The following is a 72,089-nucleotide window of genomic DNA, read 5'->3' on the forward strand; positions in this document are numbered from 1 at the left end:
CTTTAATAAATCACCTACACGGAATAAGGCCTATATGATTCAAATGCCTCTAGACCTTAAAATTGAGGTTGTATTAAACAAAATGCGGTCTTATAACATTAAACACGTCGATTTGTTTGCGTTATCAAAATTTTACATACCAAGTAAACAGAAATATACTGTATATCTCTCGATAAACTTAAATTCCACTTATTAAGAATTATACATAAATTATAGATAAAATTAAATATTCATAGTAACAAAGTAATGATTCCTTACATATAATATTAAAAAAAATATCAAAAACTAACAATTTTATTTTTTTGTATAGGGCTTATTAAAACACCGTGTTCGAATAAGGCCTACACATAAAACCTTTCAAATAAATCAGTTTAGGAATATCATTTAGTCTTGAATTTTTGTAAACAAAATGAGATCTCAATTTTTGTTAGAACCAGGGCATAAAAAGGCTTCTGAATCATCTTTACGAACTCCTACACAATCTTTGTGATACCACCTAAAGCAGTTCTTTATGGTCGCATATCTGCTACTTTGTCTTCGAGACAGGCATGATAATACCAGCTTTTATTCTTCTTTCCTTTAGAATTATACACACGACTTTTTTTCTTATGTTTTATTGGTTTTCTATTTTTTTTTCTTTTTTTGATTGATTTTTGACACTGTTTTCTTTTTCTTTTCTGTGCTGTTAGTAACATTATTATTAAACAAACATTTTGTTACTCTTTAACTCATTTAGTTTATTGAATTTGTCCGTAATCAGGTGTTAACATAAGTATCTAATATGGCCTACCATGCTGAAATAAGGCCTAGGCCTTATTAGATATCTCGCTCTTGTTGTCTTTAAAAACTTACAAATAATGCATCTATAGCCAGTAGTACAAATTAAGGTAATTATTAGCTAGTAAGAAATATTTAGAAACGATTACTAAGAAAAGATTAATCTAAAACAGCGTCATTTTACCGAAAATTTAAGATGAAATCGCCGGATTTTTATAAGGGAGCACGAAATCACCCACCACCTTAGAAGAACGCGTGCCAATTGGTGCCAGGATCGTGGATCGGGATGCTCTTGCACTCTATTAGGTTATAGGGCATATGAGTACGTGTCCTTGAAGTATTTTCCCGGTTGGATTTATTTATCTGTGTTTTCTGATGTATAGGCCTTATTAGAACGTAGGCCTTATTTGTATCAAGTACCTTATTAGTAGGACTAGTAGGATTACCAAATCAAATGTTACATTGTTTACATGTCAGTAAAGTCCAATTTGACACTAGTAAATTGCAACTTTCTTCAAATCCTTATGGCATTAAAAATCTCCTGCAAATCTGTTTATTATTAATTTCAGTCTCAACCAAATAATCATACCTACCTACATCCTTTTTTGGGTATTTAATGACTTGACTAAATTTTACAAGTACCTACTAACAGTTGAAAAGGCCGTAACCAGATCGTAAAAAGGCCACCTTTACGACTTGCTAACGTTGTATTAACTATGCAATGCTCTTTGTTGGGCTTCATATTTGTATGAGGCGAGAGTGGGGCGTAAGTTTTTTGTAAGAACCGGCAATGCCCCACACATGGGACTTAATCATAATACAAACGGGTTAATGAGTAACTTGAAAAAAAAAAATAAAACCGACTCCAAAAAACATACCTACACTAAAAAGTAGAAAAATAATTATTAATTAATCATCTTATTTATTAGGACGAATTAATATTTATGTATACCATGATTGATACTTTTGGAGTCGGTGCAGGCAAACTTCACACGTTTCATAATCTTGGCACCGACTCCAAAAGTATCAATCATGGTATACATAAATATTAATTCGTCCTAATAAATAAGATGATTAATTAATAATTATTTTTCTACTTTTTAGTGTAGGTATGTTTTTTGGAGTCGGTTTTATTTTTTTTTATAAAAATTACCTTATTTCTTGCTTTTTAGTTTAGAAGGTAGGCAGTACATTGAGACTATATTCATCATGTCAAGTGTAAAATAATAATCCCTACAAAATACAGGTTACAATATCGGCAACCTAAAAAGACCTTAAACCGTCAGCCCACCTTAAAAACATGAAAGAATACAACTGTTGGTCTATTTGTACCTATAATATTTAAAGAATTATCCTCCAACTCCTAAGCGTTAAGGAATTGTACGTACCATGACCAGTTCATCATGATGAGATGATGACTATCTGATGCAAACACTTGAATAACTTTAGAAACTATACTTATCTATAAAATTAAAAGAATTATCATCCAACTCCTAAGCATTAAGGAGTTTTACCTTCTATCATCAGCTCATCAATATGAGATGATGATTTCCAGGAGCAAATACTTGAATCACTTAAGAAAAAGTTTGAAAAACGATATACGTGCCTATAAAATTTGAGGGTTGCCCTCGATTTCCCTAGGATCCCATCATCAGATCCTGACTTGGTGACAATGGGACCACCTCAGAAGTGTACCCTATCTAACAAAAAAAGAATTTTGAAAATCGGTCCACAATTGACGGAGTAATCGGTGAACATACATAGAAAAAAAAAAAAAACATACATACAGTCGAACATATAACCTCCTCCTTTTTTGAGTCGGTTAAAAAAATCAATATAAGTAATTGTTATTTGTAAAAAGTAACGAATTTATGCTTATGAATTTATTCTGAAGCAGCAGTTTTCAAATTGAATTTTATTTTCTCACTTTCATTACATTAATTATTAATAGTAATTGAAATATCATCGAGAATGATGATAAAATTGTTATTTACAATTCCAATAGTCATATCATTTAAATTCCTTTTTCATGTATTATGAATGGAGTACTCAAACCATTGAATTGGAGTTCATCAAACGTTTTTTATCGATGTAATCATCGACAAATAGGTTGCTATCTGGCAGTTAATTACTATTAGTCAATTAATGCTTAGATTAGAGATATCGGCTCCAACATAGAGGGCCATTTAACAGGCACCGATAATAGTATTTTTCATATTATTTTGACCTTTAAACCTGAGATGAAAATGATGGGAGTTAAAAACATTGTCATTAATTATCAAATTAAGTATCATTCTAACTGAAAGTTTAACATTTTCTTCATTATTGGAATAAAAATTAAATTAAGGTAATAAATGGCAAGACCCCTTTTTCTCCTTTATTACACTTCTTATGTTTTTTCATATTTACTATTAACTATGTAAAGTTTTAAAGTTTCTGGTACAGAACTTACGAATTTTCGTGAAAAAGTTTTATTTATTATTTAAAAAAAAGTTATGATAGATAGCAGGCGAGTGGCTACCACAGGCCGGAAGGTGTTGTGCGGGCAGGCCCCCCAATAGGTGGACCGACGATCTGGTGAAGATCACGGGAAGTACCTGGGTGCGGGCAGCGTACGACTGGTAGTTATGGAAATCCTTGGGGGAGGCCTTTGTCCAGCAGTGGACGTCATTTGGCTGAAACGAAGAAGACAGCAGGTCTTTGGTAGAAGCTTTAGGGTTACCGAAGGTAGTTGACTTTAATGTAACCGATTGGAGAAGATAGGCTGAAAGCCAGCTCACTGAGCTCAGCTCACTCTATTGGGAAAGGTTTTACCAAGGCACTGACTTGGGCTGATCGTGATAACAGTTATCAGAATCGGGCCCAAAGTTGTATCGAAAGCTCGTCTCGTCACGGTATAATTCGTTTAGTTTCTCCAACTTATTAAGGGCGATTATGCCGTAAAACATGAACTATGAGTTCCTTAGTCATATAATCCTAGTGAGGTTTGCACTGAGCGATCGTTAAGAAGTTTTTTTAAAGGTGTATTTAAGCTTTAACTATAATATTTTTGACGAAAATTCGCTCTTGAATTCAGATTGATAACTTAAATTTTTGATAAGTACAGTTGTATGTACTTTTACTTATTCATAGCCGTCAAATACTATGTTCATATTAAGTAAGTATGTACACTAGCATTCCGCCCGCGGCTTCGCCCGCGTGTTATTTTGTCTGTCACAGAAAAACTTTATCGCGCGCGTCCCTGTTTCAAAAACCGGGATAAAAACTATCATATGTCCTTTCCCGGACTCAAACTAGCTCTATGCCAAATTTCATCAAAATCGGTTCAGTGGTTTAGGCGTGAAAGTAAAACAGACAGACAGAGTTACTTTAGTATTAAGTAAGTATAGATAAATATCCAATTATTGTGTTTTTACCATTGTTGCATGTGGGCGAATAGTGCTCTTCCACAATCGCACGGCTAAGGGCTCGCTTGATATATCCCTTTTACAAGAACGGGTAAAAAAACTACAAGCTCTTCAAAATCGTGACTTATAAACCTCAATTGACCAGTGCACTAAAATATAAGCCGGCCCTAAAGACGGGTACAGACTAGAGAACCGTAATAGTAACTACTAGATACGAGTACCTTACTATGTAAGATTTTAGTACGAAATAGTCTCTACTCTTGACAAAAACAAGGTACAAAAATTGGCCAAGTGCGTGTCGAGCCACGCGCAGCGTAGGGTTCCGTAGTTGTCCTTCGGTACCACAATATATTTTAGAAGCAAGCAATGACTTCATCTAAAGTCACTTTCAATATTTTCTACTAAGGAATTTTTATTAGGTAAGAAATTTTATAATACATGAGTTAAACGACTATTACTCTGAAACTAACTAATTTATCTTAACCATTATAGTTTTCCTTGAAAGTTCATAGTAATAGTGCTTGGGGGGGTTCGGAGTTCGCGAATAGCTGATCCATCTATTTTAAAATCGAATGGAACTTTTAGTCTAAAAAAATAAGGTAAAAACTCAAATCAAACTACAAGACGAGCTAGCTTAAGCATTAAATTTGTAGGTAAGCCCCACGAGGCTTCTTAAGTGCCAAAAAATAAATATTTTTTAATTGATTTCATTTGATCAGCTTTCGTAAGAAGGGCGCGTTTATTTCTAGGCAAGCTCGCGAAAGTAAGCCCTGATGTTATTTTTTTAATAAAAGTTAAAGTTACACTTTGGAATTTTCACCTCAATAGTGAGTAGCCAGCTTAGTGAAGCACGGCATCGTTCCCAGTCACATGTATGAAGGTTCGGTTACGATGTAATCGGCGCTCTACCCCGGGCGATCGCGCTTTGAACTGGCTTTGAGTTCGCCGCGGTATTGGCCGCACTTACACCGAGGTGTAAGGTGGTGACCTCTGTGACCGTTATCTCAGGCTGAGTTGCACCACCAAACGTTGACCGTAACCGTAACATATGGAGTTTGACAGATTTTTGACGTTTGTGAAAGTTAAAGTTAGGATAAAGGTAAGATAGGATTTTTTTCAAATAAGTACCTATTCTTTAAATAGGTACTTGAAACATTTCGTGCGATTCTTTTTAAAGTTTGCTTTTTACACAAGTGTGTATCCAGGTAAGTAGATATCACTTTTAACAAGAGGCCCAACGGATAAGAAGTTTACTCGTACCACCATAACTTAATGACACCCACAATAGATTTACCTGTGCGTACCTACGTGACTTAAGTCATATGTTGGTAAGTTTACCTATCATTAAGACTCCAATCAATTAAGCAATTAAGTCCGCGAGGAATGGCGGTGTATTAAGAAGATCATCATTCATCACTCATTGTGATTTACAATGATGAGCACGACCACTCTGGTAAGAGTGTATCGCCTAGGAAGAAGAAGAAGACTCCAATATTTATATTTATAATTATTTTCACTAATGTAATGATTACTATCTAACGGCATCTAAAACTTCTCAAAAACTCGCGTCGGTGTGACAGACGGCCACGTCTTGCGAGCATCTATTTTTACCCCGTCAGCAGAAGGTCTCGTAATAACTGACAAGCACACTTCTACTAATTAAGATTTCCCCCACTTTAGTCATGGTAGTTTTTGCCCGCTATATCACGACTGTCAGGTATTGTTTAATTCGATCGAACGTTTTTTGTACCGGTAATTTTAGTAATGAAGCTATATTACGATTGTGGGCCTCTTGTTTGAGATGAATTTATTTTGTGTATTTTTTGCAGTTGAGAATGCAAAAATAAAACTCATAGCAGTCGTTGACAGGTAAATAGTCGAATTTTAGAAGATAGCTGCTGACCCGGCAAATAATGTAGGTTTTTTCTATTATTGGTCTTTCTAGTAGTTTCGGAGACAAACGTCAACAAATAAAATCTGAATATCTGGGAAGAGGGATCTTTAAAATTAGTGTACTAGATAGTATGGCATCTGGTGAAAAAGAAAGACGGCCAGTAACTAGTTGTTGTTGTAACTGACTCGAACTCATACATAACACTTAGGTATTTGACCCCGGTTATATTCGAACTAGCACTATGGATGATGTAACCTGTCACGTTAACCACTACACTGGGCGGCTGTCACTGTGCCTGACAGGTAGAGAAGAGTTGCACTTAGCTCTGAGCTAATAAGATTCCAAAGATTTACTTCATTTAAATCGCATCTTTTTGGTCAAGTTATAAAGTCTGTCTTAAAAGTCATTTATTTTATTTTTTGCCAGTATGTACTTAGGCTTTCAAAAAGCGCGTTTACACGTCCCAGTGTTACTTTAACCCTATCACTGCTTAGGGACAATAAATGGGCCAGTGTTATCCCGAAGAAGAGAGAGCGTTTTTGAGAAGAAGCAGCGTAAGTAACTCAGTCTAAGATAATGTAGTAATTTAATTTATTTTTTTTACTATTTAGGAATATCGTGATTTTTCAAACGAATACTAAGACTACTCCCCTTTTACAATTAACTATGAATGCACCTCATAATTTAGGTAGTTTATTTATTTAATAGCCACCTTCTTTCTAACTAAACGAAGTCACGCCTATCGTTTAGAAACGAGAGATATCCGATATATTATTTCCGTAATTAAATCTGATTAATAAATTTGGGAAGCTGACAATTAATTATAATAATCACACGGGCGTTCCTTTTCAACTATTATTAGATACCTCGTCTAAGGAGATATTATTATGATGGAGAGACGACCGAAATAAGCACACATCAAGGGCTAAAAAAGATGGTTAAAGATGTAAAAAATAACGAAGCTGAAATAATATTATGAGTTCAGATTATGCGGTGGTTTACTACGTATAGTCCGCGCCAGTAGAAACTTTGAGAATTTAGTACTTACTTAGATGTAAACAAAACTTGATTGAAAGAGAGATCGAGACACGCAGTAGTATGTCAAGCCAAGTTCAAGTAACAGAACTGGCGAGCAGCACCTTGTGTAATATTACACGAACCATTTGGTGCCACTTTTGACCCCCACATAACCTAAAATATCCGTAAATACTTACTAGATACCTACATAAACAGTTCGAGTTCGAAATTGCAATGTTATTCGGCCACGTCCTTATGATTGTTAGGATAGAAGAAAAAGAGAAGATAGAAGAAAGAATACCAGTAACTAATGCATGTAATCCAAATCCATAATCCAAATAAATTTTCTCGATTATAAATTTTTTGAAGTTGAAAAGATACCAATTATAGATTTTACATTTTTTATGGAGTTGTCGAAATTCTGTAAGAATAGTCTTTGAAAGTTGAAATACTACTTAAAGAAAGGGTACAATGTAACTCCTTATTTCAAACTACAACAATTTCAGGAAGCCACAATTCCACTAGACCGCCAATAAAACCCAAAGGTGGACGCCATGGAAGGTTTCTTGGGACGAAACAAAATGAATCAGAAACAGCAGTTGGGAGTTTAATGATGATTAATGAGTAGGTAGGATGAAACAGAGGTCACTCAATCATCTGCCCACACTTGGACTAAGTGATTTTATCTAATGGAATTGATAATCATGGCTTTGTCTACCATTAAAGAGTTTTAATTTCATTCATATTTTCGTGTTAAAATTATTTTCTTTAGTATTTTCTAGAATTAAGATTTCAGTCTGTTTGACATAAGAACACAGTCGTAACGTCAAGCTTCTCAAGCAACTCATGTAGGTAGTTCATAAAATAATACGCGTATAGAGTCTAAACGCGTAAAAATCGAGAATGCTTAATGCATGTTCGCCTTATTTACAAATTTATTTTGACATTAAAGTTTAAATTAAATAAATAAATAAACATTTAAAAAAAAACATAAACTGTTACTGAAATCAAACTGACTGAAAATCGTCTTTGACACTTAATAATACTTTTTGACCGATTTTGACCAATTTGACCGTAAATGACAGTCAGACAAATTCAGTCACTATAGTAATTTTCGACATCTAGTTTAGACTTTCTTGATTTTATTCTTAAATTCTTAATTTTATTTTAATAAAAAATAGACAAGTTAGTAAAAATTGAAGTAAAATTCTAAACGAATGTTAATTTGATACCAACTTCACTGCCCATTAGAGAATTATAAAGAAAACTAACTAAAAACCGAACGAAACTAATAAAGACGTAGCCGAAGAAGACAAAAACATTCAAAATAACCGTAACAAATCGATCACCGAAGAACAAAAGGATGTGTAAGGATAACGGTTCTAACAAAGAGAAATATTATTAATAACTAGCGTACTCTGTACAAGTTTAATTTTTCCAACCGCTCACAGAAACACGCTAAACGATACCTTATTCGGCTGTGTTAGAGATGCTAATTGGAGGCGAAAGCAAACGGTTCAAAGACGCCGTTGCAATGGTTAATAATGAAAAGAATCTAAGGACCATTACTTGTGTTCAGGGTTGTCAAAGTCTATTTAATTATTGGAGGTTAGAAAGATATTTACAAAAATTAAGTGAATCTATCTTCCTTTCATACATAGTTGTTAGCATAACATAGGTACTAAATTAGTAAGATTTGCATTTTATGTAAATCTAAAAAAAAAATTAAAACTTTCCCATCACATAAATAATAAAATAAATTTAGGCCAGTCGTCAACTTAGATTAGTAATTTAGTACTAGCAAAAAAACAAGAGCAAAACATTTTTGAAACGCCCCCGAGCTAGGCTATATCTGTTTCACGACCAGACAAGGAAGATTAGCCAGATAGGTCAGATCTTAGCTTAATTACTTTAATAGAGGAAATTTATAAATACAAGGTATTAGATATAAAGCAAGTTGTTTAAACACAAAGGCTTTCTAAAAATTACAAGTATAAATAGGCCGAATTGAAAGTAGAGGATCAGAGCTATAGGATTTCTGAAAAGTCTTCGACTGCTAAAAGCCTCCACGTTTATTGAAAGAAGAACCGTTTCATTCAAGGAATCTATGTAGTTCTGCGAAAAACACAATACCCTCTTTGTGTCAAACAGAAGTTATTAAATAAAAGGCAAAGTAGGAATTGAGTTTACTCGTGTTTATTTAAGAGATAAATAAAGAATAGGTAATTCTTCTCTAGCCTTCTAAACAGTCCTTAAAAACAATATAAAATTAAATATCGACTTAAATTTAACAGTTTAACACGTAAAATTCCATACCACAAGTAGTTAGTAAGAAAGAAGAAACATACTATAGTCCAGTTGGACACTCAGCATGTGTCATGCTCTGAGGTGGTAGAATCCAGAACATGACGCTGTTATTCTGCGGAAGCCATTGTTGGAGAAAGCTGTAGAAATAGATAATAGTTGGAGAGAGAATGATGTTGGAACGAGTACGAGACGTGAAAATAGTCGTTATGAAAATAGTTTAAGCGTCAAAATCAATGCAAATGTAACTGCGAAAGCTAGCCTATAATAGGTATACAAACGACAACAGGTTAAGCTTTACACTGCAGTAACTAATTCAATAGTAAATTTTAATAGGTGCATTTGCCACGAAAATGCTGTAGTCTGTAGGCATCAGATGACTCTTTTAAATCTGCTCTTTAATATAACTGGACTGGCCGACTCGAGATCCGAAGAACGCGGGTTAGAATCCCACCGCCGCTCGACTATTGTGGTGAGCCCACTCGTAACACAAGCATATTTAGCATATCACGAGGATCTAACGGGAGTAATTTGTATTGCACAAATTACTAATAATATTCTTTAAAAAAAACTTTTAACATTAGTAACGTTGTTACGGTGCTTAAGGAGTAATCAGCGATTATTGTATCAGCCCTACAAGTGTTTAGACGTCCAACCCACACGTCCGTTCGATTCAGAATAAATGAATGCACCTATTTCTGTTCTAGCCGATCCTTCATTTTGATTAATAGTAGTTACTGGTACACTATTGTTGGCCGCTTTTTATCTAACAGATTTAGTTGTAATGTCTCTGTAAAGAGGGAATAATGTGCTGCATTCCGAATGCATTATACAGCTTGTAGTTTTATAGTTATGGTCTTTGTTACCTTAGGTTGTATCAGAGATTATCTTTACGTCTTGTTTTTCGTCGATGAATTCTGTAAGCTTTGGGACTTCGGTTTAATTCTCAGTCCTCATAACATAGGTTTAAAATCAAAATTGCGTGGCATATTTATTATAGTAAAAAGACAAAATAAAAGCAATGCAAAATACCCAGTCCATTTTAACGAAATTCGAGCATTTGCAAACTTTAACTTGTCGCATTTTCATTAAAACAGCAACTAAATTCCATTGCACGTATTCCGAAGCCTAATATTTTGCGCAAACAACACCCTATTCGCAGAACCACACAAATTAAAACCATTTAGCACACATCATATACCACTTTTCACATAGACGCCGCAGTCTGCCCATCCATTTCTAACTGAGAATCTCACAAGGTAAAAAAAGAACCGCATAACGTTAAACGCTATATTAAGATACTTACTTATATTTTTTTATAGATTTACCACTATTTAAAAAAAAATCAACCTGAAATCTCACTTTCCATCAATCTCTGTCAGATTGAGCAGGCCAAGAGCTTTTTCGTTGTTTACGTGCTTATGATTGCATTGTATTGATATTTGATTCAGTGCGAATCTTTATCGGTCATTTGGTCTGGTGATCTTCGTGTAAAACTAATGGCCACTCGTAAGAATCTTTAGTTAAGAGATTACTTATTGTAATATTTGTATTTTAAGTAAATTAATAATTAATTCAAATAGTTTATCTGGTACAGGAACAGAGGTGGAATTGTGTAAAGCAATCGTAATCATTTGACAGTTCATAACGTACGACTATTCTGTCAAACGCTTTGTTTAACTGACTTTATCGTACGTTATGAACTGTCAAATGATGACGATTGCTTTACACAATTCCACCTCAGGTTTAGGTGTTTTTTTGGAAACTTACGGGTACTTTGCACAGCATCTCATACGGTTTCTATATGCCTCATTGGTCTACATACCAACACAGTTGGCCCAGTTCTGGACGTGAAAGAAACAAAATAGATTTTTTTGAATCAGCAATTCTTGGGGCTCTAATGAGTTCTCAATGCAATTAGTTGGAAGAGAACTAACTAGATACGCTCGTGGGGAAAACTGTTGTTTTAAAAGTCTTTTAAGTCTTTCGTCATCGTGGTGCGCACTCGCTAAAATAATGTTTTGCATAATATCTGAAAGTGTTGTGAATGCTTATACTAAAACGTTTGTTTTTATTTGTATAGAGAACAATAGTGTCTAGACAAACCTAAAGAGGATTTAGGACGCTATTTGGATCAAATATGTAATTGCTCAATAATGAATAATAAATAATAAAAAAAAAAGTAACAATTGAGTTTACTTAGGTAAGAGTGTTGTGCGGTGATTTATATAAGATTTTCAAAATCTATACTAGGTACCTCTAATATTATCACACTGAAGAGTTTGTTTGTTTGCTTACGCGGTAATCTCAGGAACTAAGTACTGGTCCGATTTGAAAAAATATTTTTGTATAGACCATTTATCGAGAAAGGCTTTAAGGCTTTAATATGTTAGTACAGCATAATGTGAGGGTTTGACTTTAGTTTAAATGGCTATACAATAAATTATAAATACCTACATTGTTCATCAAACAAAAATACTATGTATTTTAATTTCTTTGGTGGTATGTTTCATTTAATGGCACCAATTTGCCCTTAAAAAAAGTCTGCCTCAGACAGGACTAGAACCAAGACCTTTCGCTTAGATCCATTTATATGAAAAAACACAACTAACATTTATTAAGTAACTTGTTTTAGAAAACAAACACTTAATTAGGTATTTACACATTCAGATAACCATCACAAAAACAAAACAGTTGCCAAACAAAATTAAGAGTTGACAAACAAAATAACAAACGATCTACAACCATACACGAGCATTTCTAACGATTTACGCAACTAAATCGGCCATTATGAGCAGACAATGGACCGGCTCATTGTTGCAAGCATCTGATAAGTGTGGTTTAGAACGCCTGTCAATTTGGACTTAGAAAACAGGTTGGTTTTTCTTTATCGAGTTATAACGATGTTAGATTTGGATTGAAAGGTTACACGGTGTTTTAGATAATAAAATAATATTTTTATGTTTTCTTAGATCATACAAAAAGTAAGTAAATGATATTTTTGTAGTTAACGCTCATGAAAAGCACTTTATACACTACAAATTTAAAGAAAGAAACATTTATTACGATGAAAATCACTTAGTTAAGGACAGAGAACGTATACAGAAAAAAGACAGAAATAGCACATACATATTACAAGGAAATAAAAAGTGAACTGAGCAGTGCTATCCTGTCGCAACAGCGATGCCCATCGCAATGGGACTCCACTCAGCATATGCCGTACCAGCAATTTAACCCTAAAACTGTTTTAGGACAATAAACTAGATGGGAATGAGAAGAATCAGTCCAAAAAAGTCCGCCTCTAAGGATACTAACCATACCTAATTCCTATTTAGCTATAATAATCATAATTACTTTAAAAACTAAGAATACAACCAAATGACGTTCACTGCTGGACAAAGGGTTCTCCCAAGGATTTCCACAAAGACTGCTCCTGCGCTGCCCGTATCCAGGTGCTTTCTGTGACCTTCACTAACTCCTAGCGATATCATCCACAAATAAGGGTTCCGTTTTTGCCATTTTGGCTACGGAACCCTAAAAATGCATAATATGTAAAGCCTGGTCCGTAAGCTCGCACACTCACTGCGGGCGCCCGTCGCACAGTCGCGGCAGCAATATAATTACGCGCGAGGGATAAGGATGGGTAGCTTGAGGTCATTGGACAAAATTCTACGTTCTCACGGACCAGGCTTTAGTTACTTAGGTAATTTCTAGATACATTAAGGCTGCACCATCTTACTTTAACTTTGACAAACGTCAATAATCTGTCAAACTCCATACAAAAAACACCGGTTATCGTCAAAGTTACGGTCAAAGTTAGGTGGTGCAACTCAGCCTAAGACTCTTCTATTAATGTACAAGACTCTGTCATTACTTATCTATGTACTTGTTATTCCAAAAAATGCGGCGCAATTACAAAATATTTAAGTAGGAAACATACAATACAGCAATAAACACAACAATTAGCTAAGTAGTCGCGGCCCAGTTGAAACATGTTAAGATAAAGCGCCCACTATACATTACCAACAGTTAACAGAGCAAGTATCAACTGAGAACAATCCACTACTGTTTACGATACGGAGGGCTTTACACTTAACGATTGAACATTTAATTGAATTTTTGTAAGTTCAATTGCTGGATGCAGGCCGCTACCGGGCGATGTGAAAGTCATTGGGGGAGGCCTATGTTCAGCAGTGGACGTCCTGTGGCTGAAACGATGATGATGATTGCTTTAATACTGAGGTATTAATTTGTCATGGACAACAGACGTCACTATTTAATCACGGTCCATATTCGGGATTTGAACTCAGGGTTTGTCCAAAAACCACCACACTCAAAGTAGAGTATCGGCCGTATTCACAAACATTACTATGAGGTCTCACAGTGCGTTCGATTTGCTGCTTCACTTAAGTAAGCATAGTTTGTGAATACGGGTGTAAGTTGTAGTAATGATGGTAGGAAAAAATGTAATTGCATTTTTGATAACAGCTTAGAAAGAATCCACATTTCTGCAATGTTTTACACGTGGACAACTTTTAAATCGAGCTTAGGACCTCATGGCAGGTTAATTAGGAACCTGTGGTGCTTACAGGTAATTTGATTTATCAAAAAATCAAAATTTATTTATTCAATTTAGACCACAAGACGTGACACTTATTAAAAGGTCTTCATTTAATAAATGTATGGTTTGTTTGTAAATATATATACCTGCTGCCAAATTAGAAAACATTGACCGCATCCATGATCTTCGGGATCAATCGAGTCGTGTAAAACGTTTATCAAACAAGTAACATTCGGCCAAAAGTCGCCTATTTTACATTGAATGGGCAATGAACAAAAGAATTGCAGAAGGACGCACGAGCTATACACAAATCACTACATTTGTTAGTTTCGATATACAAGTAGCCATTGTTAAGTAACAAGTACCCAAGCTGCTTGTAGCACTTGTTTACACAGTTGTAAAGAGATTAAATGGTAGAGGTTTATTAAAAACATCGGATTTCAGAGATTAAATGATGTTAATTGGAAGTACATAGGTACATATTTTTTTATTAGAAATATAGGGTGTTTACGAGTGTTTTTTTTAAAATAAGATAATTTAAAAAATAGTAATATATTATTATGATTTTAAAGTGAAATATGAGGGACAATCTTCTTTGGCAACGAATCTATACAATAATGATGACTATCGTTATAAGTTTTACACTACAATATAAAAAAAAATGTGTAGGTTTTGCATAAAAATAGGTATGTAAGCGCTATTAAAGACTTTTAAAAAGAACTTAAAGATCAAAGAAAACCACCAATACCCACCTTATCGTTCCCAAAACCACTTGGTACAATACTCGAGCCGTAAAAAGCTCTAAAACAAAAGCTATAAAAACAAAACTTTGGTTAATTATAATTCTCCTATCCAAGTTCAAGTTATTGTAACCACAGTGTAGATGGAGACAGTAACTCAACCACATACAGATGATAAGATGTCTAGCCTCATATTGAGTGACTATTTAGTTTTTTTTGTCAATTTTGAAAGGATTGCCCTTAAGGAGACTCAACATGACCCGGTCTCTTTGCTCTGACAGCGTTTCGAGCAAGCCAATTGCTAATAAAAACTCCGTAAAAAAGACAGTTTTTTTATGTAAGACAAGGAAGGTATTTGACCGCAATCTCACCCGATGTTATCGATGTTAAGTGTAATGCGTGCAGTCTAGGATGGTACATATTTGACCTGTAAGTGCTCATTCAACCTCGCATTGAAAATGCCCGCATTATAGTGTTCGGGAAAGACAGCAGCAGGCAGCGAACTCCATTCCATAGCTGAAGATCTAATAGTCATCATCATCATTTCAGTCATAGGATGCTAAACATAGGCCTCCCCCAATGTTTTTCATGTTGATCGATTGGTAGCGGCTTGCGTCCCCAGCGCTTCCCTGCTACCTTAGATCTAGTAAAGCCCGGTCTGTGAGCACGTAGAATTTTTTCCAATGACCCCTAGCTACCCATCCTTATCGCTCGCGCGTAATTATATTGCTGTCGCGACTGTGCGACACGGCACCCGCAGTGAGTGTGCGAGCACGATAGCAACATAATTACGCGCGAGCGATAAGGATGGTTAGCTTGGGGTCATTGAACAAAAGTCTACGTGCTCACAGACCAGACTATAGTAGATTTTCTGAACCCTTCTGCACTGTGGTAAGTCAGAAACGCGTTAATTAGACGGCATGTTCTTGGCCGAGAGTGGGCGTGCTGGGCCTAAGGGACCAGCGGTTAAGGGGAATAAGATAATATCTACAGGGAATTCCGTGTGTCGTTGTATGTTCAGTATCCTATGTGGATAGATGCTGATGGGTTTAAACTGATGCTGGTTCAGGAATTGATAGATTTTTTTGTTGATATTTGGGCCTTGTTTTGGTGGTGTGATTTTCAGCGGATCAGATTTACTATTTTTTCCAATAAATTTTTTTGGAGTAGGGTTATAAAATAAATTATTGAGTTTTTTCATTTTCTGTGAGGGCAATGCTGACTGTTATTTGATTATTTTACAGATTTATATAATTATTTTAGATAATTCATAGCCACGATAGCCGAACGGTGCCTTCACCGGTCGGAGTGACCGACTCGAGATCCGAGGAACGCGGGTTCGAATCCCACCGCCGCTCGACTATTGTGGTGAGCCCACTCGTAACACAAGCTCATTTAGCTTACCACGAGGGGCTAACGGGGCTATTAGTAATTTGGGCAACACAAATTGCTAATAATCTTTCTAAAAAAAAAAATAGAAGTAAATAAACAGAAAAAATGGTACTGTGGTATTGGACAATCTCCATTTCTCAAGCTTTCATAAATACAAACCAGTAACTTGTCTTACTTGCCCTTAACCCACTTACTCCTACCAGGTGTTATAACACCGCTAAAAAGTAGTTCGGAATATCCTCAGATAAATTATAAAAATATCGAGATTTTGTTTACTGTTCCTTGTATTTTCTCTTCATTACGAATCAAGCTGTAATTGAGTATGTTCGATATCGCATATTTGCTTTATTTTGTTAGTTTTTTATTATTTTGAATTCTGTTATTTAGTTTTGTGCAAAAACGTCTAATAAATGGTAAGATATTTCATAAACTTGCTATTAATACCTCAGATTATACTAGTTATTATTTTATGATCTACTGTTTGCTACAAAACAATAAAAATATGTTTTTGAAAAGCTTTACATTTTTGAGACTTTTTATGACAAAATTACGATCGGTGTTTTAACACCTGGTTGCATAATCCACGTCTAACCTGTATATTCATTAAAAGTTTAGGCCACGATATAAAAGACCGCTGAGACTTCACGAAATTGTGGACGTATTAGAAAACATTGACGACGATGCTCAGATACCGAATCACATAGCAATTTTACCACCAGAAAATGCTAATGCAGAAGCAACGGATGAATATTCTGGTGAAGAAGACCACGTTACCTTACAAAATCTTCCAGGTTAGCCTGGTTCCGTTTATCTAACTATAACCTGGAAGATTTTGTCAGGTAATGTGGTCTTCTTCACCAGAATATTCATCCGTTGCTTCTGCATTGCTACTTATAGCGTGTAAGGTCCAGGTTCGCAACTTAGAGCCTAGGCAGAAGTACTGTACGACAATTTATTAGTCTTCTTCAGATAAAGATGATAACATCCCGCACTCTGATTTTTTTAAAAGTAAGACGATATGAATCTAATGATGCCTCCAATGCAGTTAGTTCTTCTGCCTTGAAAGTACCTACCGCAATCACAATTACAACAATACAATATAGTTCAAGTACCTTCTGTGAAAGTTCTGTGCCAAAATGTCTAAAATATACATGGCAAAGCAGTCATACTCCTAAACAATATTTATGAAGAATGGCACCACAACCAGGGTCCACGGAGCTTACATCCCTCCCTGTGTACAACTTTACTTACGAGTACTACACGCAACTGACATGTAAAATTTGCAAGAAAAAATCAATTTGGTGTAAAAAATGCGCCACGTACTAAAGCATCCTAGGCTATGATTTATGTCTTACCATATACAATAGCTCTGAATAAGATTTTGGTATTTTTTTAGTAAATGAGTATAACTTACAACTCCTTTTTAACTCTTAAACCTAACAAAATCATAGTATGTTTTTTTCTCATAGTAGTAGTTGTGGTAGTAGTCCATTCTCCGACCAGGTGTTTAAACACCACCCATTTTCCGGCTTTTCCAGTTGACCAAGAATTTTTCTAATATTTTTCTGTGGATACTTGACCTCTATTTAGAAACATACTAAAAATTTATAAAAATTGACAAGTATAAAAAGTTTCAGGAGTATCTGTGTTAATTGTGTCATTGGCAATCAAACTCCATAACCAATGTACAATATTTTTACTTCTTTACATTATTTTTAATTAAATGGTAATCTTCTGATTACGCAATTTTAGTTATTAGGTATTTACAAAACCATGTTACTATCAAATTACTTACTAGAATTAGATTTTTAGTTTATCCAAATCTGTTCAAAACCTAGTGTTACCTTATCACCTCAACTACTGGGATATTTCCTACATAAAATATAGATAATAATATAGTACTGAAGAAATCAGTCACAAGTGGTTTTGACTGATGCCCTTGGTAAATATCACTGTTGACTGATTTTTCCAGCGGCCTCGCCCGCGTGATATTTTGTCTGTCACAGAAAAGCCGTATAGCGCGCGTCCCTGTTTCAAAAACCGGGATAAAAACTATTAAAACTAAAACTCATTAAAACTCATTTATTTCTGTAAATAGGCTTAAAAAAAGCACTTTTACACGTCCAGTATTAACCCTACCACTGCTTCAGGACAATAAATGGGCCAGTGCTGAGAAGAAGCAGCGCAAGAAACTCAGTCACTATTGTCAGCCTCTTTTTCAAAGGTTTACATGCTTTAAAATGTACAAAGTTATAAATATTTATGCGAGCTAGGCAGTAACGTATCCCAAACATTTTTATCTTTTAAATAATCATCGACTTTATAGTAGCCCTTTTTCATTAAGGTACTTTTAATATGTGCTTTGAATTTATGAATGGGTAGTTCTACAACAGTTTGTGGTAATTTATTAAATAATTTAATACATTTTCCCATAAATGAATTACCAATCTTATGCAATCTGAAATTTGGAACGGCAAGTTTATTTTTGTTTCTTGTATTAAAGTTATGCAAATCGCTCTTTTTCGTGAATTGCTCTATATTTTTGCGGACATATAAAAGGTTTTCATAAATGAACTGTGAAGCTACTGTCAGTATGTTTATTTCCTTAAAAAAATCTTTCAAGGAAAATCGGGGTCCAAGGTTATAAATGGCCCGCACTGCTCTCTTCTGCAGAACAAACACAGTTTCAATGTCCGCNGTGAATTGCTCTATATTTTTGCGGACATATAAAAGGTTTTCATAAATGAACTGTGAAGCTACTGTCAGTATGTTTATTTCCTTAAAAAAATCTTATCTTATAAAAACTATCCTATGTCCTCCCTGTTTATCACCAGGACCTCACGAGTAGTAGGACCTAACCTAACTGGATCGCGCTGCGCGAGTTCGCGCACTCCTGGCACACAATCAGGCGAAATTATGAGAAGTGATGACATTTGTCAACGATAGCAGCCCGACGTGAAGTACCGTATTTGTGGTGTCAAGCCCCAGAAGGGGGAGAATTGACTATGAGAAGGGACATGGATCAGAGAAATTTGTAGGGAGTCAAGCAAAGCGCCCGGGGAAAAGAGCCCAGAGCAAGTAGGTAGTGAGGCAGGAAGAACCATGGGTGGTGGTGGATATCTTATGTCCTTTCCCAGGACTGAAACTATATCTATGCCACATTTCATCAAAATCGGTTAAGTGGTTTAGGCGTGAAAGCACAGACAGGCAGACAGAGTTACTTTCGCATTAATATATTAGTAGGAACTAGTAGGGACAGATCCGTTGTAGACACGTGTGGGATAACGAAAACACACAAAATTGATTGTTTTCTCTCGCATCATAGATTCTGTTGATAAAAAGAATTGCTTGCTATCAAAGGCATATCTCAAGTTACCGAATGCCTACACAATACGACAACCGTTATGTTCGATACTTGGGTACCGATTTTAAGAATCTCCTTAAATACTAATACCCTTCTAAGATTACAGCCATTAAGTTATGGGTCCTCTTTAAAATTCCCGTTGCAAGTTTCAAAGTGTATGGCAGGGAAGGATGGGCTTCAGGGTTCTGTATAGTTATTATTCGATAGAGTTCTTTTGTTTCAATGTAATTAGTTTTCTTATCATCAAAGATAGTACAAAGACAATCAGTCATAATTTTAATTTGGATTTTCCCAGCTTTATTTTCTAGTTTTTTGAATACACAAAATAGTAAGGATATCGCCAGGTTACTTGAGCGGATGATGTTAAATCGACAGCTGGATTTTAAATTATTATTTTTAACTTCAATCTAATTTGCATGAAAACTTTAGAATTTAAAAATATGTCATTATTCAGTGTCATTGTCGTTTTAAATGGCAAAGTAAAAATACGATTCTGTTTTATTTATATTAACATCAGTATTTGCGCAAGTGGACCTGTAGTGTAGAGGCCCATTTAAGCGTATTATTTAAATTACATAATGAAAAATACAATATTATTTAATACATAATATTAAGTACCTGTTTGTACAGAGATTTAAATTAGACAAACACAAACCGTTATCCAGCGGAACCCTAAAAGCATAACGAAGCGCTGTCAAAGGGGTTATCTCCGGCGATACGATCGCGAGCGGTCGCGATGCGCGCGATAGCGACTAAACAATTAGATGCTATTAGACGGATCGATTGAGTACCTACCGTTCGGATGGGCATGTGCTGCGGCCGGCTGTTACATGGGAGTGTAACTTTTAGATGTTCATCATCATTTCAGCCATAGGACACCCACTGCTGAACATAGGCCTGCCCCAATGCTTTCCACGTTGATCGATTGGTAAGTGGTTGATTTGGATGTTCGTTCCAACCTAAAGTGATCCAATGCAGGACTATTGAAAAATGCGTTGCATGCAGTTGCTTCCCATGATTTTCACCAGATTTTATTTTCAGACTAGCTTTCCGCCCGCGGCTTCGCCCGCTTGGAATTTTGTCTGTCACAGAAAAACAATATCGCGCACGTATTTGCTCACCGTTTAGACCTACCCTGGACTACGACAAACATTTTAAAAACAAAATCAGCTCAATCGGCCCAGCCGTTCTCGAGTTTTAATCAGACTAACGAACATCAATTTTATTCATTTTTATTTATATAGATTTTATTTCCCCTTGGTGTAATTTTATAAGAGTTAAAAATAAAAATATCCAGAATTCGTTGTTAATTTTAGTAAAAAAGAAAAACTATAGTTAGCTCATAAAAACATGAAGCTAGGCGAATCAAAGAAAGGCGTGTACTATTTTGCCCACTTAAACAATACTCTTACTCAATGAAATCGCCAATAAGTGGTTATTTTAACCGCCTCTGTGGTCTAGTGGTAAGACCACCTGCTTCAGACGCAGAGGTCCCGGGTTCGATTCCCAGTGGGGGCAGATTTTTCTGTTCGGTTTGGTTGGTGGTAGGGCTTATACTAAGTCCGCCTGGCTAGCTACCACCATCTTACCTAAGTCTGTCGCCATAACAACAATGTTAACAGCATTATTGTGTTCCGGCAGTTAGAGGTAAGATAGCCAGTTCCTCCGTAGTTGAGGATTCCGGGTGAAGCTCGCTTCCACCTTCGGCCTGATCGTCACTTACCATCAGGTGAGATACAGGCCAAGAGCTTCCTCGTTGTGGATAAAAAAAAAAAAATTAGGTAGGTACGCTTCGGTGTAAACGCGGCCTCCGACCGGAGAGGTTACACGGTTCATGTGTGATGGTATCTATGTATTCCGGTATTTTTAGTACTGGCCACAGCCTCGGTACAGGCGACAGCACATCCAGCTTATCTAACCATCTTATGTAGTTGGAATTGGAGCTATTTTGGAACGGCAGTATACAATCTGATACTGTACGTTCAGACGGCTCTTTAATTTGGTCAGATAAGGTCAACGAGCCAGTCGAGATGGGAATCGGCCGAAATTCTCGATGACTGATAATGGCCCACGTATTAAAGACTGATCCAGTTTATTGGATACTAGGTGTGGCCCGCGGATGTAGAATTAAGGCTGGTTTTAGTGTCACGCGGACTGTCAGTGCGGATCGCTCCGCACAGCCGATCTGTATAAACTGCTAGAGAGCGGAGCGGTTCCTATGGACCGCATTACTCTAAAACGCTCCCTAGAAGTTCATACAGATTGGCCGTGCGGAGTGGGTCCGCACCGGACGGTCCGCGTGACACTAAAACCAGCCTTAGTGCGGGGTACGATGCATGCATATGGCAGTTTGACAGAGCCCACCTGGCAAACTTCCCATGGAAGAACTTTTTTTGTTTGAAACCTCAAGCCACAATAATAGTCGCATTAGTATATGTTGTAATAATAGTGTTGGTATACAATTATTTTCTAGTTTAATGTCACTCAGCTCATCTGGTTTAAAGAAATGTAAAACAAATTATCTAGTGTTTAAAATTGGGATCGTCTGTTACTTTGGAAGGCTAGTTTTATATAGAACTTTGAGCTTTTCATCACTACATAGTATAAAACAAAGTCGCTTTCGCTGTCTGTCCCTATGTATGCTTGGATCTTTAAAAGTACGCAACGGATTTTGATGCAGTTTTTTTTTAATAGATAGAGTGATTTAAGCGGAAGGTTTTAGTATACTTAGTACCCGTGTGAAGTTCGGGCGGGTCGCTAGTCGATAATAATGGACATTACAAAAGCGAAGAAAAGGATTTGTTTTTTTTTTTCGTAGATAATATTTATGCAACAATTACTTTTACTTTCTTTTGGGAAAACCAAACATTCCGACATTATATTATCGTGAAAAGAATCCGAAATAGATTATTTGCGTCAATCCTGAGATTACTTTAGTATAACAAGAGCTTTCCTCATTTTCTGAAAGATTGTCAGCGAAGAATATTGCGTTGAATCTATACTAATATTATAAAGCTGAAGAGTTTGTTTGTTTGTTTGTTTGTTTGGTTGAACGCGCTAATCTCAGGAACTACTGGACCGATTTGAAAAATTCTTTTTGTGTTGGATAGCCCGTTAGTTCCTGAAGGCTTTAGGCTATTTATCATTACGCTAAGACCAATAGGAGCGGAGCACCAATCAAGAATATTTCAAATCAGTGATTTTTTTCCTTTTGAGAGCTGACGCTGCGTAAACGGTTAAAGTTTCGCAAAAATCATGTATGACAGGATTGTTCCCCTTTAAAAGTTCTTTAAAAAAGTCCGCGGTAGCATATGTCTATCTTTTAACGTTGGCTCATAGTAACCATTTTTATGCAAAAAAAATCTGTTTTAAAATAATGCATTATTTGCGAAGGTGTTTTTATAAACATTATATTAATCCTTATCCAAATAAATAAATTATTTACCACAAGTATTTAATTTTAATTATTCTTGCCCTTTACACCATTCGATTTCAATAAATATCTTAGGAGATATCGCAGTTTTAAAATCACATCGCAGCAAAATAATGATCAAGTACTTACTACGCGCGCTACTGATGGATCAATGCACAGCCTAAACCGCTGATCGTAAAGACCTGAAACTTGGACGGTGTGTTCTTTGTATGACGTAAGCATCTGATAAGAAAGGATTTTCCAAAATTCTACCCCTAAGGAGGTAAAAAGGAGGGGCAAAGTTTGTATGAAATAACGAGATTCCTTCGTCCAATCTACTTAAAATTTTGCATAAGCATTCTATAACAGAATTAATGGAAGACGTTTTTCATATTTTAGTGAAATGCACCCCCTAACTATGTTAAAAAGGGGTAGAAAGTTATTTTAGTGGTGATTTGCTTCAAAGTTGATATTAATTACTCATTAGTGCATTTTTTTACAATCATGACGTCATGTTAACGACTACCATACTCTAGGGGCCTCCACTTAACCTCGGAGTGGGTGCCCGCTGCGTGCGCTCGCCCAACAATGCATAGTAATGCATGAAAGTCATGCCGCGGGCACCTGCTTGCGCTGTATACATAAACTCATTTTCGCGCGAGAGTTTTGGCGGAGGCCCTTGAGGTAGTGGGAGTAGTCTTGAGGAAAAGCTCCTTCTCCCACGGCCAGTGGCATGCTGGAAGCTTGGTGATTCTAGCACCCGTAGGAAAATATAAAAAACGTTTACCAACAATACTGCGGTAGGTGTAGTTTTCGATTTCGTTGTAAAAAAATAATACCACCGAGTAACTTTCACCGGATCAAAGGCCGAGCTGCATATTCATAAAATATAAGAAAAAAATATTTTCATGTTTATTTAACCTGATTTTTATATTTTAAAAGTATTCAAACATTTAGATAATAACGTTAAAACATTTAAAAATAATCGTATGAGAACGTTTTCGACTTCTCCACGGACGAAGTCGCGGGGAAAAGCTATTTGTAAAATAATTAGACTAAATTATTAAAAGTGCCTACCCAAAGTCATTATTCCACGCGGACGAAGTCGCGGGCACAGCTAGTGTATTAATAATGAGAAAACGTCCTTTGTTACGTTTATGAGGTATGATTTTTCGGAAATTCTTGAAACATTCAATATTATTGGTACAGGCACGACGAGTCAGTTTATGGTGAATAACATTAAAGACTTCAATGAAATTCGAAATAAGTTTGTCTTCTTGAGAATAGAAATTTACTTTTTAGTTAAATAATATACGTTTTTGTAAGCTACTTAAAAGCCCTTTATTTTGATATTTGGTTTTGAAAAAAAAACTTTTTTTTGGAAGATATTATGGCGCCTAAAATCCGCCATTTTGAGTTTTTTAAATTTTAATATAGCCAGTGTCACTCTTACGATTGAGACAAATCTAACGACATCTCTCCCGTCAAAATCGGTCAAGCCGTTTAGGCTGTAGGCCGTACCAAAGAAATATACATACCTACATACATGCACTCGAAAAACATAACCCTCCTTCTGGCGCAGTCGGGTGAAAAAAAACTAGTACAGGCGTTAACGTTCAATTCGTATCTCATCATTATGTCGCCAATACCTGTACCTTAACACTAGAGTACACGCGCGGACTACTATAGTAGACCAGGGTAACATTTTACGCTATAACTTTTTGAAAACTTGCGCCAGAGAGCTGGCATTCCAGGAAAGCCTCGTTTACTAAATTTGTCAGTAAGCCAGTAAAGCTTGGGTCGCTAGAGTCTGCGCACTTTTCTAAAATTGGCCGTCAAAACTGCGGGTCTAGTCAAAAGCCCGAAATCACTCGACAAAAAAATTATGAAAGACTTGTAACAAATGGATTTACACCGTGTACCAGGCAGTAGAAAGTCATGAATACTATGACAGATAAAAAACTAATCATATTCATTCAGTTAATTTTTTTTTGTTAACATTGGTCTCAAAGTGCAATTTTGGTCCAAAAAATTTACAACTTTTAAATCTGTTTATAATGTTTGATCCCAAATAGTTATATAAAAAAACTTTGATTATAAAATAACTATAATAAACACTTTTATCATTTACATAGTAATTCTATTCATAAATTGCTTATAAACTGATTTACGGTGATTTTAAATTGGCTTACCAGAGTAGGCCGCGCGTGTATTCGTGTAAAAAAAGGGGCGCGTGTACTGCAGTGTTAAGTTATGATAGGTAGCAATTATAACAATTTGATCAAAAATCTTATTCTTTGCTGAATTCAATCCAAATCATCACAGGTGGAAAGCCAATATAAACAAACACCTAACAATACACTCCTAGTCAACCGTCCCCCACCATTCATCAGCATCGCAATGACACCGTAAAAACTCGACAAACAAAAAACTCGCGTCCGTCCATCGGAGAATTTATTATTCGATTCGAAGCGAAATCAATTTCGCGTGTGCTGATATAATTTTTATGATTCGGTCTCCATTACCTGCTATGTTAACTCGATAAAGTGTCCGGCTGTCTGTTGTAACGCATCGTGTGACGTGCAATGCTTTATGGGAGTGTAATGGGACATTGCATCGATGGGACGTTTTTTACGGCGATTTATGGGACATTGGGAGTTCTTTCAGGAATATAAGTTTGATCGTTGTAAGAGTTGTAAAATACGTTTGACCTCTTTTTTGTCGATAAAAATAGGTCTAATTTCATCTGTACACTTTAACGTGACTCACACTGTATAAATAAGTAATCTAATCATCCTTACACATTATACATAGGTAGATAGCGCCATCTACGCGTAGTAAGCAAACTTTGAACATACTGCAACTTTGTAACTATGTATTAAAATGGATGATAAGTTATAACAAACATTAAGGCTGAGTTGCATCACCTGACTTTGACGGTAACTTTAACAATAACCGGTGTTTTTGTATGGAGTATGACAGATTTTTGACGTCTGTTAAAGATAAAATAAGGTGGTGCAACCCAGCCTAAGTAGAAAACCTATATCAATACAAACATTGTATGCAGATGGCCAGATTTTGTTTACAGCTGAGTTAGCTGATATTGCTTTAAACAAAAACTGCGGAATTTAACCAGCTGTCCAACCTCATTTTTAAAGCTGTTTATTGTTTGTCGATTTTACGGAATTCAAAAAATATTCCGCGTATTAAAGTTACCGTAAATTATTTTCAATACCCAATTTTATCAGTCTCCTGACGATTGCACTACACCGCCAATTGAAATTGAACTTATTATCAATGATACTAAAGTTAAATGTGGATCAACATGATGATCCCAGAGGACGATCATTTCTATTAGTATTGTATACGGATGCCCAATGGTCTTAATTACGCTTTTATACTTTTATACGGTGTATAGTATAGAGAATAAGTTGGCTAATATTTAAATAAAATATCGTTTGCTAATTTCTAGACTTTAACATGAGAACGCACGGTATGACCAATATTTGAGATTCGTGTTTATAAAATTTTTACTGGAAACTTTTACACATAAGGTAAAAAATTGATACCTGAAACCTTTTAGCTTTTATTTGTATGTACGCGTTTGCTTCACAAATAATCACTGACCTGACTGTGTAATATGCCACTAAAAATGTGCATAACAAAACCATTTTTACATAGACCACAATAGCCTCATATTCACGAATATATTTTTAACAAAACGACTCGCTCATCAACATAACCACTTAAACAAAAAGGCGTAAAACGGCCAATTCAACATTTAAATGGACAAACGGCAGTAGGGCGATAATCAAATCAAATTAGGCGAAACTGTCCGTGAGTACAGACGTGTAAATTGTGCTGTAATTGTGCGCATTAAGCGGATTTACACGGGGCGACTTTACGATTGAACTTTCCGCACGTAGACAACACGTGAGCCAATTTGTGTTTGGAAATGTTGTGGACGGTTTATAGGGCCTTTTGTTTTCAATTTTAAATCGATTGTGCGCTTTTTTTAATTTTTTATAGTTTTTTTTATCCATAACGAGGAAGCTCTTGGCCTGTATCTCATCTGATGGTAAGTGACGATCAGGCCGAAGGTGGAAGCGAGCTTCACCCGGAATCCATAGTATTTAGCATTCAGTAATTTTTCATTTTCCACATACAAGTATCCTGAATTTACTACTACTGTCTCTTGCTTCATCCTCATCATCAAGAGCCTTATACAGTCCACTGCTGGAATATGATACACTGTAGTGGAACCTCTTGTATGTCGCTAATAAAAAGATGTTCCCGGGAGAATGTTATACTGTCATTGGACTCGCAATGAAATTACGAGTAATCAGAAGAAAAAACGAGTTCGAAGTAAATAAGACGATACCCTAGCAATTCAGTTCCAAGTAAAGCTAAAAATAGTGTATACCTAATTTATGATAGAAATATCATTTAATCTATAGTAATAGAATTCATTCGTAAACGGATTTTAACCAAAATATATGACTGGAGCTGGAAAAAGGCCTCCTCACATTCAAACATTTTACCCAGAATTTTCGAACATTATTTCGATATTGCAAAAGAGAGGACTTATACTGCCAAAAGTCGACTTGACAAACTTGACCTTCACTGGTTGGGTTTTTATTGACGGTCAAACTGTAGATCCTGGCTACACAGGAGTTGCAGCGGTGGGAACGAGAGGTGGGAATAGTCCTGTGCCAAAAGTCGAGCCGTGTAAACCGCACTATGATCACACGTCACAACGCAGCGGTAACCCTGTAATTATCACGTCACTGCGTTTGTAATGGCGTCAGATGTTTACAAATAAAAAAAGAACACAGTGAACCACAGTAAAGGGAATAGTAGAATACCTCCATACTAGCCTCTCAATTTAGCACAGAGTACCAACATTCTTGGAATAGTAAGAACCTACTACCAAATCCTGTAGGAATTATTATAATTTTGCTATCCACAAAACAAGTTTCCTCCATGAGTCATTAATGTCACACATCTTTCCTAAGCCACGGTGTCTAAAATTGAACAAACAAGTAGAAGTATATATATAGAGCTGGCAACAAACAAAGCAATTTTACACTATATCCTCACTGGGAGTCGGACCCAGAACCTCAGAAGACAAACCAACTGCATAATCACTGGATCATGATGCATTCCACGCGATTCTATCTGTCAAAATTGAGATCATTTTTTACTATGACTGCACGGTGAACTCTGACACTGTTAAGTTTATTTTTAATGGCTCCGTAATTGGAGAAATGACGCGGTCGAATCGTGAGGTGTTAAACAACGTAATTACGAAGATTTAAAATGTTGTGCAACATTTTGTTTTAAGTGAAACAAGAAAAAAGCAATACATACAATAGAGTACATAATGATACATACATAATAATCTAATTAAATGTATATGTCACCGTAAAATTGTGAATTCCGTCAGATTATAATAAATTACAATCTAACCTAACCTAACCCACTGTTAGTTTACAATCTAACGCGTTATATTATAAACTGACAGAGTTTACAATTTCACGTTGACATATAACTCAAACGTGACTGACTGACATAATGATCTATCAATGCACAGCTCAAACCACAGGACGGATCGGGCTGAAATTTGGCATGCAGGTAGATGTTATAACGTAGGCATCCGCTAAGAAAGGATTTTACGAAACTCCACCCCTGACGGAGTAAAACGGGATCCACGCGTGCGAAGTCGCGGGCGGCCGATAGTAAGTTGTAAAATTGTAAACTGCGTTTCCGATACAATGTTGCACACAACTTTTACGTAGAATAGACCGATTAAAAAAACACTATTCTAACGATATCATTTTTCACACTGACTTTTTCAGGCACCATTATACTCGTAGAAAATAATGATTCTAGAAATGTTTCAATGAAATGGTTTCTTAGTATTTTTGATTTTTTTTACATTGTATTGTTGCAGATCATTTCTTCTTCTTCTTTAAACTCTATATTGTATCTTATAGACTTGTTCGTAATGAAATAAAGAAGAATATCATAAAAATTCTTTAAAGCTTAGCATATTATAATTATGGAGCTTTAGCTGCAAGCATTCATATTCACATACACATACGAGTAATTGCATTTTTATTATATTAGAATATACTTATTTCTTATCAAACATAAACCCCACCTCAACACAATAGAAACAGATGCCGTTCTTAGGTCCCTTTCATTAAATAACATTTAATTAAATGGAAAGCTGTTTTTAATCCGAACTTTCTATGTGTATGCTTGAAAGAAAATAAGTTTTCTGTGAACAAATTTTGAAGGATTAACATATCTATTGAGTGTGCTTTTATTTTGTAGATGAAACAACCTTTTTATTTAACATTTTAAATACGAATATGTGGTAAAAGTAACTTGTTTTTTTCTGTGTGAGGAAAACTAATGGTTTTATGGCATCTGGCAAATTATTAAATCTTTTGTATGATCTCAAATTTTCAATAGAAAAGATTAATAGGATTACATCATCTTTTAATCTTTTCCAGGTTTTTATTTCAGTATTAGCACTAGGGAAGGTCGCGGGAAAAACCTGGATGCGGGCAGCGCAGGACCGTTCATTATGGAAAGCAGTGGACGTCATAATAATATGACTCATTATGGCTAAAAAGAACCAACGAACTAGGGAACTACAGAACTATAGGCTTTATTAGACAATATCATTTTAAATTTCCATTTATAGTAGTTATAATTCACACAATTTGAAACATTCCGTTGTTCAAAATAGATACGGACTACATTTGATCAACCTGTACCAAATATGCGCTAATTGATAACTTCATTGAATAAACAACACAATCCAAACGAATCATTTGGACGAACGATTCGGATATCTCTTTAACATGATTGGACGGTATAATTTGTGGGACAAAAACTAATCACCAAACATTATTTTGACTGTTTGTGAATCGCTTAAACATTGGTCCAGTTCTGACAACACAATTGAGGATATCGCGTGTGATAACAGCCACTCCATCGCAATCAAACTGTCTGAAATGTAAAAAAAAACTACTTTAAACTGGATGACGCTTTAACGATGATTGATTGAGTCGATCCGTTTCTAAACTTGTAGTAAAAGCCTTTTTGGCTCCTAAAATTGTTCGAAGTATATCATTAACTTATCTTTTTACTTGTAAAATTAGAGCCAAATATTCTAGAAACTTTCTATTCAAAAACAAAATAATTTTTTCTTTGAGTTACATTTTCTATCTACAGTATTAAGAGTACTTTTCCTCCAGGAGGCATTACATGTACATTTGTACAATTTTTTAAACGTATAATCCCAACTAACGTCTACTCAGAAAGAACACACATTTCGCTAGTTTAGATAGTCTCTTCTATTTATGCTAGAACAGAAATGAAGCCAAATAAGTTAAAAACCAATGCTGGAGAGGAATTTGAACACAATAGCGCAGGACATAAGGACTACGATTGTATTGTGATTGTGGCGCTGCATTGTCAATAATGGAATTAAAGCGATGTTTTAATATTTACATTGCAGTTGCATTGTGATAATGAGATGCAATATACTGCAATTGCCAAATGGTAACACCGCTCGTTAAGTTTTGATTGCTCGATGTAGAAATGCATCTAAATACAAGCAATACCGTAGGAAATTGATTTTTGGTCAGTCGTCCTGTTAACCAAGACCTCTTGCTTTAATGATTTTGCTTCAAGTGACACGCTTGTACTAATTTTTCTACAGTTACTTTCTGGAATTTGATTTTGAATGTAACGGGATATTCTATTCCCACCTCTCGTGCCCACCGCTGCAACTCCTGTGTAGCCAGGATCTACAGCTTGACTGCCAATGAAAACCCAACCAGTAAAGTTCAAAGGATGATGGGCATATTGGGCGTTAAACCAACAGAAACTAAAAGTATACTAAATTAAAGCTTAATACTAGTACTTCATTTCATAGTATGACAACAATCCTGAAATACGCGGGGATACGGAGATAGAGGTCGTTGAATATGCAAAGTTTCCATAGTATTTCACATCACATTAGGGTAATAAAAATAGTATTAGGTCAATTAGATTGCTTTTATCGATCATATTGAGCTAGAGTATTGTATCATATCTTACTATCGATTCTATCGATTTAGTAAGTATGTATACCGAATAAATCATAATCGATTATTCGATTGCAATAATCGATTACATTACTGAAAATAAGGAATTGAATTAACAATCAAATGATAGTAATAATGGTAATCAATAAAATCGAATTGTTAATCGATAAATCGTTATTTGGCAATATCGATTAATAATCGATCCGTGATCGATTATGCGACAACACAACAACTTAACTGGTAGAAATCCCATTGAAACATGACTGTGTTCATGTAATTTCTCTAAATGGTACCTAGGTATGGTCCTACACTTATAATGTAGAACATGGTTTAAATATACCATTTGTTGGCCCCACTCCTGAACTGTTGAATTCAAGGCACTAATTAAAAATTATACATAGGAAACTGATTCCTAAATTACAAGAACAACGGAAATTGTGTCTTTTTGTTTTTTTATGATAAAAATGTTATAATACATATTTTCAGCTCAGAGCATTTCTTAAACCTAATTAGCATACGTAAATAATCAATATTAAATATTAAATTCCACCTAAAAAAATGTTGAATGAAAATTTTATCACTTTGTATATTGGGGTGTGTCATACCCCACCTGGTACGGGACGTAACTTTTAGTCACCTCGTACACGGAGGGTTAAAAGGTTTTTGTAATAAATATACTTACAGTAGCAATCTATTGGAAGAAGAACAGCCAAAGTACTTGCTGGGAAAGGGCTATATCCCCAGTAGTAAAAAAGTTGCCAGAAGCTTTGCTTCACTTGAAGACAGCCAGACGAGTAAAGCCACAATGTCATAATCATACTGCGATGACAAATACTCATTTTAATTAAATTGTCCTAACTGGGTCCAAACCGAACAGGGTTCGAACGGGAAGTGTGAATTTGCGAAAGGAAATATCCAGACCCAATATCATTGGTGTAAATCCGGATCATACGCACATAAGTTGTGAAGAGCTCAGTCACACGCTTGCCATTTTGGCATGGAGCGCCGCATCATTTAATTCACTCCTAATTATTGGACGCCGGCGGCTGTTGGGCCACGCAGCATCAAGGGCTTCTGTGAATTTTGTGGATGCGGTAAAATTTATTTGAGTTTAACAAATATTTTGTCATAGGTATTTAGGCTTGATCATCAGGCTCCTCCAGGCTCACCTGAAGGAGCATTTCATACAGGTAAGAACTTCTCCGTTATTGGTAAAAAGTAAATCTTAATGAAAGTGTATCCAAAGAAGCAACTTATTAAAAATTAAACTTAATAGCTGTGCAAGTCAAGAAACTCAACTGATGTACTTTTTAACAGAGAAGGTCACACACAAATGAATACAAAATAACTAAGGTCTTAATAATAAACCTTGCACGACACCCCTCTTTGAATTCACTCCTAATGCTGTTTTTTTTTCTAATAATAACAAAAAAAAACTTCCCTACAAAGGCATAAGTTTAACAGTTGCTGCCACTACAAAAAACACAAGATGTCACAAATTTTGAAGCAATACCTGCTCATTTACATAATCGAAAGCATTGCCTCGTCCACTCCGCGTCACTCTGCGCCGACCAACACAACATTAGCGTGCGGTGCGACGCACTATCAGCTTAACTGAGTTAATTACAGCGGGATTGAAACGTCCTTTAGCTGCTGCTTCTGTCGCTGCTATGCAGATGTTTATGGCGATTGACAGTTCGACATGAGCTTGGCCACGAGCCTACGATCCACCCTTAGGAGCGGCAATCTTACTGGTAATAATAATGAGCTTGACCACATCTCAATTTCTTTATATTTCACGCTCCGTCAGGTGAATTGCAAGCAAATTTTTAAATAAAAAACTTGAAATGTGTTCGATTCCCGCCTTAGGAAGTTCGATTTTTTTAAGTTGTGTAATTAAAATTTAGTTTGAGAGGCGACTCTAATTGCTAAGGAGTTTTAATAACGGTTTCAGGCAAAACTTCTCCGATAGGGTTAAAAAAATTGCCTTTATGAATAACGTAATGAAGGTGAATCAAAAGAAGCTTATTACAAATTACTTGCCTTTCATGATAACTGGCGAGTCAATAAATTCAATTGATATAACTACGTTAAACAGAGAAAGGCAGGTCAGTTCAGGTCACAAATTAATACAAAATAACTAAGGTCTTAATAATAAACCTTGCGCGACACCCTTCTTCGAATTCACTCCTAATGCTGCTTTTTTCGAATAGTAACAAAAAAAAACTTCTCTATCAAGACATAACTTTAACAGTTGCTGCCACTACAAAAAACACAAGATGTCACAAATTTTGAAGCAATACCTGCTCATTTACATAATCGAAAGCATTGCCTCGTCCACTCCGCGTCACTCTGCGCCGACCAACACAACATTAGCGTGCGGTGCGACGCACTATCAGCTTAACTGAGTTAATTACAGCGGGATTGAAACGTCCTTTAGCTGCTGCTGCTTCTGTCGCTGCTATGCAGATGTTTATGGCGATTGACAGTTTGACATGAGCTTGGCCACGAGCCTACGATCCACCCTTAGGAGCGGCAATCTTACTGGTAATAATGAGTTTGACCACATCTCAAATTAACACTGGCATTTTTACAGGCAGTTTATTAATCCTTTGTCATCCGCTTTGCAATGGAGGGAAGTCGAACCTTAATTTCGAACGCCTCCTATGTTCTTCTTATTAATTTCGTTGCAGGTCCAATGACAGTTTAACTTTCGCCCGGAACAAACTTGACCGTCATTGGTTGAGTTTTTATGGCGGTCAAGCTGTAGATCCTGGCTACACAGGAGTTGCAGTGGTGGGAACGAGAGGTGGGAATAGTCCCGTTTTGGCATTTTTACAGCTAGAAGAACTAGACTTCCAACTCAAATACTATTCTTAACATTTCATGTGTTTTTATTTTTTATTTCGGCATTTTGAGGTTCAAGAGCGCGGCGCTATCCGTTTATGCGTTGCTCTCGCCTACGTGATTTGGTATTTTATTTGTTGAAAGAGTTTAGGCTATGTAATTAATATGGGTTTGTTATGTTTGAGAATTATCCCTAATCAGACCATAAGTAGGTACCTACATAGTTTCCTCATAATTATTTAATTTAGTTTACTACAGCTCTCACAAAATGCCTAGAACGAAAAGAAAACAATAATGTGATTTGTATTACTAAAATATGTGACCTAATACTTACCTTACCTACTTGTAATAATAGCTTTATTGTTCAATTATTACTTTAATATTTCAATAGTGATTCAAGCACTACTTCATTAACTAACCATCATTCAAATAAACCCTAGTATTGGAACAATTGAAACAAACAAACAACAGGTGGAGTTTACATTACAACTTTGAAATTAATGTGTTGGAGGTTTGAGTTACTATTTTAGGCTTAACTAAACTAAAATATGGTAATTTATATTCGACTGACAAAATGTATTACAACTTGATAATAGCCCGCTTAATTTACGTTTAACTTTTCATGTTAGATAAATAAATATTTTTGTCCTTGACTTTGTGATTTGTTCAAGGTCATCTTTTCAAGGAAAGGTCAGATAAATAGTGGTTAAATTCTTATGAAAGAAAACGTTGTGTTAGGTTAGTAGTAGCATCCGTATGCGGGTATTTACATTTGCGGTTGCGTTTATGCCAAGCCCTTTTTATTTATATCGTTATTTGCACTCAAAAGATCTGGGTATCGGGCATTTCGCCAATGAGAAGCTTTAACGGAACTTTTATGCGACTTCCATTGCTATTACTATGGTAAATGCGATAGGATTATGACCTTTTATGAGTACAATAATAAGAAGAATTTTTTAAAAATAAATGTTACTTAATTAAGTAATTTAACAAAACTGAATTAAATATTGTTATTTACAAGACTCCCCAATAACTCAGCAGAGGAAGTTAATCCTATTTTGTTATTTTTTTTTATATTCTTACAGTTCTTGGAAATTATGTAACATGATGTGTTTTAGTCAATGTTACCCACTCAAAATAAGGAATAGTAAGTACATAATAATTTAGAAGATGACGACATAACAGAAAAATACAGACAAAGTTGATTTCCTTTATCATAATTTTTCTACTTACAATAACATGCGAAAATAGGCAAAGATAACAAAATCACAAACATGTATTAGACGGCAAATAACAAGACACTCATCTCAGCCAAATAGGACATAACGCCGGCAAAAACCCGAATAAAGTCCCGCAAACAAATCACACAGAAAGAGCAAAGTCGAGAGCCACAGACACTAGACGCAATCACAACAAGAAAACCGCATTACACTTTCATAAAAATGACGCTATCACGAAGACCGTCCCTCCGACAAGGTGTTGGGGGCACAAATAATTTATTACCCACCGCGGCCACAGACAACATAAGCCGCGAGAAAAATAAGCAAACTATCCACTTAAAAAGACGTAACAGTCCACCACCAGAGAAACTGGCGAAAACAAACCTTCTCACTGCGTTCGAAACTCAAAAATCAACCATACAACCCGGCAATGCGGTCTCTTAGACACTAGCGAATAGTTTCTACAAAGGGGTATAAATTTCAAGCGGGGGGAGTGTCGCGCCGACCTTATTTAATTTCATAATAAATTGCAATAATTGCATTAGCTCCGGCGACGCTGAAATAAATCAGGCGATACTGCGTTATACGAAGTTCGCTGTCAAGTTAAAAATGGCGGGCTATTGCTTCGTGAGTAATAACCCTCGTGCGTTGCCCTCGCAAGACGTACAATTCTAAATAAGCGCCAAGCTTGTAACTTGATTCTATCAACTGCGCTCTTTGATTGTCATCCGTTAAACAATCTAATTACAGACTTAACGTTTCTATTAAATTGCGACTTTCGCAATGAACTCGCGAACTGTGAAAATTCAGTTAACTTAAACTAATGAACAACATTGTGCCCAATCAGCATTAAATTACGAAGGCGGCTGCTAACACTATAATTACGCCAATATATCTCTGGCAGACACCCTAGCATTGTCTGAGTCTGTTATCGGTCAGATATACCCCGGACTTATGAAGATTCGATTAAGCTGGCGGGAGATTAAAACGACCCTGCTTACGAACGTACATGGAAAAACAATTAAGGAAAATACTAAACAATGACATACTATAAAGTTTGTCTTTGTTTTCTGTATCTTAACGACGGCTTGCGGTGGGAGGGTTTGAGACCGTGAGGGTTGACTAGCTTCGAAAATAGCCGCGATATTTTGAGGGTTGAAAGTTGCGAGCGAAATTTATTGTTTTTAGATAAGCCATGGATTAGTGCAAGGGTTGCTGTGTTAATGGCGCGCTGTCATTCGCTTTGTGATGGATGCATTGGTGAATAGGTGTTGAACATTATGGAACATTAGTTTTTGGGTATTTTCGAAGTAGTAAGTTATCTCTAAGTGCTTTTGCGACGTTGGCATGACTAACGATAACGGCTGTCAGTCCGTCTCGTTAAACTGTAATGACGAAGCGTTATTTTAAAGCACTTGGCCATTTTCAATCTTAATTAAAACTTAAGTGTTGCCGAGTTCTAAATTCTAGGTATACAAATTTCTTTGCCTGTTTAATTGGGAGATTTTTTATTCCTTCTAGCTTAGGTAGCTGTTTATCATTTAGGTGTTAACTTATATTTTTTTTTTATCCACAACGAGGAAGCTCTTAGCCTGAATCTCACCTGATGGTAAGTGATGATCAGGCCGAAGGTCGAAGCGAGCTTCACCCGGAATCCTCAACCACGGAGGAACTGGCTATCTTACCTCTAACTGCCGGAACACAACAATGCTGTTAACTTTGTTGTTTACTAATGATCAACCTTCTCTCATCTATACTAGTCTCTATTACAGTTTGTACAATATTAAACATCAGTTTGTTCAACCAAAAATGATAATGTAAAATATCGCTAGATATAGTCGAAAAGGTCAAAGTCCTGTAGCAAGTTCGAAGTATGTTATCAATGCGCCTGATCAGCATTCTTATCTACATATTTGTTTTTAAATAATTCCGGATCATTAGCAGATACAGTCGGCTCATTAATTTGCTTGATTGTGTCATGTTTACCAAATTCTAAAGTGGGACCCTCAATTTATACCAGCCGGTTAAAAAAATCTGTTAATATGAGCATATTGAGCATAGGACTGGTAGATTTAACGTCTTTTTTAAGATGGATGCTGACCACTTAGGTTTTTAATGTAAACATTGATGTTAGCTTCATTTATACTTATAAATATTATTAAAGAAGATGTTGTACGAGTAATAGCTTCTAATCAAGGTAAATAATTATCATTAAACGTCTTGGAATTACAAGAAAGTCTATAAGGTTAAGAAATGTTTATCAATGTAGTAACAGTTGTTAATAATTAAGCTTCTTAGCAGTCTTGACAACGAAACTTTTTTTATGATGCTTAGTAGATAAGAGTCCTAGGGGGATTCCCTTGAGTCAAGTTGCGATAAACAAACTAAAAGATCGGAAGTTAGGTAAGATGTGAATTGTCAAAGGGTGACAACTTAGTTCACGTTTTGTCGTCCAGCGGAAAAAGGGGGTACATACTCGTACATGTGATGGAAATAACCAAAAACGTAACGAAAACCGAAAAACAAATCAAAAAGAAAACCAAATAAAATTGTGTCTGTCGGTAAGACTGAAATATTCGTTCGTCATCATCCTGTAAGTAGACTAAGAACATTGGCTAATTGCTACGTCCGTATTCATAAACGATGCTAGCTTTAGTGAATCAGAAAATCGAACGCGTTGACTGGAGCTCTGTGATTGGTTCTGGTGTCACACTGTGCGTCCACGCGCACTGGGAGACCTTATAGCAGTCATGGCCAAGTAGAGGTCGACCGCGGTCTACCGGTCGACCGCGAAGAATATTTTGGTAGCCCGCGAGAGATAAATAACTGAACAGAATTTCTTAAAAATGAAAAATGTTTTATTTAACTCTTCTAAACTGTACCTTGCAGTCGACCGCAAGAAATATTTTCGAACATAAAATATGTAAACCTCACCAGGTCAAAAGTTTGGTCACCCCAGCCTTATAGTAATGTTTGTGAATACGGGCGTAAGAACATTGGACATTTTGTTAGACTATGTGTAGGATTCCGTCTAATTAATATTAAAACAGTCACCCCGTTAGAAACTTCACATTATTCCATTGTTAAAGCTTTGTGCGCCGGCTCTCACTTACACTTAATATTTATTCTATAGGGTTGACCATTAAACATTACCAATAAAATACGATTACTGATTGTTGTTTACTACCACAATAAACAGCACTGGCAAGTATCAACTCGTAAATGTATTTATTATGTACTGACGCACTAAGATGTTGTTGACTCATAAGTCACAATAAAATGATTAAATGTAGAGATAAATAACTAGATTTTTGTGTTTTAAACCCAATCATAGGAATTACAAAATATTTGCTAAATAATCTTTTTAGGAAAAATTTGTAAAAACTTACAACTGACCTATATTTTAGTTGTGTAAGTATTATTTTGTGTGTCATTATTTTTGGTAGTGTTACCATTAACCTGCGACTTGACAACAACCTCTAATTTCGTTAGTGGTAACCCTCCCAACTGGCCCGGGGCAAAACTAAACATTGGACCATGAATTAGAAATATCAACTTTCGACAAGTAAACATTTCCCTGGATATACAGCCGCCATAAATATCGTTGCCCTGGCGGGGATTTGTTAAAACACATTCGTAATGCTCTCTCATTACTGGGACTGGTATCTGAGTTGTTATAAATTGAACTTGTCAGGTAACGCTTTGGATGAAGAAAAAGACTGATATAAATCAATGGAAAAATAACTTTAATGGTTTTTGTAATTACATAAGACCATAAGAGTCAACCATATTTGGTATTTTAATATTTATTTAGTGACGGGAGAAGAGGAAGAATCTGGATGACAAATGTCCAAAACGACATTAACCTTCGGAAGGCAACAGGGGTGACCAGTCACCCCACTAGGTCAAAAAAGTCTTCATACGTTTAGTTGCAGTTGTTGTGTCTTTCTGTCGTTTGGTCTATTCTCTAATTGGAGGGAGAGCTATCAGTTGCATGCGTCAACAAATCGCGTTAGGTTCATGTTTTTGATATTTTGACACTGCTGGGGTGACTCATCACCCCTGTTGCCTTTTACGTATACTTTATTTTTTCGTGTTGCTAAAGTAAATGGTTGGTTTTGGAGTAAAAATGGCTTTGTTTTCGGATGATCAAATCGAAAAATACTTTCATGGACTTGCTGATGTCAATTCCTATGATAAACGCTGCTCAGATGATAATAAGATTTCTAAAATTGAAGACGATAATCTCAGTTCAGTCGGAGGAGGAATACTTTATTTCCAATAGCGAAAATTGTTACGACGATGACGTTCTACTAGCACAATTCAAACAAAATGTGCTACTATGTAAGAACAGACATGTTTGGTCTTCTTGGTTTCATCACCTTGGAGTTAAACACCTCGACGAAATATAGTAACTCTTGCGAGAGATGCGAGAATTATAGGGCAATTACACATGGCATTCTAAATATGAACTAGGGACCTCCTGAGGGTGCACCTTCAGCAAAGTTATAGAAGCAGGCAAGGTGAGTGCTGTGTCAAAGAAAACTGAACAAAAAAGTTATGAAATCTCGTATAAAATGTCAACTACCCTCATGCCCTGAAAATCGAAAAGATATTTGCTTTAACTGTGCTTTATGTTAAAAACTAATTTATTAAAAACATATAAACTGTTAAATGAAAGCATTTTTAGTTTTATAACGAAACAAAGTAATAGATCTAATCATTAATAAGTTTGATTTTTCATTACAAAGCTATTTTATTTCAAATTATATTTGTGGGGTGACTGGTCACCCCTGTTGCCTTTTACGTATACAAAAAAAGTGTTGCCTGCCGAAGGTTAAAGTATTGGGACTCCACAAACAAGAAGTTCAAGATAGAATCAAATGGCGGCATATGAACGGAAAAGCCGATCCCACGTAATGGGATATGAATGGGGGGACTATTCCCACTTCTCGTTCCCACCGCTGCAACTCCTGTGTAGCCAGGATCAGCTTGACCACCAATAAAAACCCAACCAGTGAAGGTCAAGTTTGTGCAGGGGGAAAGTTAAACTGTCATTGGACCCCCAACGAAATTAATCAGAAGAATATAGGAGGAGTTAGGGTAACAGGATAAGTAGTGGGTCCATCCGAGAAGGGAACCCAGGGTATCCACCTCTCAAGTTGTCAACCACTAGGCCACAAAGGCGTCCGAATGAATAATTGTGAAATTTTTCAACTGCGATAAACCTGTAAACATATAAAATTGTTGAAGTTACAAAACCAACAAACATGAACGAGGTACGAACACGGACCCCTGCGGAGATCAGTTCCCGATAATCGATTATTATTGCTCCAAACAAAAACAATGGCCACTTTCGATCTTTTCGATTGAGCTTTTTCTACGAATGCGTAGATGTAAAAGCTTCTGGATGGAGCAATGATGACAACTAAAAATGGACAATTTATAAAATTCTTCGTTTTGTATTTCTTGTTCAACTACAAAAGATTAAGCTAAGCAAACCACAACCTTGAAAAATAATGCAAAGGAGAATACCTAAGTACCTTTCCTTAGGTAATTACCTAAATTACCTAGTACTTACATAAAAGTTTAAGATAATTTTATTTCGATTGCTTGGATAGTGTAATTTAAATGAAACTTATACAATTGGAAATGAAATGTGTACATAAAATATTACTAATAAAACAATGTTAATAAGTTAACTGGACCGACTGGTAAAGGTGGACCGACGATCTGGTGAAGGTCCCGGGAAGAGCCTGGATGCGGGCAGCGCAGGACCGTTCATTGTGGAAAACCTTGGGGGAGGCCTTTGTCCAGCAGTGGACGTCATTTGGCTGAAACGAAACGAATAAGTTAACTATACTGAAATAGTGATTAGAATAAGTTTTATTATGATCTATTTCACATCTATCCACCCTACCTACGAGCATCGCGTCACTGCCCGCTCCATCCAATCGCACTGCCCCTTCCAGCGATCTATCCGTCCGTAACCGGATCACCGGCCACATTAACTGCCCGATTAGTATTCCATTCAGAGCTGAGACGCACGACATGGCCGATGGGTGATGGTTGATACCAGTCAGTTGTTGAACCCGTGTGTTATAGGTAAAAATTGGTAATTCTGGTTATCTTGATATCAAAGAATTTCACAATTTGGACTGTTTGTTCCATATTTTTTGTCTTTCATCTAAAGATCTTGTCAGTCGCCTAACCTGGTGGTGCATTTGCAAAAATATAGCGCTTTATTTAAGTGTGATGATTATGAGCTCTCAGGTTACCATAGTCATGAAAGTTTAAGCTTATCGCCATATCACTAAATTGGCTTATGTTATTAAAGGTAGTGGTGTGATCATTGTATAAACTATCTCAATAACCACAGCAACATTGGGTTTCATTTCATGAATTTGCATAAATAGATCTCACGAGAGATATGCATGATACTTTTACTTTGATCTTGACTTCTCGATTATTTTTTGTTATTATAGCTGCTAACATAAATAATGTTTCATCATAATTACTTACATTTACTGACTGGTATATCGATCAACGTTTCTCTCGTCCTCTCATCTGTAAAGCACATCAGATGGATCCCTCCATAAGATCGTCTATTCTTACAACATGATATTCACCCAATAATTGAGGTTTAATCTTCTTCTTATCGTGTCGACAACAAACACAGTGTCAGCCCAAAACTCCGCTACAAGAGTGGCGTTGTCAGCAGCATTCATTAAATCCTCCTGCATGCAGTTGCTCGGGCACTCAATACACAATTATTGAGATTCAATGAAAAGTTTATTTAATTTCTTTCACCTGAGCATATACTACAATTTCCTTGCAAATCTCTACTTAATACTACACCTGCTTAATATTTTAGCACACCTTACAAGAATTGTGTCATCCTAAAATAAGTAGTCATTATTCGAACCCTTATGATATCATCTAAGTACCTACACACTATTCAAAAGCCAAAACTTTTCGATATTTCGTCATTTCCCAAAGCAAACACAAAGCGTTCACTATCAAGTGCCTAATTAAGATAACAACATGGATCTCCGAGAAGTGTGACTCACTCTGCGTAAACACGATTAGTTCGACCACTAAATAGAAAGTATCAGAAGGCAATCACCTGTATGTACTAAAGTCAAAGTCAAAGTCAAAATTTCTTTATTTGTACTATTATTTTAGTACTTACAAATCGTCAAATATTTAATTAATAAGGAGCCTCTACATGTCTCATAATCGTTTTACCCTACCAGCGCTACTTCATTTTGTATACGCAGAAAGACGCGTGTGTCAAAGGGCAGTATTCGTACTCGCACTGGTTTAGATCGATTTGCGACACTTTGTGCGATATAGGCGATATCGTGTCCAAGTACATATCTGACATATAAGTGCCTATTCACTCTCGCCTTGAAAAGGCCCGGATTATAGTCTTCGGGAAAGACAGCTGCAACAGGCAGCGTATTCCAGTCCCTAGCTGTTCGCACTATAAAAGAGCCATCGAAACGCTTAGGCTGAGTTGCACCACCTAACTTTGACCGTAACTATGACGATAACAGGTGTTTTTATATGGAGTTTGACAGATTTTTGACGTTTGTCAAAGTTAAAGTAAGATGGTGCAACCCAGCCTTAGTGCGGAGCTGGTGGAACGTCGACAATATAGGGATGGTACGCTAACCTGCATCTGGTTCCCTGGTTGTCCGAGCGTACTTTGTGTGTAGAGTGTCTTCTGCTCCTATCTATTTTATGGTTCGACGGTGTGCTACTCGTACCAAAAGCGATTGGTCAATAATGGAATTTATGCTTCCTGGAATGTTTACGCAAATGCCTCGATAAAGACGTTTACCTACTCGTATAACTCGAAGACAATTGATAGATTGCTGTCGGAGAAATCTAGTTGTTGTATCACTTAAGTAGAAATGCCAACCGCGTGACAGAATACTAAACGAATAGGTATTACAGTGGTTAGTTGATGAATTAATGATAAAGTTAAGGTATCAATTTTATAAAACACCTCGTTTATTTAGCATTGAAACTATGAAATTAGTTTTTGAGTTATTTTCAAATGAATAAAAATGGTCAATTGAGTTTGCGAAAGAATGATACCAGGTTCCGATTGCTGCACAATAGCTCTATATTTTGTGTCAAATGCTTAAATAAATTCCTCAGAATTTTAAATCTGTCTATACTATGATGAAGATGTCAATCTAGACAATATCATCATAATCTTCTTAAACATTAGATGAAATAAGACTATACACATTACATACTACCAAAGCACAGATAATAAATACTCCCGTAAAATTTAAACTCAATAACCACATGCATATTATTTATTGTTTGAAAGCAACCATTTCGGCTAACAAATATTTACGGCCTAACTCCGTAGTTTAATAAATGCCCATAATTGAAAGTTATATGAAACTTCATGCCCGCAATTCTGATCATATTAAATTTAAAGTTAAGGAAGCTTTCTTAGCATGCCCCTTGAAACCCATATTAATCGGTTCAGATGAGAGATGGTTAGGGAAAATTTGTTTCTGAGAAGCGGCAAGTTGGAAGATTAGGGCGGATTTGAGAACCCATTTATGAATATTTATACCCGACTATGGGCGTCTATGGGCGACGGTAATCACTTACCATCAGGTGATCCGTCTGTTTGTTTGCCTTCAGTCACATAAAAAAAAAACTTCTCGATCACTAGCTGGCTAGATAAAAAGAGCGAAAGACCGTTTTTAATGAAAAATGTGCTGACTGACATAAATTGTTAGCCAACCATTTGGCCATGAGTGAAATGTAATAAATGCCAAATTTCTGTTAGAAATCATCATCATCCATAGGACGTCCACTGCTGAATATAGGCCTCCCCCAATGCTTTCCATTTTGCCCGATTGGTAGCGGCCTGCGTCCGACGCCTTTATACTCGTCGGTCCACCTTATCCAAGTCAGTTTATATACCTTATCTTACAAAATGCAATGCCGCTTATCGTCTCTTGCTCAATTACAGCCTTAAGAGTCAATGTTTGTTCTGAACACTTGTCACTAGTTACTTTTTCTTGTCCTCAAATAGTCAATCTTTCATAAATTGCACCTCCCCAATACTCCACTCGGATGTGTGAGTGCCGTTCGAATGTGGGCCAGAGTGACCCCAACGATTAATTTCAAAGTTACTTTAAAACTATGGTGGGAAGTTGCCACCGTCTCCGATTGGGCTGTAGAATCGAGAATCGGTTCATGTAAATTATATTTTAATCGAGTCAGGCCCATTGGCTGAGTGCTTTGATTTGGTTAGGTCCAACTTTTAATTTAATGTTGATCTCTCGGGTGCGGATGGCTTAATGGGGATATTTTTCTTTCAACTCCATTAACTTGATTGGGCTTAGTTTTGCCATTATCATTACAAAGCTTTTCTCTTGGAAACGATTTTTCTATGACGGTGTTCTTTGAATTGCCTTTCTCTATATATAATAAATGTATACCTTTTTACTATTTAGTATTGATAAAAATATAAATAAACATAAAATAACAGAAAAATACAATAAAGTTTCTGCCAGATGTCACCTCATTAAAATGAATCCTTGTCATACATTTTAAACATGTGAATACCATTAAAATAAAAGAGAGATACCTACTTAGATTCGGATAAATGATCATATAGATCATATTTTATATCATAATATGCGCAGTTATTTACAAATAAAAAAATAACCAGTTGACCATTTATGAAGCACAAAAAGTCATCTGCCTTAGACGTATAAAGATAAAAATGACGAATGAATTTCGCAAGCAACCGCGAAACGCTATCATTACAATTCCACTCGAATCATACACTTAAATATGATCGAGACCGTCTCGTCCATTCAATGCAAATTCGTGTGACACATCGAGAATTCGAGAGGTCAGGGTAGTGGAATCGATCATTATCAATTCAATTCTGATGGGCGTGGAAGATTTTGACTCTTTGTGACAAAATGATGTTTAGTTTTGGAAGCGATTGGTGTCGTGAACGTGACATAATAATACCAGGATTAGGTACGGTAGTTGCAGTTAGTCGTGTGAATAGATCACCTTTAATTCTTGCCGCGACAGTCGTATCCCACCAAAAACATTCTGTAAAAAACTAGCCAAGTCTCGATGGAGCTGCTTGTTTATCTCTAAAAAGTAATGAAATCTAGACAAAGTCGTGCCAAGTCTATGGTTCCTTACTGCGATTTCTTTATTATTTATTGTTAATGTTGTGTGACTTGGCCGTTGCAATTGTAGGCTTAATAAAGCTGCGTATTTCAATAATACTTATGTATGATTATCTTAATAAAGATTGTTCAACGGCCAAGTCACACAACATTAACTATAATAATAAAGAAATCGCAGTAAGGAACCATAGACTTGGCACGACTTTGTCTAGATTTCATTACTTTTTAGAGATAAACAAGCAGCTCCATCGAGACTTGGCTAGTTTTTTACAGAATGTTTTTGGTGGGATTTCACTTCTTTTTGTAGATTTAACATCGTCGTCTTTAAATATTATCGACATTTTTTTACGATTATTAAACAGTTAAACACAAATAAACTCAACGACCTTTAAAATGGACAACGAATCAGAATGGTTTTAATAACATAACCTTAGCCTTAGCGAACCTTACGATATAATAAATGAAATCAACGAAATGTAAATAAATTACACAACATTCAACTTAATCGACGGGGGGGTCTAGAAAGGAAAAAAAATCTGGACACCGCGGTGCAGAAAATCGACGCTCAAAGTGCTAGCGCCATCTAGCGGTGAGCGGTACAGGCGAACACTACGATGCCGGTGTGGCGCTAGTAGTATTGATTATGAATAATAATATGGTGTTACTCCAGATCTTCGATTTTCCTAGTTTTTATAGTTTTCCCTTAATGTGGCCATTAAACCCTAACTCTGTACCAAATTTCAGCTCTCTGAGTTTATGGGAAGTACTAGTTCTATTTTGATGATCATCAGTGAGTGAGTGAGTGTCATAAATGCAAAACTTTGCTTTCGCTTAACTTCGGAACTAAATGACCTACAGACTTGAAATTTTGGATTTTAAGTATGTGATTATAGCTTACTAGATAACGAAAATTTCAGCGTTCTGGTCTTATCCAGAGGTTCTCAAATAGGGGCCTGAAAATGCGGCGAAATGGTTCCAGTAAAGGATGGTACGGCAGTGTTTGCTTCGCGCTCGACTTGGCGGGGGCACTGCCGTGCCCCCAGATTTAATATGAGGCGACCAAGATGGAAATAAACTAAAGTCGCTGACATAGCCCGACGGATTGGCAAGCTGAAGTGGCAATGGGCAGGGCACATAGTACGCAGAACTGACGGTCGATGAAGCAGCAAGATTCTGGAGTGGAGGTCGCGTACCGGAAAGCGCAGCGTGGGACGTCCACCCACAAGGTAGACCGATGGAAATCATTGGGGGAGGCTTATGTTCAGCAGTGGACGTTCCTATGGCTGAAATTATGATGAAGGTGGAAATATGCGAACATCAGACCTCACCAATCCGTCTGGCTGGCGTGGGCCAAATTGTCCAAATGTCACTAGTAAATTAGAGAGTCGTATTCCTGAAGACCTGATGATGATGATAGTCATGGGGTACAAGCTGTGCAAAGATAGCCAGTCCCTCCGGGGTTGAGGATTCCGGGTGAAGCTCGCTTCCACCTTCGGCCTGATCATCACTTACCATCAGGTGAGATACAGGCCAAGAGCTTCCTCGTTGTGGATAAAAAAATAGAGTATCTCTACAACTATGATACCATAAACTCATAGGACTTTATAAACCTGAATATTTGTGGAGATGAATGATTTTTAATATTTTTAAGAACTGAAAGAACATGTTCAATCCACTGTGCTTAGTTTTGGGACCAGGTGGCGCTATGCAGAATGTCAGAAGACTAATTCTAAAACTATGATTCTCTTCATCAAAAGATGGCGGCTTACACCTTCAGCAAACCTTATCAGATCAATCTACCCTCAACAATAACATGCCCATTTCCCACACCCCAGCTTCTAAACCAATATGAATATCTTCCAGTCCATTTGGGTCGGCACCGCGCATGCGCCCCCACATAGTTCGGACAGACTCGCGCGTCATTAAAATTGTTAATTCGATCATCAATTTTGTTTCGACACTCAATACAAATGGTCCAAGTGGGATGGGAAGAGCGAGAATATGAATATTATTGGGTAAAATGACATTGTTAGGACTAGGAAAAATTTGTACACAATATTTACAAAAAAAGTATACTCGTACATGTCTTCTTCTTCACGATTGATTCAGCATGAATTTGCATTGAGATTCATGATGATAATTTACTTATCTATATAAATAAAAATGAATTGATGTCCGTTAGTCTGATTAACTCGAGAACGGCTGGGCCGATTGAGCTGATTTTGGTTTTAAAATGTTCGTCGCAGTCCAGGGTAGGTCTAAACGGTGAGCAAATACGCGCGCGATATTGTTTTTCTGTGACAGACAAAATTCCACGCGGGCGAAGCCGCGGGCGGAAAGCTAGTTATTGATAAAGTCATATCTATATCTACTGTTTTGCACATTTACTACTGATATTTGGATTAAATCACTTTTAAATGATCAAAAGGCAAAAATACCTAAAAATGTGTATAATTGTGTTCTGTTGTCATTTATTTGCTGTGAAAGGCGAACAAACACAACTTTCTATTTCTTGATTGTTACGACTGAAAAAGTAGTTATTTGAACCTAGGTCACTAGTTTAGCATTAGCAGTTATGTTTGATTTGAATCAAAGAAGTTATATCACAACTACAGCTTTAAAAATACCTGATAAACCGCTAAGGGATATCTTCAGCTTTTAATATTGTACCACAATGAAAGAAGACGTCTGACCTATGAACAAACGTACAAACGCACAGCAAACAAAAGGAATGTGAATCGTCGACACTGGACACTTAATGCCCCACGCGATGCACTCGATAGGGATGTTGCGGTTGGTATTATGAATCCAGACATTTTAAAGAATGGCTGTGTTAGTTTTATTCTAGAGGTAATACTCGTAGTACCTACTAGTAGATCCGCTTGAGTTAGATTTTTTTTATGACTAGGAAAAATAAGGATATTAGGATTACATACGGAGAATGATTACTTGCGTTATATTTATTTGGATTAAACTGAATTTAATAACAAATATTATTATGTCATAGTTAGAAATGTACTCGTACTCGTACTCGTATCAAATAGTGTTGTAAAATTCTGAGGCAAATAAAATAGAACAAAAAATTATTGAGCATTAGAAGAGTTGCATAATATGCTCAATGCTCATAGATGTTTTCTACCTCAAAATGGCTATCGAAAAACGTCTGCCAAAACACAAGACACAAGGTCTGAATGGCTATGTCTCATACTATTATCTAATGCCAGGACTATTACATCCCACACGATAAAAAGTAATAAATGACAATCAACCATGAACTCTGTGAAGCTTGCAGTGATCTCATTGGACATTTTATAAACTGACAGACTCTCCCATCTATCCGCAACATAGAAACAAAAACTATTATCCGATCGTCCGTTCGTCCTACGTAAATGCGTGTTATTTGTTATCTCCATACATTTTGTTACAGATCAGTACCATACCATTTTAAACAACTTCATACTTCATTTTCGGTTCGTTCATTTTGTTCTTCGCACTACAGTAAAATCCACTTTATTTTGAAAGGTTCAAGGTCCAAAATAGTGTTTAGATGATGTTTGTAGAACGTTTCGTAATTCGTCATAGTTGACAGGTTGTAATGGGTAATGTGTCTGTGTACACGAGGAGGGATGGCCTGATTCCATGTTGTGTTGTGTACTTGTGTTGTGTTCGACTCGGAAGAACATGGACGCAACTCGATGGGAGTAATGGATGGATTGGTAATGTTATTTTATGATAAATTACTATGTTAACTACATACTTCGATTCAACATTGTATTTAAAAAAATACTTTTCTTCAAAATTTTTTATGTAACATTTTTAAAAATATGTACCTGAAATAGGTACAGCTAAGGGATATTTTTTTTTAATAAGGCCTAATTGAAATATGTCTTATCTGCAAATCCATTTTTTTAAGTTAGTAAACTACGTACCTACCTTTAAAGGACGCAGGCATAACCTACTACCTATAGGTCGCGGGAGGCGCCTGGATGCGAGCGGCGCAGGACCGGTCTTTGTGGAAATCCTTGGGGGAGGCCTTTGTCCAGCAGTGGACGTCTTTCGGCTGAAACGAACGATACACTATGACATGCAACTTACTTGGCTCTACAAGATATGGACATTTCCAAAGTTTCTCGCACTCTAGGTACGAGTAGTATAGGCAAACAAGTACGAATTAAATATCTAAATATAAGCCAAAAATCTCCGATTCCACCAACAAAACCTCTCGATTTTGTGAGTACCTCTGTAATCCAAATTACAACCACGTTTCTTGCTAAGCACTCGTCAAATAAACGTTTATATATAAAATGTCTTTCTTGTTTCTGCCACAGCAGATGTATGTGGAGTAGCCTCACAAATTCTGCGAGAAGTAGGCAGCTAGCATCCTAAAATTTCCATATAAATGTTCCTCTAGACAAGAATGACCATTTATTATCTCAACATTGAAATGTAATGAAAGATCATAAACATACTTTAATACTCTTTTAAACCCAATTCAAAAGGCTATTAGTAATTCATAGTCATAAGTCAATCATTTAGAAAACACCTACACCAATTCAAGGGATATGACCATTGACCATGTCAAACGACAACATTAGCACTGGCCGCACAAAACCTCTCGATTTTGTGAGTACCTCTGTAATCCAAATTACAACCACGTTTCTTGCTAAGCACTCGTCAAATAAACGTTTATATATAAAATGTCTTTCTTGTTTCTGCCACAGCAAATGTATGTGGAGTAGCCTCACAAATTCTGCGAGAAGTAGGCAGCTGGCATCCTAAAGTTTCCATATAAATGTTCCTCTAGACAAGAATGACCATGTTATTATCTCAACATTGAAATGTAATGAAAGATCATAAACATACTTTAATACTCTTTTAAACCCAATTCAAAAGGCTATTAGTAATTCATAGTCATAAGTCAATCATTTAGAAAACACCTACACCAATTCAAGGGATATGACCATTGACCATGTCAAACGACAACATTAGCACTGGCCGCACAAAACCTCTCGATTTTGTGAGTACCTCTGTAATCCAAATTACAACCACGTTTCTTGCTAAGCACTCGTCAAATAAACGTTTATACGTATTAGCACTGGCCGGCTCGAGATTCGAGGAACTCGCGAAAAAAAATGTTTCAATGCAAATAATGTATCATGCAACAGATGATGAGTAACTGAACCTACTCCATCCCAATCTGTTCCATCACTTCCGAATCCCGATCGTTACATGACAAACACGGTAGATTGACTTTCTTGGATTAAATCGAAGTAAGTACCTACACGACTTCAAAGAACGTTTTGGGAAACGCAATTTATTATAATCGTCAAGTTAAATTGCCTTCATACATGTCAAAACTCGTGCCGAACTTGTGAAATGAATGTTACCGTGAAGGGAACGCGCCTATTGTTCTATGGGTAATTTTGACGTCTCGCTGCTGAAAGAAAGGGGAGTTAAATCCTTTCACTTAAGTATGTAATCAGTTGGTGACAATGAATACACGTGCCATGAGACAGCTTGAAACATCAAATTGATTGATTCATCCGACCGATTTCGGCCATGGCGACTACTTCGACTCCTAAATGTCTTGGCGGCGCTGATGCGCCCGAAGTTAGCAAATTAACCAATTAACAATCTTCTAAATCAACTTATAAACTATAGCAGTTATTGGCTGGACATAAGTCTTCTCCAAGGAGCGCATAATATCGTCATGAGATTGTTATGTCCATTTAACTATATTTTATTACTGACTTCGTTTTTGCAACAAAATGGTCACCTCTCTAATTAACAAAATGAAACAAAATTTGTCTTGTTTGGCGGTTTGGCTTGTTTGTTTCTCGGTGGCAAGAAAAACTTATCTTCGTTTTAGCATTTAATCTCAACTCTACATATTTAAAGAATCTACTGGCACGCATAAACTTTTCTATTGACACGCCACTGTAGCCTAGCCACATCATTATTTAGCTCCAATGTAATTTCACCCAATTTAAATCCTGTTTTGATCAGCTATTTAGGATCTATGTCAGTGACCTTGATATCAAATAGGTCATCGATACAGTGTACGTAGTTGCTATACATCTTCATTACCTTACACCCTTATACAACAAACCTTGGAGGGCTTAGTTTAAGGGCAGGCGACATTAATTACAGCTTCTCAAGTTATAGCTAGTCCCATCCAAAGTTGTGTGGCCGAAACCAAAATTTGGTTATGGCCGAAACCGAAAAATTTTGGAGCAAAAAGCTTGTTTACGAAACTTTTTTGTACAATTATAATAATTATCCTTGTGATTAATGTTGATTGAAGTAGTGCACCATGGAAAATGTTATCTAAAATACATACATCTCGTATTGTACTTGACTACCAAAACCAATCGAAGCGCCTGTTTTTAGTGTATTGACCATCAGTAATATTTTGAATTCTGACAAGTTCTTACTAGAGAATTTGAATTTAATCCAATTGTTATGTACGTATTGACAAAATACATTTAAGTAAAGGAAAGAAATACGTTCCTAATTGGTGTTTGGTATCAAAAATAGTTTTGGCCGAAACGAACATAGATCTTATAGCCGAAATGGAAACTCGGGCTTCACTATTATAGTTATAATAACTCTCCCAAATTGCTCTTGTTGCTCCAAACATTATGTTAGGTAATTAAGCATAGGCAGGTCTATATTACCCGAATCATCGTATGATTGTATGTATAAGTTGCAAACTATTATAATGTTATTGAACAGAGGGCGTTGTTTGCTTTGAAAGTTATGGAAACCCTACTTTAAAACTTTGGGCAAACATTGAAGAGACTTTTAAATATTATTACGTTATACTTATTAAATTTCGTATTTGTTAATTGAGTCAATAACGTATTATTAAACTAGGTTCAACAATTAAATAGTATTACAACTATTAATTTGTATATCATACCAATTAGAGATCTCGTGATGGAAAATTACCTGAAACAAAATAATATTATTAAGATTAGTTTTTGTTTGAGAAAACAATCACATTCTTTTATTTTTACACTGATTGCAATGACATTATCACATAGAATACAACTATGAAACTGCGATTTTCATTATTGTTGTGAAATACCGAGCGGGATTTTCGGGAAAAATGTCGACACTATAACGTGACGTCATGATATTAATTAAAAAGAATCTCTCTCCACCTTTCGCGTCCGTAGTTTGTTTTACAACAATATTTCAACAAAGACATTATTGGAGAACATTAATCCGATACGTAAACAAGTTGCGCCCTTGTTCCACAAACGGAAAAGTTGCAACCTTTGAAACCCAATACTTGTCGGAGTTGTAAGGTTGACCCAAGGGTATGACTCGCTGGAGTTCGGAGTTCAAGTCGTGTTTACACCGTACGACCAAATAAGCTTTTAAAAAGTAAAACCAATACCCGTTTTCACTATCAATTCCTAATTTTTGAGTGACCACTATGAAAACAAAAAGCCTGTTATGTGTTACCATAGGGGTCACTTAAACATTAGAGATTGATGGTGAAAACGGGCATAACAGAAACTCAGTCACTATTTTAGCTTTTACACCATGCGCATATTGTCCAAGATGGGCAAGTAAGTGAAGAAGCAGCGCAACAAACTCTCACTTATTTAAAAACTTACAAATCCCAATTAAGCCACCTGATCGAGAAGTGACACAAGAGATAATATGTTATTTTAAAATGTTCATCACTTGGTCGTCACCTCTTAAACCGAGAAAAAGCACATTTTTTACACTGTACGGAACTATTTATTTTTTTATAAAATCCAAGTTATTTTATAGAAGCATAAAAAGAAAAACTGTAAAATTAAAAAAAACTTGTCAAAATTTTTAGTCTCTCCTTGTTTGTTTCTAAAGTTCGAAGTGCAAAATTTTCATCGAACCATGTAAATCCTAAATATTTTGACCGTTTGTTCAGTTGAGTCGCATAGGTACGCTGTAAAGACCAGGGTTGGTTGTTGCTGTACAATGACAGTGTGACTTTAGAAAGTGACAAAAGTTTACAATTATCAAGTTCTTAATTCAAATTGATTGAATTATTGCTCATATTTTTATCTATCTTTAAATCAAAATCATAATCAAAAATATTTATTCAGTTTAGACCACAAGTGGCACTTATGAACGTCAAAATATAGTCAATAATAAAAAAGAAAAGGTAGCCCTTATGGGGCACTTTACATGTCTCCTTATCTTAAATAAAATGTTAAGCAATAGATTTCAAATAAGATCGTCTACTGATTGTGTACTCTCTGTAAATATCATGTACACACTTTATTATTGTCATTGTTTCTTACACTACTTACGGATGGTATACAGGGTGTTAGGTAAATGGGTATATGAGCCGACACTAGCCCATGTTAACATGGTCATATAAATGGTATAATGAAGACAGAAAATTGTATATCAAGCTCTTAATTAAATTCAAATTTTTTATCTATCTTTAAATGAAATCTTAAGCAAATGTAGATATTTTCAAAAAAGATCGTTTATTGATTGTCTACTCCCTGTAAATATCATGTACACACTTTATTATTGTCATTGTTTCTTACACTACTTACGGATGGTATACATACAGGGTGTTAGGTAAATGGGTATATGAACCGACACTAGCCCATGTTAACATGGGCATATAAATGGTATGGTGAAGTCAGAAAATTGATATCTTCGTTACACTTTTAGTACATGTTCCACCATTTACCACCTGGCACTATTACCAATTGTTAGAGCTACGTATTTTGCAACCAAACTATGTCGATACTGGCGAATGTCCAAACAATACCTCAGAATAAAATTGTATGCAAATGCATCAAAACCACAAACCACACACATACGACTCTACAACTTTAGTTATCACAAATGTCTCTAGCGTCGCCATTATTATTCTTAGCGCAATCGAGTGCAATAAATCAGGACTAATAACAGATGCACCAAACGGACAGGACGTTGCTTCCAAGAAGGGCAATTAAAGGAGCACTTTGATTACACTGCTATCTAAGGCTGGACCCACACGTGCCATGATAGGATGAGTAAAGAACAGAAGAAGAGTTCCGTCTATTTCGAAACGATCGTTCCGTCTACTTCGAATCTCTAAGTGGGATATTATCACAATAAAAATTGTCATAAGACTTAAATGAGGATTTTTAAGCAAATAACTTAATTTCAAGATTATAATTTTGAACAAATAAACATAAATACTTTAAATGAGTAGTATTGAATAGCCATCAACACCAGCTCGTAGACCATCTCTATTCTCTACATTTTAATATAATTTACGAGACAAACTTATTATAATATACTTGGACAATTTGGACCTTTTTTGGATATTTTACACTACGCTTATAGTTCCAAACTAAGCAAAGCTTGTACTATGGGTACTAGAGATACTCTATCCTACTCTACATTCTTAACTTCGAATACAATAACCTAAAAGACTAACATTTTCCCCCTAAAGAATACAAACCCAAAACAGCAGCTAGCGTTAGAAGAAGTCGTCAAACACCAATCCAGGCTTACTACAATCCCGTCCCTCACAGTGCTAAGTCAAGCAACTTACCAATAAAGAAATAAAACACTCTCGTCTCAGCCCGGCCTTATAGGTTAAATGTTATCTATCAGACAAACATAGTATCCGATCGCGGTTGTGCATTGGATCACGATGTACGAACAATAGTCCATTTCCTCCACGAGAACCATTGTCTTCGCATAAAACATGAATAAGCACACATCTGATAAATGCCCACCATTTTGAAGTATCATTTGATGGTAGTTTTCGTATTGTTTGAGAGAGATGAAGCTCTTGTGGAGTGATAAGGTTTGTCAACAATGTCTTTACAATGACTTTGTTGATGATTACAATAACTATTCTTGCATGTTACATTACATTAAATTAAAGAGGCTTTTGTTTTAACTAAACAAAATGTGGGCGACCATGGGCTGAAGGACGTAGTGTGGGCCCCCCAGTAGGTGGACCGACGATCTGTTGAAGGTTGCGGGAAAAACCTGGATGAGGGCAGCCCAGGACCGGTCGCTATGGAAATTTATTCTTGGGGAAGGTCTTTGGCAGTGGACGTCACGAAGTGCATCAATCATCAAATCAATTGTCTTGGTCCGATATAATTTTACCTTTCAGAATTTTTTAAACTTAGTTTCTACCATTGTAACTCTTGTGTTGCTTGACCACCAATAAACTCCAACAATGAAGGCTAAGTAGTCTCGGGAAAAGTAAAACATTAATATGAAAGAAAATAGAAAGAGTTAGAAAGGCAGACCTGCAACGAAATATGAAGAAAGTGTAAGTTCAAATATTAAAAATTATACGAGTATTAAACGAGTAAAACAAAAAAAAAATCAGTCAGCTTAATTTTCATTAGATTACTACATGCTGTGCGTGGGACGTGTTGGGTTTGCAAAGTTTGTAAGATGACGGAGTGTGTCAGGAACGAAAGACAGCGACAACTTGTTATAAGTCAATTACAAATAAATTGTGCAGATGTTGATACTTATCAAAGCATAGGTACTACCCGAACCATTGTCCGACGCGGCTAAATTGATATTTTTATTAATTAAAAGTTTATATCTCTAGCTTTGTAAATTGTAAGGTTAGGTTACGATACGATTGGCATGTCTATACATAGACAAAAGTCCTTACATTTTATTAGAATAAAAAAAAAGTTTGTAGGAGATAGAGGCAATATGAATATTACACAGATGGTTCAAAAACATGTCTCTAAGCCCGTCTCTATACTACATAGCCAAAACTGCTGAAACTCTGTTCATAAAGGTTCAATGACCGATTAATTAATCCATGCCCTGATATTACTATAATAAATTGATTTATGCCTAATTCTAAGCTTTGGCATCAAACTATTTAATTAAGATTAATTTGGAAAAGTTTTAATTACTTTCCAACTCGTGTATGGATTAAATTATAATTTGCCAATAACATTCAAGTTTATATGTTCACTGCAAAGTTTAAAGTTGAACGTGCATTGCCATCATCGGGTAAAAATATAATGTAAACGACAATGAAGATTACGAACAATTTATACCAATTAATTATTAATAATACATTGCTATGCCATACTGGATACGGACAGGTCGGGCGGCGCAGGACCGGACTTTGTGGAAATTCTTGGGAGAGGCCTTTGTCCAGCAGTGGACGTCATTTGGCTGAAATGAAGGAACCATTGAACAATTTATTGCCATCTTTGTAGTTGTGATAGGTACGCTTTACCTAATTTAGATACGAAAATAAAAATCTCTCGTGCTGTCAACGTATTAATGTCACTCTAAAACAAGGCTGCTCAACTCCAGGCCCGCGGGCCACAGTGTGGCCCCCAAAAGAATTTTAAGTGGCCCGCGCATGTACAGTTTGAAAAAAAAAAAAAAACGCACCAAATAAAAAATCCCGCCGAGCACAGTACAACTTTAAGATCTCTCTGAAGTTAGGTGTCAAAAATGTAGGTGGCCCGTCGTTAACGACTGAATCCACTATTTGGCCGGACCCCTCAAAAGGTTGAGCAGCCTTGCTCTAAAACGTTGTCAAGGGTGAAAATCTTCGGTCTCTAAAACTCATTGCTATAGATCTAGCATTTAACACAGTCGAATCAGTACCTAAGCTATAAGAGCAGCACGGGATGGGTGACATTGACATAATGACGTGACAGGGCATACAAATCTGAAGTCTCGCTGACGACGACCGTCACAAAATGACCCCGTGTCACCACTCCCATATCCTCAGACACTGATTGAGTTAAACTCTCGAGTTAGGTCTAGACCTAGTACCAATTAATTCCTCGCACGATTCAGATAACGATTCGTCTCATCTCTTTGTTGAAAATTGAACGAAATGTAAAATAATAGCTGCATGTGTAAGGGATGTAATGACAGACAATGAATATGAGAATCTCAGTCGTAGACCACTTATTTTAATAGATGACGTTGCATCGTCATCGCGATGTGATGATGAGATAGCATTTTAGGGATCAACTAAGCATAATTTTGTAATGGTAGGTATGAGTGCGCAACTAGCAGCAACGAATTGTAATTTCTTCGGTTTAAATCAAAATATTTATTCAGCACTTCGGTCTTTTCTAGGGCACTTGTACACGTCTCAAATATAGCTTGCCACTTCTGTGGGAAAACATAATGGGCTGGTGCTGAGAAGAAGTGGCGGAGAAAATTCAGTAAAAAAAATATTTCATTTGATTTAAAGAAATGTCATTATAATCATAGCATAGTTCAGGGGTGAAATTTTGAACGATTTCCGTGTTATTGTATTGACTGTTCAAGTTGCTCTACCTACAGATTTGATATGCCTTTACGTATCAACTAAAAGCACAACAGAAATATTATGACGTTGGAAAAACTACTTTCATAATTACTAAAAAGTGATCTGTTATTCTTCAACCACACCACACGTGCAAATCGCCATCGCCGGCGATCATAGGCTAATGACAGGTAACGCGGACTGTCATTGGCCTATGATCGCGCCGGCAATGGGTGATCTGCACGCGTTGGTGTGGTTGAAGCTTTAGTTACTAGTGTTAAACACACACTGTCAGTACTACAGTGAGCGTCTAACATTGACAGTTGTCTGTATCACCACGATCCATATTTCATCAGTGTCAGACGACAATGGGAGATAATAGCGAATGACTTTCAAATCACAAGTTCTGCGCTCATTAAATCAACGCATGGGGTTTCAGAACTATCATTTTGGATTTAGGGGTTTACAAAATCACATTTATGTTATACTGCTTAACCGTTTGCTTAACATTTTCTGTAGAAAATTTTGTATATAATTAAAATAATATTTTTCTATCCATTTTAGGCTGTTCACATTTTATAGGGTTTTTAATAATTACCTAGGTACCTACCAATAAATTAGTAATATTTTTTTATAATTATTCAAATAACGACACTAGTGTCAGATTTTAGGAGCAGTTACGGCATTTGAGATGTCCCTGTTAGATTGTTGTATTCAAAGTCGTGTAATTTCGAGAATCTATTAGATTTCATAAATAGCTAAACAAGTACGAGAAGGTATAACATATAACCACAAATATTTGAAATTGTGCTGAAAATTACAATAAATGGTGTCCCAAATTTAAAAAGAACTCTGTGATGAGCAACTAAATCTTTCTCTTAGAGATAATAAAGAAGACAACGGCAAAACAAGTTACTTAAGTACCTATAAAAGTACTTACGAAGTTTGAAAGATATTGATTTAATTGAAATGGACGAATTAGATTGTTAAACTAAGCTTTGACCTTTTTATTGAAAACTAGCTGACCCGGCGAACTTTGTTCCGCCTTAATGTTTTTTTTTTTTAATTTCGAACGGGATAAAAAGTATCCTATGTCCTTCTCCTGGCTCTAAACTACCTCCCTGGCAATTTTCAGCTAAATCGGTTAAGCCGTTCTTGAGTTATAAGCGAAGTAACTAACACGACTTTCTTTTATATATATAGATGTTAGAGACGGTAAAGTTTTACTATTCAAACTCCAGCGAAATTTTAATAAAGGTCATATTTTACAAGTGTAAAAACAGTCGGTAATTCTCGTAAGTTGTTTGAGCTTGACTCAATTTAAAAAGGTCTTGTAATTTGAATTTAAGAAATCGTCCCTTTTTAAGCTGCTTATAGACGTCAATTTAAGATTCTTCTAAGTTTCTAGACGCACTGGTTTAAGTGAGTCTTTGTCTGCATACTTTTGTGTAGATAGTTAAAGAAAATAAAAACAAGTCTTACAAAATCGCAAGAAGGTATCAAGCCTATAACGAATAATAACACTAAATATTATAGACAAGACAATGTGTCCATCTTTGGGTTTCGATTCAACGTCGGAGGATTCTTATTCTGCTATAAGAAAAAAATACTAGGTACTAGACGCGATAAACTGAATAGCAACTTGTCTAGTGAAGAATACAAGATAGCTGTCTATTTCATTACTTTATAGCAATAGTAATAAAACATTCAAATATATTTTAATAGCTAGATCAAATTATAACTTTTGAATCACTCGCCCATTGAACTAAAAGCATTACTTGACATGCTCACTGAACGTCGCACCCGTATTCACCGCAATAAAGCTGAGTAAGCAGAAAACCTTGCAATAGGGAGGGATGCAAAATTCACATTACCATCCCATTACGGATCGATTATTCATTAAGTCCAACTAACTTAACCCTTAATAGAGGGCAATATTCATACTCGAAGATGAATAATAATTGTAATAATAATGCTTTGTTTGTTTCAGGACCCTTCAAGGAATACGAACTAAGTGATTTGCTTCTACGAGAACATTCATCATGCAGAAGAATGCAGAAGAATGAAACTAGAGAGTTTGAAACATTGACAAATGCTCCTTGCTTTTTCTCAACATAGCTGCTCGATTAGCATCATCACTCGAGTTTATTTTAAATCTCATAAATGTATCTCAGTTGACGAAGCACATGATGTCGTGCCATGCGTGCCCAAGCAACTGCACGCAGGAAGACTTAATTAAGGCTACTACAACGCCATTCTTGTGGCGGAGTTTTAGGCTGACGCTGTGTAGGTCTGTTGTCGACACGACAAGAAGAAGAATGTATCCTCAATGAGATTTGATGATAAAGACGTAGATGGTTAATAGGATACTAAAACCAGCATGGGTCAAGATTGACTCTATCACCTATCATTTTATAAGTGTTTTCCACTTCAGTAGGTATATATCTTTCTTCTTCATAGTATCTTCCAGGTACTCTAGAAAATCTTTCCAGTACACTGTGAGTCAGATCTTGCACTATTATTTTGCTGGTCTTAACTTTTCTATCTAGTGGTCTTAATGGTGCACCAGTCTTTCTTCAAACGTATACATTATTGCACGCATATTATCATCCTTTTTCAGTAAGAAATATGAAACTGTAAATATATTCACGGTATGCCCAACTACACGGCTCCAAGAAGTTGTTGAATGTATTCTCGTGTAAAGGAAAAAGTTTTGCTCTTGAATTTGTAGAAACTTTATACATCAGAGTAAAAATGTTCGCGAAAGACTTTGTTTTGGGCGAATTGTATTTGGGCATTGTTCTAACTTCGTAGACGTTTGATTCGGAGGTAATTTTGCTTTTTTAGATGTTCAACATTTTAGAGTTTGGAAAAGTAAGTGACTAAGTAAGTAGCAAGATGCAAATTGGCTTTAGCAACTGCCAATCTAAGCATTCAGACTGATTTCTTTCAAAGTTTTTTTGTATATTTTAATCCAATCTTGAATGTACAGAAAAGTTTTTAAAGAAACATAATCTAACTTATAGTAAAATATAATAATGCTATCGTGAAAAACGTACTAAAAAGTAAAACTATGTAGGTATGTATAATAACACAATACAAAACGATCATAGGCATTGCGGACGGACGACTTAAGCAACCAACCTGTGCACCTCATAATATACGTGTAGTATGTATTGGGTATCCTCACTACATTATATTATGTTTATGAATCGCTTAAAAATATTTATAAGCTAAATCTACTAATACACTCCATTTCCAACTTAAATAATGCGAATACTTATCAATCTAGCAGTTATTTTGAATACAATAAACAATCTCTTCAAAAAACTCAATATTGCTGCATCCGAAGGGGCAATCCCAACCACTACCGATACAATCGTTGACAAACAACTATGGCTTATTGTTTCTTTTTAAATTTGCTCTGATTAAATTTAAGAGAGCTGCAACAGCCCTCGAGATTAGAAGGGAGGTTTTATTAGGGGTGACTAACGAGTGCCGATAAGGATGCATAATGCCCCTCGACTGGGGTTCGGTGCCGGGCGGGACAGAAAGCGAATGGATTTTGCTTCAAGATAGGTAAAAATAATATTTGTGTGGTATTCTAAAATATATTTAGAAAAGCTTCATCAAAATCCGTTCAGTAGTTTTTGCGTGACTGTAATGCAGACTACACACCAAATCCACCGACCCACTGACATGAGACGTCAACTTTTGACATGCTGTCAAAGTCATAGAAAGTACAACTGGTTGATATGATTAATTTGAAAGTGTATAGCCGCCGCGCGTCGGTATGTTGGCGGGATTCGAGTAAAACTTTACAAACTTTCTCATTTGTACTTATTGAATGTAATCATAGTCGTCAGAACGTCCAACTATACATTTTTATTGCAAAGTAGCACCTTATGACGTAGCAGTGAAGGTGTAATTATAACAATAATTTAAAAAATGTTGATAACATTATCTACCTGTTACATTTGACCCCAATCGCTTCATCTCTCAAGTCAGCCCACAAACGTAAAGGGGGCAAACCATCCACTGTTTAATCTTGAGTTCAATCTTGAGTTAAATGAACACCTACAGGACTACCCCGTATCGATTCTGAGATAGTGCTAAGCCACTGGCTCACTAATGAATTGATTTGGCACTGGATTTCAGTCTATTGCTTTACTTATGCAATTTGATGCTCGTAAAATGTTTTATTGATATGGATTCTAAAAGATTAGACAGGTTTTTTTGTAATTTTTTATTTGTTGTGCTTTATGTGCATCTATGGGCGACGGTAATAATTTACAATCAGGTGATCCGTCTGCTTCTTTACCTCCTGCTATTGAGCAGTCGTTATCAGGGCAAAAAAAGATACTAAAAATTGATACAAACTTAATAATTTGTTCTAAGTCTTTGGTGTAATAATATTGAATTACCTATACCCAATCACATTGAATCTATTCTTGAGTTTGAATACCGAATCGAGACTTATGTTGCGTTTTACAAATTAACCTCTTTAGAAGGGAATTTAAGAAATGTCAATGAAGCTAAAATTTCAAAATAATCATTTATAGTGTCGTAAGATGGTGCAACTTTCAAATACTTGACTTCAATTTGACTACGAGCATGATGTATCAATTATTATGTGTATTACAAAACAATGAGCGTTGTAATACTAGGCAAGATAAATGATTTATGTATGAAATATAATATTAATAATTTGTAGTATTATCGTGCCTTTATTAAACCTAACTGGCTGCGTTCCAGCGGTTAGAGCTCCACGAATTTGTTTAAACAGTATCATTACTAATTTAAATCAATCAAGCAATTATTTTGAACTTAATACAATGGTGAATTATTATTTGGAATTATAGTTAACTGTGTTTCAAGTTTATGTCGAATTATTGAAGCGAACGATGGCTTTGACCAATCTAGTATGTGGTCAAAATTGTAATTAGTGTCTTAGTGTCTTCTTCAAGGTTACTAATAATGCCTACATATTATTATTATATTTTTTCATATTCGTGATTGTACCACTAGCTAACGAAAATAATTTCTTTAGCTAATAGTGGCTATAGCTCACCACAATACTTACACCCGTATTCACAAATGATGCTTGCTTAAGTGAAGCAGTAAATGGAACGCACAGCGTTGAATAGAGCTCTGTGATTGGTTCGTGTGTGACCCTGTGTGTCCACGCGCACTGTGAGATCTCAGAGTAATGTTTTTGAATATGGGAGTTAGTTGAGATCGAACTAGCAACCTCTTGAATCGGCATACAGAAGCCGAAACCGTTAGGCTAATATTATTGCCTTGAAACAAGGCTATACTCGTACCTAGCTGTTATTTCGTATTTGATTATTTAGATTTATTATCGGCCTTTTCTGTGTAAACCAAAATGTATGCTTTAGTTTTTGCCTTTTTATTGATTCACTTTTTTTACCGATTGTTAATTTTTGTAATACGTGGCTGGTGGAAGTGGCAAATATCAAGTCAACTTGACAAGTGATACTTTTTTTTAATGTGTTTTTTTTTTCTTCTGTCTCTGCCTCGACTTTTATGGCCGTGCAGTAGAAATGGTTTTTGTTTTTGACATGACTGTCTAAGTATGTATTATTAATATTGTTATTTATGTTTTAATTTAATTAATTGTGCATCTTGTTATTATTTAATTTTACATTTTTTATAATTGATTAATTTATTGAATGCTTAATTTATGGTTTTTATTATTATTTTTTTACTCTTTTTTCTGTTTTTGATAAATAGCGCTGCAAAAACTGATTACTGAGTGGGTGACCTTTTTTGGCAACTTAGTAATATTTTTTTTTATGTAATGTCTTTAATGCCTGAATCTGTGGTTGTCAAAATAAAATTATTTTCTTTCTTTCTTCTTTCTTCTTTCTTCTTTCACTTTTGGAAATCTTTATTTTGTGTAAATATGTTTTTTCTAAGCACTTACAATAGCAATGAAAGAACAATAGCGTCCCGCTACATGGAAAAAAGAGAGCACAAGCCTACTTAAGGGCTACAAGACGAATGTGTTTCATCCAAAAACATAAATCCTCCCTCCATCACATCCCTGCAACAACACTTTACCTTTTGGTCCCAGAAAGCTTACTTACTTTCCGGTCCTCTAATAAAAAAGCACCTTGACAATGTGATAAATCTGGCCTTATCACGAGCTGATACCTCTCTGGATTTATACCTTATCCGCAAGGGTAGATGCATGCTGTGTCTCCTACCCCTAAGACAAGATTGCTGCGTATAAAAATGATAAGACGATGGCAGAGATAGGAGCGCATAACGTAGAGCTTTTTTAGTATTTCCTATCGGGGCATTTTGAAATGTGGGGTAATCATGCGATGGGGATACGGTATCGAATCAATAAGTAGCAACATGAATTAGCTAAGTAATTGGATTGGAATAGGTTTTCAAAGGGTAGGTGAGCTACCGTGCCTTACATATTTTCGTGGGCTTCCAACTTCGCCTTTGTTAGAAATGGGATAATGAAGAGGGTAAAGAGAGCTTTAAGAGCGTTTACGTCTAGCGTGGCATGTCAAGTTTAGGTAATTTCGATGCTAGTTTTATTCACACTAAAATAATTATGACTGTGTGCGTGTTCTCACGCTCTATAGTCAAATCAAAATACTTTGATCCACCATCGTAAAAGTATGCCAGGCTGTCAAGTGACAGCTCAAGGAAACTATAAAATCTTCAAATCTTCCAACACCGACTCCATAATTATAAATAATGGTATACATTAGTCCTAATCAATAATAAATACGTAAATTCTTTATCAAATAGTAAATTATCAAAGGTTTTTTACTATTTTGAGAATATTTTATACAGCCTATGTTCAGCAGAAAATTTTTTGAATTTTAATTGTGAGAGATTTTTTCAAATCGGTTCTATTCAAAACAAACTTTTCCTGTTTACTATTCCGGAAAATGCATAACATTTCATACCCACCAGCTGCAGGGGCAGCTATTGGGTTATTTGGGGTTCTTCCTACCAGAAGGTGGGTAGCCCCTACACCCACTAAAAACCTGACTGTTTCTGCCATGATCCATATAAGTGATATGAGGGAACGCGGGACATCGCCATTGGCTGTTGCCTGTAGCATTCGTCCTTAGCCGCCACCAGACACCTCCATGTCTAGCGACCGAGGCCTGTTAGGAAGGGACAGTTGGAGACCATTGAATAAAGGAAGAATATTGGTGAAAAAATCACTTTGATTTTTGGGTATTTCACATTCTTTTAATTTGTGATTTCTTAGTGTAAAATGCTTAAATCTAAAAATTTTCTCAGATAACTATTTGCCCAAGGATCTATGCTATAGGATATATATGTTTGTTAAATCGTTTTCACAGTGTTTTTATAAAAATTTCAGCTTGTAAACTGACGCTAAAGTGGAAATTTACAAAACCTGTGTGGACTTATCTGTATAGAATTCTTAAATGCTAAACTAATCGCAATATTTTCTCAATTAACTATTTAGACGACGAAATTGTCTAACTATTTATGCCTATAACATATTTGTAGTATTACTGGTTAATGATTGTAACGAGTTGAAAAAGTACTGTTTTTGCGCCAAACGGCGTAAACGCTCTTAAATTATGAACGTTAAGATGGTTTGGTATTGGAAAAAATTGTAACATCAAGCAATGCAATAAGTTATTAATTTAATAAAACTTAAATAATTTAAAAATAATCCTTTGTACTCGTATTGTGATTGTGCATAAGTACGAGTAGGTATAACTGTGTAGTTGTTTCATTTCACACTAATTTAAGTCTATTCTTTTATTGCACTGATTTTCTTTGTATGGCTTTCATGCTTATTTTTCATGCTTAGTTAAATGAATATACGAGTACATCTTGAAAAAAAAAATTATCTAGATTATGAGTTCTTCAAGAGTTTCTGGCATTGGTAAATAAATACGAAAAATAAAGGCGTCAATTCGCTAAAACCACCAAAACGAACTTACGACAAATTCGCAGATCCGCAAGAAAACAAACCGCAAGCAATTGAGTAGATAACCTAGCACCATCGTAGGTAGTCCATAAACAACCTAGACTTGTGAAACTGCGGGTGGCCATAAAGTAAAAAGTGTTTGCTTGCCCCCAAGATAACCCCTCGTCGCTGATAAGTTTTTATTCCCCTAAAGAGGCAGGTAGTAATTAGGGATGTTATGGATATGTAGTTTCGGTTATGGATACGGTTACGGATATAGGATTAATATTATACCGGTTTCGGTTACGGTTACTTTTACGGATATTTTTTTATTTCGGATATCCGAAGGTTTCGGTTACGGTTGCGGATATCTGTGCTTTAGAATGCAATTTGCAATAGTTGTCCAACACGGTTCATTCATGGCCGCACACTCTTTACATCGAATAAAAAGTAATAAAAAATAAAAATTGATACTAGATGGCATAATAAAGGTAAATCAAGCTGTTATGTATAAATGTACATATAATGATATACAAAAAACAATTATTATTATTATTATTATTACAAAAAACAATTTAAACTGCCTACATCCAAAACTATCCGACACTTTTGAATCGGTTACGGTTACGGTATCGGATATTTTTTGTTTCGGATATCCGAAAGTTTCGGTTACGGATATCCATAACATCCCTAGTGGTAATCCGTATTAGTTTAGGCGGTGACATTTTGAAAGCGTATTTGTATGAAAAGGACGTAATTGTATCGGGATCATCGACGAAACATCCGGTTTATCTAAAAAGGCTGATCAAACACGCATATTGTATCGAATATTGAAGATGCGAATGTTTGTATTTTTGATAAGTTTTCCGATGTTTGGTTGTCATGAGTGCGTTATGATGTTGGTCTTGTTAGACAAACTTAATTCGATTACAATAGGCAAACAAATTATTTGACTGGTTTCCTAGAGCTGCTTTAGATTTTGGTGGTTTTTAACCTATGATTTTGTACCTTATTAACAATAATTTACCTATGCCCTGAATCTTTATCAACTTGATATCCATATTCTAGGTGAGCGTAAGAAACGCTTGAAAGTAATTGTTATTTTTTTAAATCTTTGGATTAAGATCTCTAAATCAGATTTGATAAGAATATCATCTAAATAGGTACACTTAATTATCGTACAAGCCTCCAAATCTTGGGGACAGCGGAACGATCCATTCTTCTCCCTCATTAAGCCGAAAGGACGTGGAGAACGTCAGATAATTCGTACCTGCGGGGATGAATCATTTTTAGTGGCTCCGAGGAACGCCGGCGCCGACCGCAGCTCCGTACAATGGCCAATAAACACCCTATAAAGTATGAAAGGCCGCACTAAAAATGCCATTATTGTTTGCCAAATGTCCACCTTTTGTTAAATGAAGCTGTCAAATATTCCCGTCAAAGGGTACGCCTGCATCACACCGTAATACTTTTACTGGGCCGTTAAAATCGAAGGACTTTATACGACGGTTTATAAACGGGACACGCTAATTACATCGTTGTTCGACGACTTTATGTCCCACCCTTATGACTGTTACGTTGATATTCCTGTGACTAGTAAAACTTCCAGAGAAATTTACGAGCGGTGTTAATACTTTCGTAATTCACCGGGCGGTGACTGCTGCAAATTAATCGTAATATCGAGCTGGCCAACCGTTATTAGTGGGACCTACTGTAGTTGCCAAGGTGTTTCCACCCCTCAATAAATCTTGTCTAATTTGTGTGTAATTACAGGACGGTACAGTTCTCGTTGTAACAAGGAGTGCGTACCAGCGGGGAGTAGACGGCACGTGCTTACGCGTGCTTCAATTCAACCCACCGCTAAACGACTTACAACTAAGTTTCACGCCAAAGCATTTACTGCTTTATCAAGAGCAGATTTAGGCTCAAATTCATATGCAGCTGCGAAGTCAATGCGAAATAAAGGTATCGCCGAAGCCAATCCCACTAATTTGACTGCTAAACCGTACATGGAAGGTACAAATTTCGGCAGCAAACGAACGGCTACAACGATTTCTGCTCAAGTTTTGATCACCAAAGAAGCGCCGTGGAGTAACGTGCCGAAAGTTTGATGTTGAAATTTTGTAATGTGTTCTTTGACCCCTTGGTGAGATAATAATTTTAATAAAGAAACTAGAGGGGTGCACTATTTCAAGTCAAATTAAAGTTACGTTATTATTTTCAAGTACTCGTACGAAAGAGGGGACTCGAGCTCCTGTTTTGGATACTCATTTACATTTTATTAATTGCCGAAGCTGTAACAGCACTACGGGTGTGTGTGATAGATGAACCTTTCGAAATGAGGCTACGATAGCTTATTGAATATCTCCCGGCGAATAAGGCTTATAGCAAAGTGCATTCACTCGTAAAACCCTATAACCAATGGTTCCGTATATCCGACATCAAACGAAGTTTCCATTGACGATCCCGAGACTCGGGCAACGATAGACCAGATGGCTTTACTCTCTTTGGGCTAAGCCCTTTCATCCCTACATAATTAGCGAGCGCAGTCTATGCAATAAATAAATCTGGCCAAGCTACAATTGCCATTTGAATAACACGAATAAATCTGTGTCACGGACTGCATTCGCCAGTATGCATCCCAACCTCTACTCAAACGAAATTCTGTCTTATTACATTACCAAATAGCGTTGACTCTTGACCAACATGTGTTTGCATACAGTGGTATTCCAACCCCAAAAAAGTCGTTTTGAGTGTCGATACGAACTGTATACCATTTACGGGCTTGATTGAAATTTCGCAATCAACAGGGGGAGTGCTATGATGAAATTATTCGTGTATATTTTTTGCCCCAGAGTCGCTGAGGTTATTCCATTATAATGGTCCTTTGGAATAGAAAATTTACGGGGGATTTAAGATTCTAATCTGGGGCCACTCGGTTGTTCAAAGTGATTATTCCATAGATAAGGCCCCAGCCGAGTGGGTCGTCCCACACCGTACGATACATGTCGGCGTATAATGTTTTGCTATCTCTTGAAGCTTGTATCGTGTATGTATGTCTAAGGTACAATACGAACGATGTTTTTTGTTTAACGCATGTACCATTTGTACTTGTTTCATTTGTGAAACGTTTTGAATATTAATAGGATTCACATCTTTAACGTAATTGAAATTGAACTCTATAACTCACGCGATAAATAGTTTTAGAGTGCTTTTTAGAATTTTCTTGAATGAAAATTGTATTTTTATTGCTGTTGAAACGTTTTAAAAAGTGACACCACGCCTATTTCAACGTCTTCACTAGCATGTTATGTAGCAACTTACTTAGTGAAATAGTTAAGTTTAAAGATAAAGTTGTAGTTAAGTCAAAGCAGATAATGGACTAAAAAAGGCTGACACAGTAACAGAACATAAAAGCTATAAATTTTATCAAGTTAATGTAGGTACAAATTGAAAACAAGACTGTTGGTAGACATTTGAATAGAGATGCACGGTGGAGCCCACCTTTCTTGAGGTGATAAGGCTGGCGGCTCACAAAGCGTTTTAATGTGAAGACTTTACTTATATCAGAGTAAATACAAATGAGTAGGTCATCTTCATAGAAACGCACCGAGCGCGGTTTGTATGTGAGCGCGCCAATACGTATGCGGGGCGCAATATCCACGCTAAATTTTGCGCGCTCGGTGCGTTTCTATGAAGATGACCTACTCATTTGCATTTACTCTGCTTATATGCAGTTGTAATAAGGGTTACTTGTCAGGACCACGGAACCTAAAAAGGGCTATTTTGCTGCAAAAGTTCCATGACTTCGACTACGGTTCGTATCCATCGAAATAATGTGTATGGATAGGAGTCGCGCTACGCAGCGCGATTTAGAAGCGCTACAGTCGCGCGACAAAAACGCCTATAAGTGAAAGCGCTCTAAGTATGTAGAGTGTGGCAATAGCCTTTAAAACTTATTTGTTTTTTGATTGCCATATTCGTAAACAATAAACCATGGTTTCTTTGTTTTATTATCTATTCGATTTATAACTAGCGAGTAATTTTCGTTTTTTGTAGTGAGTATATCATATTGTCATGTAAGAATAAGTACATTTACATAAATTAGAAACTGACTATCTAAGTATATCCAGTTCTGAAGACACACTGTAAATGCTGTATAACTTCGACAAAAACACAAAAATTGTAGTGTATTTTATCTAGACATTATGCTTAGTAACCTGAAACGTTGGTTGCACAAAAACAGTTCCATGTGCCGCCAGCCTAACGTAAACGATATTGTTATTCAATTTGAATTGCATGACGTTGAATCGTAACCGTCGTTTTGTAATGTTACGATGAACAAAACTATGTTGAATACTAAAACGTCTCAGTCTATTAACTGGGTTACAAAAAGCTTGACAAATGTACAGTGTATAAGTTACCAGCTTATTGATGAGTATTACTCGTATTAGAGGTTTGTATCTGTTAGGCAAATTCTTCGTATTGCTTTCCGTAGGAATGTTGCCTAGTGAAAATCATCATCATCAAAATGAAAATCAAAATTACCTTTATTTGTGTAGACTAATTAAATGAGTACTTACAAATCGTCAAATGCTCTTAGAGCCTATACATGACTCATTCTTGTTTTACCCTACCAGCGCTTCGAGATAAACATTTGGCAAGTGCTGAGAAGAAGCGCCGCAACAAACTCAGTCACCACTGTCTGCCGGATGAAAAATATCATCATCATCATCCTCACACACAGAATATGGACCCAATGAATTTCAGATTGACTATCCATTGATTTTGAGTAGAAATGCAACAGTCAGACAGAGTAGTCTAAATCTTCAAATCTCTGGTATTTATTCTACGCCAATTTATTTGACTTTAAATAATTGCTTGAATTGTAAGTTTACAATTTTCAATAATTATAAAAATATTGTCACCAAAAGACATATTTTTTTTACAAAATGTAATCTTTAAAATTTAAAAGAGCACACAATGGTTGGTCCTAGATTGTTAAAATAATTTTCGTAATTTGAATAAATACCTACATTAATTGCCCATTTGCTACTATTATTGGGATTGAGTTACCCGTTCGTTCCAAGAAGGAATTTTATTCGGAAATATAATGAAGCTTTTCTCGTGGGTTCATCGAATATTTAAATACTATAATTATAACAGAGTTATTAATTATTTCCGACCTTGTTATTTTGCATTTTATCTTCGAAAGTATTATTATTACAAATTATCTTAATTGCAATCAAATATGAATAAATAAAATTAAATGTAAATTGATATTGGATGAGCATTATAAAGAATATTCATAATAGTTTATTTATATACTAGTTTTAGCCCGCGGTTTCACCTGCGTGAAGTTTAGTTTGTCACAGATCGTCATAATTTATAGCCTATATGTTATTCTGGGTTATAAAGAATAATAATATGCAGTAATTGTTATTTTGCATCAAAAAATTTAAAGTCTGATATTATCTATGTATATTATCCCTGTTTAGTGTAGGACAAAGTCCTACTTAAAATAAAACTACCTAGCTTTATTCCAAAAATATATGTAAGGCATTTTAATCTCATTTCCAAAAACATCACCCAGATAAGACAATTAATAAAATAGCGAACACAAAAGGTTTCACTATTTCATTAATCACCCGCGGCCCCCAAAAGTTTGTTTATCATCATATTATTCCGGAAGCCCCAAAAGTCTTGGAAGTTCGGAAGTGGGAAGCTTTGAGCTTTAATAGGCCTCCGTTGACACTTTATTGGCTAACTGGGAGGAGATAAGTTCTAATGTTAAAAATATTCAGATAATGTTGGTACATATTCTAATAATAATTATGACAGAATGATGTTAATGTTATATTAATCGTTTTTCAATGTAACATTATGTATGACGTCGATATGATCTGTAGTAAAATCTGTAATACACCTCCAATATTTAAAAATGAATTTAATTTGATATTCGATTTATAAATTAATATTGTATTTAACATAGATAATTCTATCGTATGTAAAGTTTACTTCACATTTTTAATAACTTGTTATGTCTGTAAGTAGCACAAGTAAGTTTTCACTTAAAATATTGAAACATAAAGCGTTAATAAATAAGTATGTATATTTTAAAGAAACGAATCCATTTCTATATTAACACGAAAGTATAAAAAACAGATTTACATTCGCGCGGACGTTAATATAGGTCATTCGTGAGTTAACCGGAATAATTTCCAAAGAAACAGAAATATATCACGACACACGCTGTAATTTGTTTGTTCAGTATGAGATTCTTTCATTATGCGTCCGTGCTCCATAAAATATGCATTCGAAATGAGAAAAATGTGTCGCAGTGTCGTGGCTAGGTACCCGCAGTTTTAACGGCGCAACTCTCCCACCTCCACAAGCGATACCAAACCCTAAATCAAAGGTGATAAAGTTAAGAATTAACTGAAGGTTCAGTTCAGTTTCCTGCTTTTAGTGTGACTTGATAAAGAATCATAATCTCAGCATCCAGAGTGAGTTATACACATGTCGTCTATTCACATTAGTTTTCGAAATAAACAGGGCACACCTATACAAACGCTGCTCCTACGGAGGATATTTTGTTTAGGTTTTTGTATGGCTGAATCTGGATAAACACAGTAAGTCGATT

The sequence above is a fragment of the Ostrinia furnacalis genome, unplaced genomic scaffold (assembly GCF_004193835.3).
Source record: "Ostrinia furnacalis isolate ACB-3 unplaced genomic scaffold, ASM419383v2 OfSCF7615, whole genome shotgun sequence".
Taxonomy (NCBI): Eukaryota; Metazoa; Arthropoda; class Insecta; order Lepidoptera; family Crambidae; genus Ostrinia; species Ostrinia furnacalis.